This window comes from Anabrus simplex, chromosome 1 (assembly GCF_040414725.1).
Source record: "Anabrus simplex isolate iqAnaSimp1 chromosome 1, ASM4041472v1, whole genome shotgun sequence".
Taxonomy (NCBI): domain Eukaryota; kingdom Metazoa; phylum Arthropoda; class Insecta; order Orthoptera; family Tettigoniidae; genus Anabrus; species Anabrus simplex.
This window is the reverse complement of record NC_090265.1, coordinates 835,238,832-835,310,920: the sequence shown is the minus strand read 5'-3', so window position 1 is coordinate 835,310,920 and position 72,089 is coordinate 835,238,832.

Sequence of the window (72,089 nt, the reverse complement as noted above, 5' to 3'; positions counted from 1 at the left end):
AGGTCAAAATAATAGGATACGCGCTTACGGTACATGAGTTGCGGCATTTATATTTATTCATCATAATGTCGTGGCTCTCAATTATTCTGCACTGAAGCTCGAAGAAATCATGTCCAGTGACACATCTCTTCCCAAAATTGACTCTAATGGGTGCATAAATTATTACTCAAAATATAATGCCCATCTGCAAGTCATATTCAAATTCATAGCGCAGAAATATACCTATAACTCGTCGATACTCCGTCAGGAGAATTTGCCATGTCCCAGGCTTACTTTACATAAAGTGAGCACACGATAATACTCTCCAAAAATAACTAGCATTAAACTCATGACCTTATTAAATCATTTTAGCCCGTAATTAGCTTTAATTATTTTTACTCATTATTATTATTATTATTATTATCCCTGACCGTGCGTAATCTCATTCGTAAAGTTGTCGTGTGAAGTTATTCGGATGACTCTAAATAAATTCGAACCCATAAACATGTTGTACAATCGTAGAATGAAATTCTACACGAAGAAAAAACACTAGAACACTGTCCTAATTTGTTTCAAATAATTTTCAAATTATTTCAAAACTAATCAAAATTAACGCGGGGTTCATTTAATTTTTATCTCTCCTGTCTTCTAAATTCTTAGGACAGTTAAGGTCTCTCTCGATGATTCACACACATTTCTAACTAATAGAGCAAACACACACTCATTCCAAGGTTCTAACTACCTCTCACCAATGAAAGAAGAATGAAAAATCAAACTACTGCAAAACTAATAGAAATCCAAAGGAATAAGTAAGGCTGCGTTTACAATTATTTACAAAGATAGAAAGCAATTGAATTCTTAAAGAATACTCATGTGACTGGTGTGAACTGGATTGTGGCTGATGACCTAGCACGTGGTCACATCACCTTCCGTCGAACGAAGTTTCGCCCATGTCCGATGCCTTACATGTTTAGTGACTCATGGAGGCGTTGACGATGTACAGGAACTTGCAGTATTCTTCGTAGAACTGGATATCCATCTTGCAGTAAACTCGAACTCAGGACCTTTCTTCTTTCAAGTTCTTGTAGAAAACTGAAACTAACAAAAAGTCTTAGAAATAGCCCAGGACTCACTCTCGATGCTTTATAGTTTGGCTGAAGACACTTATCTTAGAATAACCCTAAATTAATCGTAGTGAATTTGTCGAGTGTCTGAATTGCTGTTTATACAGTCCTCGATGCCTTCTCCAATGTAAAGTCTTCCGATGAAGCAAACGACGTCCAATCTCTTCGGTTGCCGCAGTCAGAGTAATGCTAAAATTTAGCGTTCAGAAGTATAAAACCCTCTACCAAATTTTCCTCTGGAATTACCACTAATTTCCTGTCGTAAGACATAGGTGTGTCTCTTAATTACTTCTAATTGGTGGATTTGTTGAATTGCAGTGAAGGTTGTCACTTTTATTGGCTGCTCCAGTTTTACGTCACTTGACTTTCCATTTATTGATCGATTGAGATCTGCTTGCTCGCCGGGTCACGTGGTACGCACACATGTGTCTGAAGGCCACATAACAGGAATTCCAGGCTGCTCCCTCGTGTTCTCTGTAGGTCGGGAAAACCTGTTCGCGAAGTGACTGGCTCGCCCTGGCACGAAATACAGAATCTCACCCTCTTGTAGATTAAAATAATGTCCCAACACGCTGATGAAATAAATCATTTCCTTTCTAATAAAATATTACCACTTTTGAAGGGGACAATATACAGGTTGGTCGGAATCAACGTGAACCGGGTATATTAGCATTAGAGGGTTGGTAATACTGATAAATGATTTGAAAAAAGTAATTCGATAACTCACGGCGTTGTTATTTAATCAGCTGCTAATATTAGCCAATCAGATCACTACGCGTGTGAATTCAAATAGGCTTTAAGAGCTGGTGTTGCTAAATATGCACGTGGATTAAGTGTCTCTTTGTCCAACTGTGCGCGATGCCCAACGAAATCTACAGCACACAGAGATTTTATATTTTTAACATAGGTAGATAGAAGGGTTTACGAATATACCTCGAAGAAGGATTTTTAATTTTCGCTATCGTGGGTGAGTTATGAACGATAAACCAGACGGAATTATATCTTGCGATATAACAGTCCATTGTGCTGTCACCAGGATTAAATACATAGATTAACTGTCGTTAGGCAACGTAAATAAGATAAGTATTACATGTCAAGGAGCCATTTTATGTCCATGGCGTAGGGAGCCGTTTTCGGTCCTCGACACGACGAGCCGCATACCGTTCGTAATATCCTCATCTTTATTTTCCTCCAGATCTACAGTATTGCTACGTTATCGATCCATTAATGTAAAAATGTAATAATGCCCAGCCTAGACAGTCTTTTATACTGACATGCACATAGAATAGATTCTCATAAAATAAACAACATAACATTAATCGGTACCTGCTGCCAATTGGCCCACGGACATATCCCTCTCGGAGAACCGATAGCCATGTTAGTGCAGCAATTAAATAAACACAAGGCAAAAAGGCAAAATTAACAAAGGCAAAATTAAAATGGCAAAATAAAATGTACTAAGGCAGAACGGCACATCGACCTCCTGTACAAGGCCGCTCATATGGAGGACAATGTCCTCCCTCACCTCGTCTGACTGACACAGCAAGACATTATATTCCACACCTACCTCTCCTCGCTCAATCTATTATCGCTTACTTCCCAGTCATCATGTTGCCTTACTGCTGAGTTGTGATTTTCATTACTGTCCTGTTTCCACTTGGTGCTTATTCTACTTTCGTATCACCCCTCATTACTTACTAAACACACATACTCTAACTTCCTGCTGTTCGTAATATCCAGAACTGTTTGTCTGCACGTCTGTGTGCGATGCCTGGCCAAATATACTGCACGTAGGTGTACTCTTAGGTGAATCTTTATACACGCACAGACCCGTTTTCATTATTCCTTCTAATCGTCTTAATTATTTAATTCATATTTACCTGATATCAATTTTATTCACTTAAAATTTTAGGGAATATGAGGATTTAGCCATACCAGGGATAAAACACGAACCATATTTTCTTTCAACTATCTCAATTTTTTATTTTATTTAGAGGAAACACCAAGGCACAGGAGGACATTTTGTTCAGTGCGTTATATCCGGAAATCACTCTGAGAATGTGTGCGAAGCCCAGCCCAATCTATGGCAAGCAGAAATCTGAAATTTTTGTCATAAGTGGGCACAGCATTGTACTGTCAATGATTAATTCTTGTTCCAAGAAATGAAGCTGTCAACGTCATCAACAAGAAGCACAAGTCTATCGACTCAACATGTAATACAGAAAAGGCTGTCATATACACGACAGAACTATTGAACAACTTGGAGTGATGATTATAGCACCGGTCACCCTTATCACGAATATTAACCTCCTTCCCTTTGCAACAGACCACGACTCTGTGCCAAAAACGGATTCTTAATATTAAGTAATTGAAACCACCATCATGACTGGACTGCATTTCAGTCGTGTGGTGCAGTTCCAGGCTTATAATTGCTACACTGAGGTGGTTGGCGTGATTTACTGTAACGGCCATTGTATTAAATAAAGGAATATTAGTAAATTCGTTCCCCTTCATTTTATTTGTCATGTTTATTATTTTCAGATGGGAGAACGCAAGCAGTGGTATAAGGAGGCTATTTAGAAGGCTATTAAGGCAGTGAGGGACAAGATAATGGGTTCCAACCGAGCAAATAAAGCGTTTAACATCCCACAAGCAGCGCTGAAAGACTATGTTAAAAAGAATACAAAGAAAATATTTTTCATAAATTGCCTTCAAGTAATTCATTATAGGGAAGGTGTATGGTAATGTTAGAAACGAATAATATATAAACAATTTAACTGTACGTTTTTATGTATTTGGTTTGGGAAGAAATTACGAACAAATTTTTGGTAGTTTAGTTTTTTTAATTTTTATGTTTATGTCAAATACTGAGTGCCATGCGTTATAATAGTTTCATTATAACTTGCCCGCAAGCGGAGAATATATTCAGTAATATATATCCCGATTTCTAGCGTTGTCCGTAATATGACATTTGACCTAAATATTTTTAAAAATGAAAGCGTATTGACCTAAACACAAGTTATAGGTGAGCATCCCCCAATAGGTACACCGAAGCTCGTTGAAAAGGGTTGGATGCAGGGTCTGGCCTTTCATTGTGAGTTGAAAAGACTGGCTCAAGATATACATCTATGGGTGTGGTGACAAGGCTTAGCCATTATAATATGATAATGATGATGATGATGATGATGACGAGGCCCCAGTTATTACCCTTAATGCATAGTAAACTGAATAATCTGCTTGAAGTGCGAGAAATGTTCCCTGGCTACGGGAAATGACATCGCTAATTGGTATATAAGTTGAGGAAAGGGACGGCTATTTTGCTTAACGTCGCACCGACACAGATAGCTCTTATGGCGACGATGGGACAGGAAATGCCTAGGAATGGGGAAAGAAGCGGCCGTGGCCTTAATTAAGGTACAGCCCCAGCATTTGCTTGGTGTGAAAATGGGAAACCACGGAAAACCATATTCAGGGCTGCCGACAGTGGGGTTCGAACCCACTATCTCCCGCATGCGAGCCCACAGCTGCGCACTCCTAACCGCACGGCTAACTGGTCCGGTGGAAAGGGATGGAAAGAGAAAGGTAATTTCATCTGAGTTATAGTACGATATATTAATTGGAGCGTTCACTCATTTTACCAACGGTATTCAAATCGTGTATGTTATTCTTAATTCAATACAGGTGCAGCCCCTGGTATTGATAGTAATTAATGAACACGTTTATCTACTGTTTCCAAGGAGTCCGATGCTTGTGTTCTCCCAGGATGGTAATATAGTAAGTGAGATTGAATCAAGGTGTCGTAAAGCTAATGCAGTGAGCTCGCAGTTGCGATCAGCAGTATTCTGTAAGAAGGAAGTCAGCTCCCAGACGAAACTATCTTTACATCGGTCTGTTTTCAGACTAACTTTTCTTTACGGGAGCGAAAGCTGGGTGGACTCAGGTTACCTTATTCATAAGTTAGAAGTAACAGACATGAAAGTAACAAGAATGATTGCTGGGACAAACAGGTGGGAACAATGGCAGGAGGGTACTCGGAATGAGGAGATAAAGGCTAATTTAGGAATGAATTCGATGGATGAAGCTGTACGCATAAACCTGCTTCGGTGGTGGGGTCATGTGAGGCGAATGGAGGAGGATAGGTTACCTAGGAGAATAATGGACTCTGCTATGGAGGGTGAAAGAAGTAGAGGTAGACCAAGACGACGATGGTTAGACTCGGTTTCTAACGATTTAAAGATAAGAGTTATAGACCTAAATGAGGCCACAACACTAGTTGCAAATCGAGGATTGTGGCGACGTTTAGTAAATTCACAGAGGCTTGCAGACTGAACGCTGAAAGGCATAACAGTCTATAAAGATAATGTATGTATGTATGTATGTATGTATGTATGTATGTTTATCTACTGATCGAGACAGTTTTGAACTGAGACTCAGAATGTTACTGTACTTCAATAGCTAATTCTTAAATTATGTACCACAACGTAAATAGAATTATGGAGAGTTACTTGATATAAACTGTGATTAGGAAAGTTAATTTTCACGCTGATTTTGAGAGCTGTAGGAACTTCCACCAACGCCTAATGAGTACAGAAGACTTCACTAATTAAACTGGGGAATTTGTGGGCAGAGATGGAAAAAAAATATAAAGTGAATATGTGTATCTTCGTTAGCAAACCAAACATCCATTAAACCAGTCGGAACTGCGAGCGAGAGTAGTAATTTATGGAGTGATTCAGCACGGGACGCGAGAGGTGACCACTTGTAATTTATGCACAGGTCCCAAACGATTCATTGGTTGTTTGCTGAAAAAGTAATATATATTTCGGGAAGTTTCACAAGGACGATCGTTACTCATGCGTAAATTAAGTGCTAAGGTATATGATTGTAATTCTCAACTACGCAAGCAAAGATAGAATTGCCATTCTTGTTAGGGCCTCATTTCTCTTAAAGTTAAAAAGTTTCTCAGGTGATACCGCACCGAATATTTCATTCTGTAATTCCTGGGGAAGTAGTGTGAGCAATATTTGAGTAAAAATACTGTGTAAATGTTGAATAAAATTGTTGAACAATTTTACGAGTTAGAATGTGTGGAACAGTGCAGTGACAGCACAGTGCTAATAATAGCGTCTTCAATACGGCCAAATGATGTGCTCTTTAAGATGAACAATAAAGAAACCCATGGCACTACAGCCCTGAGTGCTATTGGCCGACCAAGAGACTGCTTCTCAGTCCAGAGGCCTACAGGTTACGTGATACCGAGCGAGTTGGCGGCGTGGTTCGTGCTGTGTATCTGATAGCTTGCTCTCGAGAGTTGGAGGATTCTAATCACACTGTTGGTAGCCTGCTTTCTCATTTTCACACCAGGCAAATGCTGGGTTTGTACCTTAATTATGGCCACGTCCGCTTCCACCCCACTCCTACTTTGAACCTATCCCATCGTCACCATAAGATATATCAGACTCGACGAGACGTAAAACAATAGCAAAAAGATTAAAAACTGATATGTGGACACAACTGTTCTCGTATTAGCTTAGTGGATCTCAAAATGAGCCTGGCCCGGTCAGGAACCAAAAGCGGGGCCTCAGTATAAGAGGTGGACAGTCTACCCCTAGATTGCCAGCCAGCACTTTCCTCACTGGTTAGTTTAACAGGACTGCCTGGAACAACCTAAAACTTCTTCTCTAATTGACTAACTAGAATAACATTTGCATGGTACGTTTGTTGTATATGGCTTAAGGCAAATACAAAATTTTAAAGTAATTGTCGCCCACATTTTGAGGAGAAGAGTATTTTATAAAAATTCGTAATTTCATATAAAAGTTTACTATAATATTTTTATTTTTTTGTTTGTATTATGATTCTCTATTTAGAAGGCTGGCCACCCGGTGTACGGGTAGCGTGCATGCCTCTTACACGGAGGCCTCGGATTCAATTCCCGACCAGGTCACGGATTTTTACCTTAATCTGAGGACTGGTTTGAGGTTTACTCAACCTACGTAATTACAATTGAGGAGCTATCTGACGGTGACATAGCGTCCCCAGTCTAGGAAGCCAAGAATAATGGCTGAGAAGATTCGTCGTGCTGACCACATGACATTTCATAATCTCCAGGCCTTCGATCTGAGCAGTGGCCGCTTGTTAGATCGTGGCCCTTCGGGGCGGATCTTCTATGAGGTTTGGTTTCTTTTTTATTAGAAGAATAGTTTTTTGCATTCAAGTTTAAATTATATTCTAATTTACAAAATGTACTTTCAAAATATGACATTGAATGTTTCAGGTTAATTGTAATGTTTAATTGTCTACACTTATGATTAAAAATCGGATAAGCAAGTTTTCCAGTAATGTCGTTTAGAAACCACTGTAAACATTTCCATCCAATTTGATGATTATTTACTATGGCACAGTAGATTTATTTAAGTGTACGAAATACCAGAAAATTGCTCTCAAAATTTCCTTAAAGGTTTTCATCCTATTCTATTATTAAAATTAACCAGCGCTGTCAGTTTGGAGGTTATGTCAAGATACATAAAACGTGCACAGTCAAGTGTCATGAACATACAGCCCAATAAAGAACACCACTAAAACTGGAGTTACTGCTTTCATCCACTGTAATAAAACATTACCTTTGGAAGACAAAGGATTTTCTAGGAAATGTAAGTAGCCTACATTGGACTATTACATAAAAATAGGAATAGCAGGAAAGAAAGGTAGGAATCGGAATGATATGTATAACTAACCAGCTAATCCCATGGCACTAAAAACCTGAAGGGCCTTGGCTTACCAAGCGACAGCTGCTCAGCGCGAAGGCTCGCAGATTACGAGGTGTCTTGTGGTCAGCACGACGGTTCCTCTCGGCCGTTATTCTTGACTTTCTAGACCTGGAAAGTAAACTCGTGTTTGCATCTCGAGGTGGTCTCGAGTTGGTGCAGATTTTTCCAGGCATACCCCCAGTGGAAGTGAGTTACATGTACCATTTCAACCACATACCATCCCTCCTGCCATTCTTAAGTTTCTGGCAGTATCGAGAATCGAACCCGGGCTCCCGAGGACGGCATCTAATAACACTAAACGTTACGCTACGGAGGCGGACAATGATATGACTGTATAATATGTAAAAATACATTTGTTCAGTCTGCCATTCTTATATTCAACTCTGAACTATATAGTCCATCGGAATACAGCTAATACATGCCAATAACTATGAGCTGTTATGCTATGGAAGTGTCTCGAAGATTAAACGCAGGTGTCACAACGGAAGAGCATTCATATACTAAACATTCAACAAGAAATATAAAAGCTGAAATACTATACTGTCGCAAATATAAGAAGTTGAGCCCACTGTTTACTATTACAGGCTTAGGTATATTATTTTTTAGAATGATTCTAATTAAAATGTAACAAACTCCTTGTCCAGAATGATAATACGCATGTTGTAGATTGATTTTCAGCAATAAAAAGTAATTCTCCAAAATGACTCAAAGTAATATCAACACCAGACTCTGCGCTTAAATCGCAACTGAATTTAGAAACCACCATTTACTGCTAGTTGTTATATTCGCAGTACTTTGAAAATAATACTCTCAATCCACAGTCAGATTGAGTACTTTATACTGTAGAACTCAAGTTTTCCGGCCAAGGTTGCCAAGTTTTATCCCGGTTCAGTTAGGTGGTATTAGAAGGTGATCAAATAGCCACTTTTCCGTAGATTGTTGATACATAGATACTTACGGGGAGTAATTCTGGCACCTAAGCATCTCCAATCATTTAGTAGTTCTCTGCCACACGGACATGATTACATTAGTCTGTTATTTTACTTTTGTTTCTTTCTTGGTATTTAATATCAAAAGAACTCCTCAGGATTAAGTCCCACCGTTGAAAATCCGCAGCGTGTTTACAGTTTTTTTTACCGTGTCAGGAATGGACTGTATGAAACCCCTATCTACTGGTGAGGAGAGGAATTGTGCCGGCTGCCGAAGCCTGTCGCACTTCTCTGGAGCCATAATAAAGGACTTACAGGTGGCATGGAGAGTTTTTTAAAAATTAAAGACGACAGGGAAAACCAGCGTTGGCCTACCTGGAGAAATCCTGTCCCCCTTGTCAGCACGAATTTCACAAGGATTGGCCGCGACTTGAACTACGGAACCAAGCGGTAACACACTTCCATTTGAGCCACGGAGGCTCTGAGACCCCTCCTTGTTACCTTTTATTGCTTACTTTTCTTATTGTTGATATTTTATATTGTTACACAATCAGCGTATAATGGAGTACTTCGTACCTCTTTGCTATGAAATAAAATCTGAATGGTGATAATCTTTGACCTTAGATTCAGAGAGCCCCAGTTTCGATTCCTGTTTGATCCATGGATTTTAACAGCGTATGGTTAATCCCTCTAGGTCGGAAGATGGTTTTTTTAATCAACTAAATACACATTTTCGTTGACATACAACCAGTCACACTACAAACCACCACAGAAACACGCAATATTGAATATATATCCCTCAACACACGGTTGGTGTCAGGAAGAGCATCTAACAGTAAAAATGGGCTTAAACCATAAGTTACTAATGTCATCTCCAAATAATTGGAATAATAATAATTGGAAGGCCAGAAAAATCAACTTTCTTCTTATTATTATTATTAAGATTATTACTTGTCGTTGGGGCCTACTTAAAACCATGGGACTCGTATCTTCTCGTCACCTCGGCTTTATGTTTTATCCTCTTCCAGTATTCCTTCATATTCTGACTGTGAGCAAGCTTTCTTTCCTCCGTCCACATAGGACTGCTGGTTGCTGTGTTCTTCTTACCCGTAAGTGACGTTGGAAAACTTCCCCGATGATGTCTTACCAAAATTGTGGGCGGTCATATATGGACTCATGCGGGATCCCCTGTTGTTCCAGGTCCAACTTGACCAAAGAGATTCACTTTGTTCCTGGATGTCTTCCCTCCAACTGTAATACTGAAAATCATGTTGGTAAGTCTGCATGGGTTCATGCGAGTTAGGTGCCCATAGAAGAAGAAGCGCCTTTTTCTTATACAAGTAACAATGTCTTTCTGATGCTTGTATAGCTCATCGTTGTGCTGAATTCTGTAGGTGCCTCCCTCTCCTCTTACGGGTCCCAGAATTCTCCTTAAGATCCTTCTTTCTTTGAGTTCTAGTTTTCTGAGAGGGCCTTTCCTGGCCATTATTACTGTGCCACTTAGTAGTCTGGTGCAGTTCTTGTAAGACCAACCCTCCAAAAAGGGCGGACAGCGTCTGCTGAGAAAACAGATATGATAAATGTCGGTGTGATGGATGGTAGTGATATGCGTAGCGGGTGAGTTGTAACGATGTTCGGTTCCCAAACGAGCGGAATACATCATTCACGATTGCCATCCAACGACCTGGCTGAGAATCGAACCTGGAACTTATTATTTGTCAGTCATACAGTTCGACACTCATTCATCCATAATGATTGACGCCATTTGCGATTTAACTGTACAACTTAAGGCTTTGTTGAGGTTAAAGCAGTTTAATCAACGTTTTCAAGCCCAGAATTCGGTAAGTATAATTGCATGGTCTTTCAAAAAGCTAGTATTAGTAAAGTATTAACAAAATACTTAAACATGTTCATCAAACGTTCTATTTAAGGTATGGAAAATTACTTCGAGCATCTGACCTTCCCTAATGCGCTGGTATGCAAGAACTCTGTCGGTGAAATTCTCTATGACTGCCTGACATGAGTCCACTTTCATTTCGCCAACAACTCGTCAGATTTCCTCCTTTAACTCACGGATGTTTCGGAGTTTATAGACATTCACCAATGATTTAAGATTACCCCAAGGAAAACATACCGCAAGGAGGTAAGTCACATGACATTGTGGCTATTGTTGGTCACCATTACCTGATATGAGGCGATCAGGAAACCGCTCAAGCAACAGAACTTAATGTTCACTGTTCAGTCTGTTTCAGTGAACTTTACCGTAAGTCTACGAACTGTTGATTCATTCGGTGCTTCGTTAGGCCCCAGAATCGCGCGAGAAAGTCTGACAGTTGTTGCATTACTTTCTTCTTTTTCACAACTAGCACACGTTTGACAGACACACAATGAAGAAATGCGATAAATAAGTCTGAAGTGACAATCGGAATGTTTATGGATACCGAAACGATACACAACAATATCGACAACCGAGAAACTAAAATATACCGTGCGAACGAAAACCAGCGCAATTTCTGAACGACCCTATATATTACCATTGAAATATTCATCTTATGCAATGTTTAATGCTGGTATTTTTGACGAATTAATGTGTTGTTGACTAAAACTTATGCGCTGTTCTAAGAAATTCGTTGTAATGTATTGGTATACGTAACCAAGCATATTTATACTGTATATTCGAGTGCACTATTTTTACGTGATACTAAATCATATTAATTGATTATACACAGTGTCCCATTTATCATTGCTTTAATATCATCTGCCAGTATCACTTTATTGCATGCAATCTATTATTTTGGCCATTCTATGTAGCGTGGGACTCATATTAATTTACTGCGGTCTCTCGCGAGATCTATTATTTAAACAGAACAATATAAATAATCATTAGGAGTTCATCAGACTAAACTAATACTCTCAGGTGAAATATTTTCAGCAAACAGATGACGTATTAGATGAATGCGTTATACACTAGAGTCCCGTTAATCCGAACCCCGTTAATCCGAAAGTCCGGTTAATCCGAACTGTAATATTCATTTTTTTAAGTTATACTTATTGAAATGAAAGAATATATTATAGAATGAAGATTTACTTGCATTTTAATAGTCATAATTTATTAGAATATCTTAATGTAAACATAATTACACATCATAAACCATCAATCACTGGTGGTTTATCTTTAAAAAGTCTGTTAGTTTCTTTTGCCGCAGTGATTGGAACCTACTCGAAGATGCAGTGTTAAACCAGCGTCTCATAAACATCACATCAATGGACGTAGCAGCGGAGTGTTGCTCGACATAGCGTACGGAAAGTTCTAAGGCGGCGGCGGAATCTGAATGTGACACTAGCTGTTCATTGTGGTCTTCTTCGTCGTCACTCTGTTCCTCATCAACTCCAGATTCTTTCTCCACCATAGCTATAATTTCTTGGTCTGTTTTTAATTTATGACAGTCAACTTCCATCTACTCGCTAATGTCATTTTCATAGCCGTTTTTCTCCTCTACGGGTTCTTAACTACCCTCCTGTAATTTTATACAGTATTTTATTAATGTACTGCTAAAGAATGGACATTTCAAATTACAGTGTGTACTGTACTGTATTGTAGAAACTAGTTTCCTCAAACGGTTGAGGCGCTGGCCTTTTGACCCCAACTTGGCGAGTTCGATCCTGGCTCATTCCGGTGTTATTTGAAGGTGCTCAAATACGTCAGCCTCGTGTAAGTAGATTTACCGGCACGTAAAAGAAGAACTGGGGGAGAAAATACCGGCACCTCGGCGTATCCGGAAACCGTACAAGTAGTTAGCGGGACGTAAAAAGAATAACATTATTATTAGATAATATTTTCCGGTTTATCCGAAAATTTCGTAATCCGAACAGACTCCGGTCCCAATTAGTTCGGATTAACGAGACTCTACTGTATTTAATACAGTGAGTACCACTTAAGTTTCATTAACATAGACATGCGCGCACGACAATTTTGTTACGAGATGTGCTTAGAAGTGTGGGGGTACGACTCGTTGTAGCCCCTCTATTTATGCAACTTTTTCGACTGAACTGTACAGCGGGAAGGACCGTATTTGTTAACCGTTTGCTTTCTAACGATTCCTTATCCATGTTAACAAGAAATTGTTTTGAATGTTAATTAAATATATTGTCTTAAATATCACTGTACATATTCTAAAGCTACATATTTTCCGTGAAAACATCTTGCCTAGAACTTACTTTTTACCTAGTTTTAATTCATCTTAAAATTTACAAAAATGAAAAACCACCACTATTGCAAAGAAATTACATATTTTCTGAGTCCAAGCTGGCAGGTTCGATCCTGGCTCAAACCAATTGTATTTGAAAGTGTTCACGTACGTCAGTTCCGTGATGGTAGATTTGCCGGCACGTTAAAGGATTCCTCTGGGACATAATTCCGGCACCTTTCGTCCCCGAAAATCGTAAACTGTAATGTACATTACGATTTGAAGATGATATAGCACTGAGAACAGAAAATGAAAAGATTATGGAAAAGGAACTAAATCGCATGAACGAATTGCTAAAAGAGAGGTACGGCATGAGAATAAACAAAAAGAAGACCAAGATGATGACTTGTACAAGGGATAACTACCAAATTACCAATGTGCAGATGGATAGAGGAAAACTAGGTCAAGTAAAGGAATACAAATCTCTGGAAGGTATGATCACATCTGACAGAAAATGTATGACAGAAGTAAATGCACAGATTGCACAGGGGAAGGGAGTTTTCTCAAAAAATGTCTCTACGAACATCCAAGACCATTGGCATCGAGGTGCGAAATCACTTTCTGAAACGTTTGGTGTGGAGTGTTGTAAACTATGGGTCAGAAGCGTTGACCCTACGAAAATGGAAAGTACTGAAATTCAAGGCCTTTGAGATGTGGCGCTGGCGTCGGCTATTAAGAATACCTTGAAGTGATTGTCACAAACTAGAACGTTCTCAAAGGAGACATGCACCTTGGTTGAAACCTTGAACAAAAGAAGAAGCAGCTTCGTTTGCCACTTGCTTCATCATTCTGACTAGTGTACCACCCTGTTTCAAGGTAAAGTGGAAGGAGAAAGTATCAAAGGAAGACCTGGAGTGCAATTTATATTCAACATTAAAGTGCACCTATTGCCATTTGTAGCTGCTGGTCAAAGAACGGAAACGCTTGGAAGACATGCATGTTACCTACCAACTTCAGGATTGAGGAGAATAAGATGAAACAAATAATATTATTATTCTGAAAATGAAATGAACACGTAAACAATTATTTTGTTTACACACCGAGTAGGGTAGGCTTCGGCTTAACAAAGCTAGTATTAGCCATCCTTTCAGCTCTATATTCGAAAGTGCCCAGCGTCAGCTGTTCTTAGAATGGTTTCTCTTGTGGTTTCGCATGGGTACGGAATAAAAATTTACTAATATATTTATTTTCGAATTGAGCCTCTATAACTGCGTATTAACAACCAATCTCATTTTCAGTGTCTGTGTCTTGTTCGTCTGCCGGCTTTCACATCCTGCTAGTATCTCTTGAGCCCATTGATCAGCGCTTTCTTCCGCTCCTCTGGTAAAGGTCCTCTCCGTTTCCTGGGTTCTGCCTCCACCATAAAACTCTGATGGATTTTCACTATCATTCTGAAACTAGCACTGTCATTGACTTTATCCTTCGTAATGCCCACCTCTCTTAGATCTTTCTCACACTCCTGCTAGTAATTATTATTTTACCGGTATTTTATTATATCTTATATATTCGATTCACTTCTTTCCAGAACAACTTTTATTTATCCAAAGTATCAGCTAGCAAAGAATTAATCCCTGGAAATATTCTTCTTCTCCTTCTTATCATTATTATTATCTGATTCATAAAGTAGACTAGTCCTTCGTAGAGTTTAGTGGAAATAACAGAGGTATGCTACTCTGGCGTGTCTTCTGCTCCCAATAGACAGTAATGAAAGCTCCACTGACATACTGGATATACGTCTGGTTCCCACTTGTTCATTTTAAGCTGGGGAGAGACATCCGTGTGTGGCTTATTCACTGGTTTTCACCAAGGCGACCATGGTTTAAATCCCGACAGGTACATGTGGGATTAAAAAAACATGAGGAAGCCAATTCCAGCAGTTCATATTTCGCATGGAATTGGATAGCTTTGATCATGAAAACCAATGCCATATAAAACTATTGACCTACTTTTTGGTTCCAGGCTACCTTTATGTTAGCTTTGCAAATTCTAGCGAGACATCGTTGGTCATCAGCGTTAAACTAGTTGGTCGGCCATGCGTATATTCAAGGCCAGTGATAATAGCTTTATGTATTTTATCGACCCTTGCAACATTGAACAGGAAGTGAGCTCTACCTGTAAGCACACTCAAATCAGAGGAAATCACCTTACTCCACATCATGCTACCAAGTGCTTTAGTGTCAGAAATTACAAGCTGTTACTCATTATTAAGGCTTAATAGGCAAGAGTACGTATGTGAGGGTGGAAATAGCAGTGAATAATTCTGAACTAAATAATTCTGCAGTGATAGGAATCAAGGGCTTTGGAATAGGGGCAGCAATTCACAAAGGACTGAGCCAAGGTTGTAGTTTGCTCCAACTCCTTTTCAATGTTTATATAGAACAGGCAGAAAAGAAAAACAAAGATGAATTTGGAAAGGGAATCACAATCCAAGGAGAGTAAATCAAAACCATGAGATTTGCCGATGATATTGGAGAAATTGCTGAATGGTATGAATGAAGTCTTGGGTAAGGACTACAGGATGAAAATAAATGAGTCGAAAACAAGGGTAATGGAGTGCAGTGTAACAAAGTCATGTGATGCAGATAATATTAGATTAGGAAACGAAATTTTAAAGGAAGTAGATGTATATGGTAACAAGGGTAGTAAAATAACTAACGATAGCAGAAGTAAGGAATTCATAAAATGCAGAATAGGACAAGCAAAGAAGGCCTTTGTTAAGAAAAATAAATTTTCTCACTTCAAACATTGATATAGGAATTACAAATATTTTTTTCGAAGACTTTCATCAGGAGCGTATGGAGGTATGGAGGTGAAACACGGACGATAACTATTTCACAAAGAAAGAGAATAGAAGCTTTTGAAATGTGGTGTTACAGATGAATTATGAGGATCAGAGGAATAGATCGAATCACGAATAAAGAGGTACTGAATCGAACTGGCGAGAGGAGATCGATTTGGCTAAATTTGACGAGAAGACGAGATTGAATGATAGTACACATCTTAAGACACCTATGACATTTTCAGTTTGTTTTTGAGGGAAACGTAGGGGGTAAGAACGGTAGGGGTAGGCTAAGGTACGAATATGACAAGCATGTTAGAGCAGATGTAGGATGCAGTAGTTACGTAGAAATGTAAATGTTAGCACAGGTTGGGGCGGCAAGGAGATCTGCATCAAACCAGTCCATGGATGGGTGATTCAAACAACAAGAATTCTGAATTATTTGCAAACATTTGAAAGTAATTGAATCGGTTACTTTAGGAACCACACATGTCTATTTTCGGACAAAAGTATACATGCATATACCGGTATGTTAAAATGATATCTATTGCCATTTTAATTGGTGCAACAACCAGACACAAGTTCCAAACATTAGGAGTTGTAGCCTGTTTCCTCGGAACTAGTAGTTGTGCACATGTGCGCTTTCTCAAATAACCGATCCGGTTCTTAAATAAAATATCTAAACAGCATTCTTACGTACCAATTATTTCTTTATCAAATGAGTACTATGTAAGTATGTATTCTCTTCTGCTCTTCTTCTTGGCCTTCTCACTAATTTATTGTGATCGTTAATCACTGTGGATTTATCCCACTTTTATGACCGGATGCCCTTCCTTACACCTGATGTAGAGGGATGGACTGTATTCAACTTTGTGTCTTCCCGTCGTGGTTGGTAGTGTGGTATATTGCAAGTGGACGAAAATATTTGAATTAAGATGGATGAAAACACCCAAGTCCTGAACCAGGGGAGTTAACCAGGCGCAGTGAAGAAATCCCTGACCGGTTCGGGATTTGAACCCGAAGTCCTCTGAATGCAGACCATTCAACAAAGAGCAAGTTGTAGTAAAAGAACGTACCGTATACAAAAATAATTTTGGTTAAATTGAATATATGTAGGTTAATCCGGCTCCATGGCTGAATGGTCAGCATTGTAGCCTTCGGTTCAGAAGTCTGTGGGTTCGGTTCCAGACAAGGTCATGTATTTAAAATTTGTTTAATTCCTCTAGATCAGGGCATGAGTGTTTGTGTACGTCGAGATTCACACCTTCATTTAAAAACACTACAAAGCGCTACAGAGACACGCAATAGGGATTACATCCCTCAACACTGGGTTGACGACAGGAAAGACATTCGGCCCTAAAATGGGATAAACCTATACGCTGACCTCAGGTAGTTGGAACAATATGATTAATAATATGAAAATACATTCATTTTACGAAAATATCAAAGATATTTGGCGACCGAAGATTATAAATATAGCCCTGCCTTGGACTTAATTACGATCCAGCCCTAGCATTTGCCTGGTGTAAAAATTGGAAACGACTGAAAAGTACCTACAAGGCTGTCGACAGTGGGATTCGAACTCACCATCCCCCGAATGCAAGCTCACAAATAAGCGACTCTGACCACATGGCCAACTTGCTCGGTAAAAGAATATCTTTAGGTTTAAGTGTTTCCAGAAAACGTCAATGTAAAGAAGGATGGATTGACGGTTCGTCTTAGTGCCTAGAATCCGGAATACTTAATTTACAATTTTTTCCGATGTAAATCAAAGAGTTAATGTCAGTGATAAAAGTAACACTATTAATATCACATTGGTACAATCAGACTTGCCTTTCCCCATATGATATAAGGTTATGTTGATATTTATGACGATGATCAGGATTATTATTATTATTATTATTATTATTATTATTATTATTATTATTAGTAGTAGTAGTAGTAGTAGTAGTAGTAGTAGTATTGTTATTATTATTATTATTACGGTATCATTATCATTACTGCTTTAAGTGACCTAACATCTACATATTCAGATCTTACTCTGCATTCTGGCTTCCAAGATAATGCCTCACCAATAATTACTTATTTAAGAGTAATATGACGTTTGAAGAACTAATAAAATTTTAGAGCTTGAATGTCGGAATGTGAAATACATCCGGACCATTTCGGAGGCCCCCTTGAGAAAGTGTAGCATTATTTCACTGTTGACGTACTTCAATTTTCTACAAGTAATTTGTATCTGAATCTTCTGCAAACTGAAAATATTTAAGTCAGCATTATGAATTCGAAGTATAGATAGTTGTATAACTCGTACTACGGGCCGATGACCTAGATATTAGTCCCTTTAAAGCAACAAACATCACCATCATCATTATCATCATCGTCATCATCATATAACTCGTACTTGTATTTGTCAAAGACAAAGACAAAGCAAAATCATCTCCTTACAGGCCATGAAGGCGCTGGGAGTGGTGGAAGGCTTCCACTATTTATAACCTCGGCACATGATGGGATAGAGTGGTTACCTCTACGCCCGGCCGCCTTTGCTCCCAGGAATGAACCTGGTACTCATTTATGGTGTAGGCTGAGTGAACCTCAGGGACATATGCACCTCCGGAAGTGGACATCTCATTTCTTAAATTTTACGACTTCCTGATGGGGATTCGAACCCACGTCCTTCCGGGGAACCGAGTACGCCTTTACTGCCCCGGCCAGGCAGCCCCTACTTTTATTTGTACTTGTGGAACATATTTTTTTCCTCATATACATTTTAAAAATAATATTTATAAATTAAGTAGAATACTATACATATGGAAATGCAGAATATGTAGGTAAGCCCATGCTTTTGGTGTGTATACAGTTTGGTTTACATCGCACCGACACATAAAGGTATTTTGGTGATGATGGAACAGGAAATGGGAAGGAAGTGACCTTAACATTCACTAAGATACAGCCCCGACGTTTGCATGATGTGAACATTGGGATTCACTGTTAACTACCATCTTCAGGGCTGCCGATAATGGGATTCGAACACACTATCTCCCGAATGCAATCTGACAGCTACATGACTTAAACCGCACGGCCAATGTGTACGTATGCTTCTCTTATTTACCTTTACTCCCTGTAAAGCACGCCTCAAGCCAAACATCTCGACGAAGGTCTAGTCTCGAAGAAGAAATTTATTTATCTTCGTATTCCTTTATTCCGTTTGTTCTTTCACTTAGTAAAGTGAGTTGCAACCTTCTGAGTTGGTTCAGCGGACCTTCGCTTTGTGAGAATAAATCTGCGCGAATAAACATGAATGAATTTTTAGTACAAATTTCTAACCCTTAAATGTTGCCATCAACATGTGTTTGGTATTATTAGAATGAACGTATGTTGAATTCCCAACATACATAAACAACAGGGAATTTTGATGTTGGAACTTACGAGGGAAAAGGGGTAATTTTTTACCTCAAATAAATGTATTGACATAACTAGAAAATGCACCACCACGACTAACATAATATCACCGAAAATATTAAGTGCTAGTCCAAATTTGAACAGGTAGGAAAATATACGTTACCGTTATACTAATCGGTTTTAAGTTATTAAGTGGAAAACCTTTGAGAGTTATGTATATATTCCGGAAATGCTCGTATGCAAATTCCTGTCTCATCTGTTGGTAATAGAACACCGGCAGAGCTGTTATGTTGGTGACGCGTAACATCACCTTCACCCAGTATTACGGAGTTGACTGATCCTTTATATCTCTAGTTCTCCATTCACCTTCATACTTGTTCGATAAAATCAAATGCAGTACCATATTTACTCAGCTGTATAATGATTACATGAATATTTATGAGATTATCTGCGTAGTGAGAAAGCAATCGATGAAGTGAGAAAGGAATAGAGAGAGAATACCCTTGATAGTGAACAAGTATTCCATCCCTCCTTTCACTTTCCCTTACTTTATCTATAGAGATGAGTTAGAAGTCTCTGCCTCATGATTTAGGAGGTATACATTAAAGATGAAGGAATCGTTTTTGAACGTCGCTTATTTTACTCTTTCTCCTAACGTAATTCTTCAGGCAAATAGTGCGTTTTTCATATTGCACAACGCCATTTTGATCTACCAATCACATCATCTGAGTGCATGCTGACACATCTTAGAACTTCCCATATTTTCATAAAATTGTATTGGCACAATTCGTCAACGGACTGCAGATACGGTGATTTATTATAGTTTCCTTTGTATTAGTGTTTTCAGTAATAATAAAGCACTCATATAAATTAGATACAAGTTTCTGTATGAATATAAAAACTAAACATCCATCATTCTTCTAATGAATACGTTCAATGAAAGTATAATAATTAAAAACAAAATCAAAAGCAAAACCAACATTGCACAAAATTATTCGGACACTTGCCGTTTTACTTATGGTGGGATTTCCTTTCATTATAATTACTTCCCTGAGTCAACTTGGCATGCTCTCCACTTATTTCCGGATGTAATCGGGAGATATCTTCTGCCACTCTTCTTGAAGTCCATTTTTCAGTTATTCTCTAGATGTGATTGTTGTTTTCCTTATTTCTCTATCCAGTTTGTCCCAACGATTCTCAATCCTATTCAAGTCTGGTGATTGAGCAGGAGAATGAAGCACCTTTGCGCAATTAAACAATAACCACATCCTTACATTCCAGGTCATATGCTTTGGGTCGTTATCTTGATAAAACTTGAAGTTCACCAATCCCCATCTTTTTGGCACTCTTCTTCATATTGTCCCTCGGTATTTTAAGGTATTGAAAGTGGTCCACTTTACCCTCAATAAAAACCAATTCACCAACTTCATTCGCCATTACATGTCCACCACCATGCTCCACAGTTGCTTTCAGATTTTTGTCTTGAAGTTCAATATTAGGACGCCGCCAAACTGTTAACCTGCCATCAGATTGAAATAAGTTAAATTTACTCTCATCAGCAAATATAACGTCATTCCACCACTCACTGTATTCTTTAACATGCTCTTTGGCAAACAGCATTCTCTTTCTTCGATTTATTTTATTTATGAAGGGCTTCCTTCTTGCAATATGGCCGTGAAAGTTACCTCTTCTGAACACTATTCGTATTGGTTCGGGATGTACTTTCTTTCCTCTGTATGCGGCAATCTGCGTAGCGAGTTTTGGAGCACTTAACTTGGGTGCCTTTTTCATTTTTCTGATGATATCACACTCCTCCCTCACAGAAAAATGTTCTTGGACGTTCCGTATGCGGTAGATGTCAATCCTATCTTCCTCCAGGAATCTTGTGATAATATCAGAGACTGGACTTTTCTTCATTTGTAACATTTCAGCAATTTTACGACAACTTTTACCTTTAGCATGGTGAAAAATTACTAGGTGCCGCTGTTCGATTATGCTCTCTCTTCCACTGCGGCCCATTTTCACCTAAGTTTTAGACAGCACTCTAACACACTAAATGTTTACGTTCATACTGTCCGTAGCTCTTTTACATACGACCTCTGCACGGCAACTGACTTTTGTCCGAATAATTTTGTTGAACCACGTTAACTGCGTTCTGAGGTTCCGTGGTCACTGGTTCCCTCCTGCTTTCTAAAAGTACACATTTGAACGTCATGTTGAATCTGTCAAACTGGATTCTGTCAGAAAATAGTTTGCATGTACGATATTTTCTCTGAAATATAGGGCCAGTGTGTAGCAAAGACTATAATTACTAACGTGTCCGAATAATTATGCTAGTCACTGTATGTCGCGCCCTGCGCGACATGCAAATACCCGCGGATGTAAACTTGGCGGATGTAAACTGTGTGGCAATGCGGATAATTCCGTAGCTAATTTTTAAATTATGAAGTTTATTTTCACTCACGTATACCCTAGAAAGTATACCCTAGAAATAAAGACAAGTCAGTCTTTCAAATATTTCATACAGTTACTTTATGCTTGCGGTGAGGCGACCCTTAACATTGGATTGGAAGGATGATGGTCTTCGCCCTTTTAGCATTATATATACAGGCTCAAAAGAGATAAATGTATGAAATTCTTGTGCACTGACCGTTTAAACGTAAATGGTGTAATGCCTTCTGGACAAGTGTTCAATGGAAGTTTGAATTCAAAGCGTTCTTGACCTCCTATGTAGCATGTGAAGACAATGTGGTCAGCACTGTCTCAATACCAGTATTTCTTCGGAGAGACGTCATCGCTGTAGTAAATGCATCCATTATTCATTCGAACCAGGTGACAATCGTTAAAAACTACAAAAATATATATATATTTTAATATCCGGAGATTTTCTTTGTAAGCGTCCATGTCAATAAAATATACCTCAGAATGCTGTTCTTAAGTTCTGCAATAAAGTTTCATGTTATCTTGTAATACGGTGGGGTTTTTAGGTTTCAAAATATTTTTTCCGTTTCTAGCCTATTGTATTGTGCCGACAGATCTGTCCGTTTCAATACCTTGGGTGTAATACCAGGTGTATACATATGTATTTTCCGGTTTCACTGAGAGATGGCGCCAGCGAATACTACGCAGCGTACGAATTTGACATATAACTTACGTCCGATTGTTCGCCTGACATGGACCTACCAACACACACAAGTTGAGTCCGCCAAACACTAGCGTTTGTGTTGTATTGTTCAGTGATTATGTTGACGTTTGTGCCTGAAAAAGAACATCTGTGGCACGCATTGCTTTTCTTATTTAATCAAAAGAAAAATCCTGTGGAATGTCACCGTTTGCTAGTAGAAACATATAGTGTACACGCTCCGTCGATTAGAACATTTGATACATGGTTTACACAATTCAAACGTGATTATTTCAGTGTGAACGTCAGTGCGCACTCCGGTAGCCAGAAAAATGCGGAAACGAGCAATTGCAGGCGAAGCCTGGCGAATACGTTAATGCACAACGCTATCGCAAACAAATGATTTAAATCACGCATTCATCGAAAGGCGACCGGAGTGGGCCAGAAGACATAGCAAAGTGATTTTGTTACAGTACAATGCGCTGTCCCACACAGCGAAACCAGTAAAAGACACCTTGAAATCGATTGGATGGGACATCCTTCTGCACCCGCCGTACCGCCCCGACCTGGCGCCATGTATCACCTCTTCGAATCAATGGGGCATGCGCTCGTAGAGCAGCGCTTCAGCAATTTCGAGTAAGTTGGAAAATGGATCGATGAATTGTTTTCTGCAAAAGATAAGTGCGTGTTTTTCCTCTCATAACTTACCTGAAAGGTGGGCGAAGTGTGTAAGAGCCGATGGTCAATATTTTGAATAAACAAAGAATGAATTTGCCTTAAAAATGACTTGTTTTCTTTACCACAAAATCCGTCAAAAACTTATGCATATACATGGTATAGTTAAATAGTTGCAATATCATCCAATAAGAACCTGCGTGGCTCAGACGGCAGCGCGTTGGCCTCTCACCGCTGGATACCGTGGTTCAAATCCCGGTCACTCCATCTGATATTTGTGCTGGACAAAGCGGAGGTGGGACATGTTTTTCTCAGGGTACTCCGGTTTTCCCTGTCATCTTTCATTCCAGCAACACTCTCCATTCTTTCATAGCATCTATCAGTCATTAATAAATCACTTTGGGAGTGGCGACCCCATTGTACTAATAGCCTATATCTGCTCCATTCATTACATCTCTGACCCGGTCAATGACTGGAAAACAGGTTGTAGGTTTTCATTTTTCATCCTCCAATAACCATTTTCGGATGCGGACGCAGATGATGGTTGGGATGAAGAAGTGAGGATATGGATAATATTTTGTGTATCCGCGCAGGGCTCTATAGATATGGTATATCCGTGCAATCACATAGTCCGTCGAAGTATCCACATATAGGGCCTACTCGACGTGGAGTTGGTCCTATACACTCTTCGTTTCTAGCAAATATTTTGATCCCTACAACGTAACCGAGAGAACTCCATTGCGATACAACCTGGATTTAATATGGAAATGAATGTGGCAGCAACATGGTACACCAGTATAGTCTGTCTACTGTATCCAATCCCCGTATGGGTATGGGTGATAGAATAACACCCACAGTATCTCTGGCTGTCACAAGAGGCAACTAAAAGAGAACCCAAGAGCGTGGTTTGGCAACCACAGCGCCTTTAGCAGAGTCTGGTATTGCTTACATTTACTGGTGCCAGGCTCGTCACTTTCATCTATCCTATCGGACTTCCCTTGGTCAACTCTTATCCTTTTCCAGCTGTATTAGAGTATTTGAAACCCAGGGAGTATTTATTTACGCCCCTTTATGGTCCTTAACTTTTATTGGCCGATACACTCATTTTTCGAAGTGTCAGGTCCTTCTGATTACTTTTAACAGAGGAAGTTCGACTCCTTGGCTAAATGGTTAGAGTTGAGGCCTTTGTTTCAAAGGGTGCCTGGATCGATTCCCGGCCGATCAGCGATTCTTGTCGCGTCTGAATAATTATTCTGGTGTGAGGAATAGGCGTTTGCTTTTGTACGAACACTCTCATCTTCACATTCCCACAATACACCACCCTACCAAACAACACAGAAACAAAAAATAGCGATTACCTCCTTCCACTAAATGTTGGCGTCAGGAAGGGCATCCCGCCATAAGAGCAGGGTCAGTTCTATATGTGCGAAGCAGTTCGGACCCACGACCCCACAGGTGTGAAAAAGCGTTGGTAGAAGAAGAAGAACTGTTAATAGCCGATGCTTTCCCACTTGTGCTTCCTCTTAAAAGTAATAATCACTACCACCACCACTACCACACTGAATGCAGGTCGCGTTTGTCCTCACTCGCACCTGATCATTCGGACCACCGTCATCCTTCCAACGGGATTCCAGGTATCTGAATATATTCTTCAATAACTTGCAGTGTACCATATTTTAGCTGTACCAAAACTGGAGTTAATGATGCTGATCCTACCTGCTTGTACTTTCTGCTAGAATGTCATGAATGGAAGGGAGGGCAGTAACGTTACCTATTATTTCCTTTACGAAATTTGGATCGTAGAGGATCACTCCAATTCCAATTGTTTAGGGGAGTTACTTTAAATGTTACTTTAAATCCAAATCTATTTAACATTCAATAATAATAATTTCGTGTGGCTATTTCTAGCCGGGCGCAGCCCTTGTAAGGCAGACCCTCCGATGAGGGTGGGCGGCATCCGCCATTTGTAGGTAACTGCGTGTTATTGTGGTGGAGGATAGTGTTATGTGTGGTGTGTGAGTTGCAGGAATGTTGAGGACAGCACAAACACCCAGCCTCCGAGCCATTGGAATTAAACAATGAAGATTAAATCCCCGACACGACCGGGAATCGAACCCGGGACCCTCTGGACCGAAGGCCAGTACGCTGACCATTCAGCCAACGAGTCGGACAACATTCAGTATATACGTCATATATTTTCTGGCCCCTGTAAAACTAATCCTACTATAATTTTTTGGAACTACAAATTGGTGCTTCAGCCTGCACTACAGAATAAGGCCTATTTTGAATCTATTCCACAGCACGTCCATGTTATTTCGGAAGTCAACGTGACTTCCATTGTTCCAGCATGAAGACGTTAGTCAATTCGATACATCGCAGTGCCGTACTTTATGATAATTCTGTGTCATGTATTGTATCGATACCAATTTTCTGTTTCACAACATAGCTCCGTAGAGGTGTAAGGAAACCACGATAAAAGATGATATTTCATAAATTTAGAGAATGATGATGGTTCTGACTTTGATGACGATAGAGTAAATAAGTTTGCAGTGAAATTATATGTGAAATTACACTACGAATTTTTTACATTGTTGTACAAAAGGGAACTACTGTATTATTAATGATTTGTTTTCATGATTGTTCAATAGCTCCGTACGTTGGCCATTCAGGAATTAACTTTCCCTTTATCTATTATTGTAAAGTGAACTATTTATCCGGGAAATATGAGCATGCACGACACATCTATGAAGTAAGTAATCATATACCGGCCGGACAAGTCCATTCTGGTGTCAGTAGCGCAGCAGCAGTGGGCCGTCCTCTTTCTCCCGCCGCCTGAGAGATTCTGTCCGTGATAAAGTTTCTGCGGAAATTGCGATGGGCTATTCAAAATAGAGGCGTGGAATGGTCAGTGCAGGTGTTGTGCTGGTCCACGGCAATGCTCGTCCACATGTGGCTCGGCGCTCAGCAACTGTTCTGCAGGAGTTTGGCTGGGAGGTGTTTGATCATCCACCTTATAGTCCTGATCTTGCTCCCATCATTTTTATCTTTTATTGTACCTCAAGAAATTCTTATCCTCCTGTCAGCACTTTTCACACGGAAGAAGAGCAAAAGACGGATGTCACGCGCTGGTTCCATTCCCAGGTGACAGACTTCTACATCACCAACGTACAGAAACTGATCCCACGATATGCCCAGTGTCTAATTTAAGGTGGCGATTATGTCGAAGAATATCTCCACTATTGCTATATCGGCTGCCAACAAAAACGTTTTGTGGAACTAAGTTGTCTTTTTCTTTAAACAGGGAAACTTAATTTCTGTCTGGCCCTCATATTTGCAAATATAAACTGGTCATTGGCCTACTTCAGCCATTGTCAAAAGCATCCAGGAAGAAACCTACATGGGACATGTAAAGACAGTGAGTTCATATTGAGAGCTGAAAGGGTAATATTTCTTCAAAAGTGACGAGGAAAACCATACCTGAATCTTGCGACTACCTAACGAAAATATAATTTTCTAGTATATGGTATATTTGTAGTACTGATAAATGTTGCTGAACGGTATCTGCCCGTTAAGCAACAAGAAGATACAAGCATGTAAGATGTGAAGACCAACGGTCCTGCCAAGATCGTAAAAGGGGAGCCCCTTCTCCCAAGGGACAGAAACTTCCGGCGAAGGTTGAACAGCATATCAATTGCCTTCGACACATCTGTAAGACGTGACCAGAAAATGTTACAAGAAGGTGATGGAACTCCTCCTAAATCAAATTCTAGATATGTTAGAGTCACGAAGGTGAAATATAAGGAGGTATTCGAAAAGAATAACGAAGTTAATTTTAAGGTTCGTCAGAATTTATGCAAAATGAAGAGAAATCTTTTTATTAGAATTTGCTTTACGTCGCACCAACACAGATATGTCTTATGGCGGCGATGAAATGTGGAAGGCCTGGGAGTGGGAAGGGAGCGGCCGTTGCCTTAATTAAGTTACAGCCTGGTTTGCGAAGGGAAATCATGCTATTCTGAATAACAAAATTTAATACAAAATTCTTAATAAAATGTACTATTTTACTGCGTACTGAAGTTAACAATTTAAAAATTTATAGTGGACTGAAAGAATTGTGCTGTACTGTTCATAGAGCTTATTTTAAAATACGAACTATAATGGGAACTAAAGTGTCGTATTCAAGACTCGCTGTAACCTTAAGACCCCAGAGTTGTAACATATTATATTTACATAAAAATGTACGCTTAGTATAGTTGTAGAGTGGAAAAACATAAGTGGGCTAGTAAACATTTTCTCAAAGCGTATTTTACTGCTTTAAAAGGGGCAACCATTTGCCAATATATTTACTGGTAAAGTACGTCAGAAAGAACTTCGGTTAAGTGTAAAATTCCAGTCCAATGGCAACTCCTAAACATTGCAAAGGAGCGCAAAATTCACTAAATTAATAACAATGAAATGATTTGTATTCTCCTACTTCTCGAGGGGGATGAAATTTAGATCAGGTGTTTCCGTTAAATCTATAGAAGTTTTACAATTGATATACTGAAGATCATACAGTTGATGCTCGGTAAGAAATCTTAATCGAGGGACTTACTTTAATATTTGGCATTGTATGCTGAGTTCTCAACCTGAAAGCTGGTTTTATCCCCAAAACAGTCACTATCTAATGCCACAGATAAACTTGGCATCAATGAAGTTCCTGAAAATACAGGGTGGGCAATATAAAACTGGCCCGGAATATATTTGTAAGACTGATGCGGAACTGACAGGGGGAACTGGCCATCACAGAAAATGCCGGAGATCGTGATTTCGATTCACCAATGTACGCGCATTCGTATCACCCGCATGGTCTGTTCCGAGTATGTCGCTCTGTTATTACGTGTGAGTGAGTGAGAGGAGCAGACGTGTTTAGTGGCCAGTTGAATGCAACACAAGATGGTGGTGTCGATAAAAACCACGTGTTCATAGTCGAGTGTTATGCGAAGCATGATTCGTGGAAAACCAGTGCGGAACTGTTTGCGCAAGAGTTTAAGACTGGAAGAGTTTTGCCAAAACCTCCAGCAAATTCTGCAATGAAAAACGTAGTGACAAAACGCCGTGAAACAGGCTCTGTAGTGAATAAAAACAGTAACTATCCGAAAAGTGTTCGAACACCAGAAAACCTAGCTCGAGTCTTGGAAAGCCTGGATCGAATTCCAACGAAATCTCAACGCAGTTATTTTGTGCAGGAAGGAACTAATATATCGTCGTGTCAAAACATTATCAAAAAGGACCTTCATCTATATCCTTACAAATTTACAGTCGTGCATGCGTTAAAGTGTCCTGACGAACCTTCGCATGTTGAATTATGCGTGTGGTTTCTGGGTGAAGTGGAGTCAGGACTTCTGGATACTCAGTTTATGATTTCTTCGGATGAGAATATTTCCAGTATCATCTGTGTTGTTCATTAACAATGACCAATCCCGCGTCAGTCCTAATTGTAAATTTTCTCCGGGCCAGTTTTATTTTGACCATCCAGTACTTGCCATTGCTGTTCCTATAGTCTTTTGATATAGGAAGAAACTGTCGTCTTACTAGGTCGTTTTAAGGCAGAAATTTGTGTTATTGGATTGGAGATTAACATGTAAAACTCGAAACTGATGGTCACGACAGTGGAAGGGAGCTTCACTTCAGTAGTAGGCTGGAGTGGAAGACCTTCAAAGTGTGAATCACCGAGCTCGATAGCTGCAGTCGCTTAAGTGCAGACAATATCCAGTATTCGGGAGATAGTGGATTCGAACCCCACTGTCGGCAGCCCTGAAGATGGTTTCCCGTGGTTTCCCATTTTCACACCAGGCAAATGCTGGGGCTGTACCTTAATTAAGGCCACGGCCGCTTCCTTCCCACTCCTAGCCCTCTCCTGTCCCATCGTCGCCATAAGATCTATCTGTGTCGCTGCGACGTAAAGCAACTAGCAAAAAAAGTGTGAATCAGTTCATTTAATTAGGCTCACTCCTAAATGGTAGTAGAAGCTATGAAAAAGAAATGAGAAGAAGAATACCTCTCGGTCATACAGGAATGGATAAAATAAAGATTTTTGGCATAATTTTGTCTACGTTCTCTGTATTAATGTTGATAACATTTCATAGCAGGCAAATTAGATGTCACCATTCTGCGAAAAAGGTTAATTAAGCAATTTACTCAATTATGCCGAAAATTAAAGGTTTAAAATTGTGTCTTGGAGACCTCTATCGAACTAAAAATACAAATTTCAAAATATCACTTCCGGCCTAAATGCAGTTCCGGATAATCTCTCTAAGAATTGTTCGTTTCTTTACTCGTTTCCTATTTAATTCAAATCCTAGCCAAATTAACTTATTTACATCATTCTTCCTGTAATGTGTTAAGTTACTTGATTATATATCTTGAGATATTTTTTCAATTTTTGAAAAATGCCTTCACCGAATTTTTATTAATAATCTTGACCACGGTGGCCGGGACTGGATCCGTATTGACTTAATAACAGTAAATATGTTGGAAGATGGTCCGCCTAGTCATTACTAATTATTTATTTACCTTTCACCTTAACATCTAGTACATGTTTCGAGAATATTATGCATTCTCTTCCTCAGCTAGTGGATTAAAATTCAGTATACAATAAGACCTGATAAAATAGGGGGGCCCCCATTAAAAATTCAAAACAATGAGTATTACAATGTAACACTTAAAAACTTTGGATGGTACAAACATATAATTAAAATCCCATCTTGTCAAGTACAAATTAAAAACACAATATAGTAAATACAACGTCTTGTGATGATATGAATTCTCAGTATCCTTTTTTGAACTACGTAAGGCAACATCAAGGATACTGAGAATTCATATCATCACAAGACCTTGTATTTAATTAGACATTACTATATTGTGTTTTTAATTTGTACTTGACAAGATGGAATTTTAATTCTATGTTTGTACCATACAAAATTTTTAAGTGTTACATTGTAATACTCATTGTTTTGAATTTTTAATGGGGGCCCCCCTATTTTATCAGGTCTTACTGTATACTGAATTTTAATCCACTAGCCGAGGAAGAGAATGCATAATATTCTCGAAACATGTACTAGATGTTAAGGTGAAAGGTAAATAAATAAATAGTATTGACTAGGCGGACCATCTTCCAACATATTTACTGTTCACCGAATTTAGTTATAAGGGCTTAAGTGAAACTCTGCATTGACTCACATTAGCGCTCGTAGTGGTGCTTAAGTGAAACAATGCACTAACTCACATTAGCGCTCGTAGTGGTACTTAAGTGAAACAATGCACTCACTCACATTAGAGCTCGTAGTGGTAGAAAAAGGCAAACTGGTAATGTAATCGAGCGGATAACGACGATTAAGGAAAATGTAATTTTTCCAAAAAATAAATAATAGATTCTCAGATATTATATTTTATTTACCTAGAATTTGTAGCTCATATCCCTAGGATACTTTCAACTTGCTTTCCTGAAAGGCTAGAACTGTGGAGTTTTTCTTACAGATGCGAAACTTGCAATGTCAAAAATATGGGCAGGCTGTATATCGATGCCTCTGAGATGTGGTGCTGGGGAAGGGTGCTAAGGATATCCCGATTGCAGAGGAAAGCAAACGTGTCATTCAGGAACGAAGTGTAAATTCAACACCCACTCTCATAATAATGCCAGTTGATAACATGAGAGCGTTATGTCCAAGGAGCTATAGACTAAAACAGACCCAGAGGAAGATTAGTTGGACGATGAATAAATAAAGTTAACGATATCATCAAATTGTCTATAAGGAGAATAATCAGGGCAAAGGGAGACCGTGAACGATGGCGGCAGATTGTCCAGTTTGTCAGGAAATACAGTCTGCTGTAATGGGATCACGACGCTCAGTCATGAGCAAGACGTGTAAAGAGAGATGAGAGAGTGAGAGAGATGATTTTAATTAACTTTGATTAGGAAAGCCGAGGAAGCGGTCGTGGCTGTTTAATACCAATACTGCAAGCGCCAGGAGTAGAAGTGTGTAATCAAGGACACGTGTTTACGGGGGATAGTCTTGTTTGGATTTTAAACGTCATATGGAATTTTAACCCACATATCTGGTAACTCTGCCTGATCTCATTTCTTGACGGAAACGGTACTTTTGCACCTATCTCTTGGCACAGGCCAGTGTAAAGTGTAGCTTCCAGCGAAGTCCCAGTCTCATTCATGGTAGTCACAATATGGAAGTTGCTGGGGTATGGGTTATGTTGAGTAATGACATGCGTCTGAGTGTTATGAAATATGTTGCTCATAGGGACAGCCATGCTACGATATCACTCCCTGTCCCAGTGAGGAAAGCAATAGCAAACTACCTCACTCATCATCTTGCCTAGTACACCTCATTCCGGTGGTGCCATTTTTTTTTGTGGTTTTCCTATAACTGCATAGCCCTTGGTGGTGCTATTTGAGGATCTAATCAGCCATGCTACTAGAGGATTACTTATTTATCATAAGGCTTTTAGTGGCGGGAGTTTCCGAGGACAGGTTCAGCTCTCCTGGTGGGTGCAGGTCCTTTTATTTGAAGCTTATGGGAGACCCATGATGATGATGATGATGAGTATAGGCCGGATTCTTATGCAGCAATACGTTAGAACGCAGAGCCTCCGTGGCTCAGGCGGCTGCGCACCGGCCTCTCATCGCTGGGTACTGTGGTTTAAATCCCAGTCACTCCATGTGAGATTTGTGCTGGACAAAGCGGAGGTGGGACAGGTTTTTCTCCAGGTACTCCGATTTTCCCTGTTACCATTCATTCCAGCAACACTTCTTCTTCTTCTTTCTCTACCACTTTTCCCACACCTGTGGGGTCGCGGATGCGAATTGTGTCACACACGCACATATATGTATGTATGTATGTATGTATGTATGTATGTATGTATGTATGTGATGTGATGTGATGTGATGTGATGTGGATTTGGCCCTGTTTTACGGCCGGATGCTCTTCCTGACGCCAACCCTATATGGAGGGAAGTAATCATTATTGCGTGTATCTGTGGTGGTTGGTAGTGCAGTGTGTTGTGTGAATATGAAGAGGAAAGTGTTGGAACAAACACAAAACACCCAGTTCCCGGGCCAGAAGAATTAATCAGAGGCGAGTAAAATCCCCGACCCGGTCGGGAATCGAACCTGGAAACTTTTGAATCCAAGGCCTCAACGCTGGCCATTCAGCAACGCTCTCCAATATCATTTCATTAACCATTCATTAATAATTGACCCAAAAGAGTGCGACAGGCTTCGGCAGCCGGCATAATTCCCATCCTGGCCGCTAGAAGAGGGCTTCATTCATTCCATTCCTGAACAGGCCAAATGACTGGAAGCAGGCTGCGGATTTACATTTTCAATACGTTATAATGCAAACTTACTGTAGCGAGTAACAAGTATAGTCTATCTGCACAACGGCTGTGCTGTGAGGTTTGCATGAACATTAGGGGTACGGTCCATCAGAACCCCTAGAATGTATGTTAATCTTGCTACATTATGGAAGAGCGGGTGACCGGCACTTCCTACTTACCAAACTAGTTCGCATTGTAACCTATTACTTCATAAAAAATCCGGGTTTTAATGATGTGGTAGGGAGAGGGTGAAACACGGTATCGGCACGTAGCCTACTCGTTCCGAATAGCAGCAATGGGTCTGATCAAGGCTTATCGTCTCCATCCGACGGACGAATCACCATCAACAGCATCATATGCCCTCACTCCATATGAACACTGCGGAAGGGTTTGGAATTGAATCCAGGCTTTTGACACGCAGTCTAGTAATTATAAATTGTATACCCAGCCGGCCAACGTCCTGATGGCGAAAATGTTTTGGACCTACGGGGCTCAAACCTGCTAACCACGGTGTAAGACCATACATACTTGACGCCGTAACGAGTACAGCCACCAGGCGGGCTACAAGAGGATTAATCTACTCGGATTCAGACTGTAAAACTAGTTCAACATGCATGCAAAGCTGTGGATCGAACTCATCAATCACAACAGCGGACTCAGAGAGAAAGAATATGCACCTTTATAGGGTCTCTTTTACCAGCATGTTACAAAATGTAAGTACTTTCGTTCTTAGGAAGCGGATATTCGGTATCGTATGTTGAGTTCCTAGCCTGAAGGCTGGTTTCATCCCCAAAATAATCACGATTAACTACCAGGTAGACTTAACATTCAAGTGAACTGAGGAGCGAAGTAGTTTCCCACTGCTTTTCTCATCGAGCCAGAAGATGCAGTATCGTATCTGTTACATCTAGTGAAATGCATAAATAATCTTAAATAATATTATACTACCAGTGTGGCCTTCATGCCATTCTTAAAGGGATTAGCTACGTGAGTTCACATCTGCCAGATGTCAAAACCAAGGGTGATATTTAGATAGGTAAATAAAAATGTCAAACATAATATATCCCACGCTAGAGTTAATAATGCATTCCGAACAGTATATCTCAACTAGTGTAAAATTTTGGTTGACATTCAGCGAGAGTCATAGCCTCCTTCACTTGTATTATATTCTACTTGGAAAGTCTGTACAGTGTGAAAATGATTACCGAGATTTCACGGGCTTGTGGAATACTACGAAATAGAAAAACTATATACACGGTGAAGGGGCTACTTGGCCGAGGTGATGCAGGCACGCTCGGTTCACCCGGGAAGACGTGGGTTCGCTTCTCCATCAGGAAGTCGTAAAATTTAAGATTTCCACTTCCGGAGGTGCACATGGTCCTGAGGTTCACTCAGCCCACACATAATACGAGTACTAGGTTCATTCCTAGGGGCAAATGCGGACGAGCGTGGAGCTAACATCTCTACCCCACCCTAGTGCCGAGGTTACGGATAGTGGGAGCCTGTACCTTCAACCGCTCCACGGGACTTCAAGGCCTGTATGGAGATGCCGTCGCTTTTTGTAGCCTATGTGAACTGTTGAGGCCCGCGATAAGGAAGTTAGCGCTCAAGATTACAATGTATAAGCGCCCGGAATGATCTGGAGGTGGAAACTGCGATGTTCTTTATTGCGAATCTAGCACTGGCTTATGTGAATAGTAAATCTGTACATAGTAAGTGATACATGAGTCAGTTGCGATACAGTCAGTGAAGAGTGAGTTAATCAGATGGTATTGTGTGAACAAAATTAAGCGCGGTATGAGCGTTGAGTTGTTGAACTAAGCTGTGTTGTGGCGTGAACCGCTCTGAAGACGATTAAGCCTTGAGAGTGGCCCTTTTGCAGAGAAAGGGATAGACTCAGCAGTTCAATTAAGCTAGTGAGTACAAACTGCGTGATGGGGAAAACACGAACTCGAATGCACTTGTTATTAGCTTTCATAAATTTAGTTGACAGTAAAATGTGCTACCTTTTGAGTAGTTTATTTTGTTTCAATGACAGTAATGACCGGTCGAAAATGTCATTCTTCTCTCCAACCTGGTCTTATTTGAGACCTGTACTGCCGTGGTAAGGAAAGGCAGTAACTGCAGAAATAACTCATTCTGGGGATTTTAGGTATCTTTGGAATCGTATCGAATTCTGCACAATAATGCAACCTTAAAAAGCACTGGCACGACTTTTTGTTCAAAATATACGGGAAAATATGTTATAGCCTTTGAAATTTTTTTAGACATCTACAACGACTGTAACTTGAGACTGCTCTCTCAGAAAGCATTACCTGGAGAAATACTGCGACTTAAGGTTGCACATTCATTCCGCGATCAATATTGACAGAAGGCAGAAAGCAGTAAATACTGCCTAAGATTTAAGAGAGCAGTGTCTTCGCATTGCTACCTCGTTCGTTTTATTGTTTGCAATCATTCTAGTAAGAAGCTGTGCTATAAAATATTATCCTGGTCGTTTTATAGTTAATTTATTAATTTGAATGTTATCCATAAATTAATGCAGAAAGTAATGAGAAATTAATTAAACTTCGATCTCAACTTTCTCAACTTTCAAGTTCAGGTAGTTACTTCCCTAACCCTGGCATGGTAGTGTATTACACCAGAATATCGGAATTTGCCCCACTTCTATGACGTCAACCTCACGTAGAGGAGTATTCTTGGTATTGTATGTCACTGTAATGGTAGTGCGATATGTGAATATGCATCAAGACGTTTACAGTCACCTAATTCCTGAGCCGTAGGAACTACCCAGTCACCTGCTATCAAACACGGGGCCCTCTGACCCGATGGTTGTTACGTTAAAAATGATCCACCTTTGCTCCATAAGACAACTAGCTGTGTTCAATGATAGATAGTTTTCCATGAATGGACGGAATATTTCCCGGCGTTATATTGAATGGGAAGGAAGAAAGAACGGCTTATATTTTCTCTTTTATGTGCTTCATATTTCCGAACGAGTGGCATTCACAAATAATAGAATGTTTTCTGGCAGAAGCATCCTGCCTGGTGCACTCTGATCGATCACCAAACCATACATCAGTTTCCTCTTCGAGGTGTGTACTCTGATACAGACAGATTTGTGCAGCCCCTGGGGTTAGAACTCAGTCGTTAAAACTTTATGTCTGCCACACGGCGACAGCAGAGGGATTTTGCTCCGCATACTGTTTCAGGGCAAGTCTGATAGCACACAGTTTACGAGCACTTACAAAACATACCGCTGTTATGTATCCATGATTTACTGTTCCACATTAAGATAGAAATTGTAACTATCATAGGTTTATCTCCGGCGCTATGATATTTACGATGTTTAAAGTGGATAGATTGCGGCAATTTTACGTGGTTATTCACGACAGAATATGTAAATATCGTCCTTGATATCATTGAATACGATATCTTTTTATGTAAATCCGATTTCTATGGTGAATAGTCAGCACTGAGGCCTTCTATTCAGAGGAACTAGGTTCGATTTCCGGGAGGGCTGCGGATTCAAACCGAGTCTGGTAAATTCCTCTTATTGGAGGTATTGGCCGTCTGCACATGTGACAATACACGTCTCTTCTAATACGAGGATGGTAATTAAAATTTGCAATAATTTTGTGTATACGCTTACAGCGGGAAATAAACGTAGTGTCTCTCACCTACACCACACGTTAAATCGTTGCCTATACTCGTAATGTTAGGAGAAGCATTTTTTCAGATAGGGCTCACTGTCCCGTCAAGAGCGCCACTTTGCATTCCCCTTAGCCTACTAGCTGACTGTGTGCTGGAGTGTTTTCTGTTCTGCGAGGGCCGTAGCACGTCCACACGCCTCCGGTACGTGCGAATCACTTAATCTGTTCTGTTTTTTTTTTTTTTTTTTTTTTTTTTACTGTCAGTAAACATTGCAGAATGTCACATCGGAGTTATGTATGTGATATTTGTAAACAGATCTACTGTCGATGTAATTGTGACATAGAGATGTTTTGTTTGGGTGGGTATTTCAGAGCTCCGACTGCTTTTTCACGTGCCATAAAGCGTTATCCTGGTCCTAATTACTCACAATACAGGCCGATATATTTCAATAGGTGAAAATATCATTAAACATCTGTACCGTCGCTGTAACCGTGATATATATATTTCATTTTGACTGCAATATCTTAACCTGAAAGCGACCTTTGTATGGGATTATTGGGCGCGAATTTCAGTTCTGTTCTTTCACGTTCCGTGAAGAGTTACGCTGGCTGTAACTAAGCACGGCACGTCAGGTACAGGCATTTTCCCGCTGACGCGGAGCATACCATGTTGCCTCATGTAGTCCTCTCTTCCGTGCAGTTACAGTTTCGTGTATCGTGTGCCGGCCCAGTGTACCGAAACACTCCACCTCAAGCTCTATTGTTTCGCAACAGCTGACTGCCGCGGTCTGCCCAAATCTATTTCCTGCACTCCTTTCTCCTTATCTTCGCTTCCGCCTCACTTGTTTGCTCGTCCCGAGCACTGTGTTCTGTTGTACGTAACTCAGAACTGAAAGGTTTGGCAACTCCAAGCAACATGAGCCGGCCAGCAGGCTTATCTCCATGGCAACCGCAGTGGGTCCGCCTACGTTTCCATGGCAACCATACCCCTACTCTTTTCTCCCCACCCAGGCAGGCAGTAAACAGACCTCCCTATAAGATCTGTCAGAAATCATCATTCAATATTACGACTATAATCAATCTCACAATGCACAGACTCTCCCACACAGCGCTCCGTCGATGTGCTGCCAAGAAGAGCGTCGCCCGTGAGCTGATGGTCTGGAAGTGAGTAGTCACGATGTTTTCAAAGAGGAACAGTTCACTTGGATGAAGATTGAAAGTGTTGCAAAAGAAGTGCCGACACTTTCTACAGACTCCTCTATTAAATTTTGAAGGACAATGCTCGGGCGCATGTCGTGCCACTGGTGGCTGAGTTGTGTTTTCTATGGAGCTGGAAAGTAGGTACTCAACTCCCCATACTCTTCGTATATAAACCAAAAGGATTTTCATTTGATTCTGTAGGCAAGATTTATTTATTTATTTATTTATTTATTTATTTATTTATTTATTTATTTATTTATTTATTTATATTTTTCCTTTCACTTCCGAAATGTTCCAGACGTTCTTCAGGAGTTAGACCACTCTATTTTCACCATCAAGAGAACGGGAGCTGCTACAGGCATTTTACGGCTTCTGCATCGCTGGAATCTTCACGGAGACATCCGTTTCGTATCATTTGTAACAAACTAATTACCACTCATAAAGTACAGACCCCAATACATATAACTCACATTACCAATCACCACAGAAAAACCGCAAAAGTAAATACATATCTTATCCTGGTTGCAAACATTAAATACTACATTAAACTTTCTATTTAAGCTTGTTACAGTAGTAATTATATCCATTAGCAGTTATCACCACCACCCCACCTCCTTTCTTTCTTCTTTGTCTTATACACTTAGGAAAATGGAAATTGCAACACCATGAAGGCATTGACCGTTTGTGTTGATTTTCAAGATACGGAACGATGACATGTAGGTATGCAAACGATCAAAGTTTCAGACCGATTGGATTGTTGCTACAGGTCTACCCACGTGATTGGTCGCGGAGGAATCAACTTCAGTATACGGACTCTGGTGTAGCGTAGTTGACTTGCAGTCTATGCAGTGAAATGTTCCCCGTCAAACATGCCTCGATGACAGAGAAGAGCACGCTATCAACAACTGTCGCCGTTTGAGAGGGCTCGGATAATATTGGGCTGTGTGAGGCTGGATTATTGCTAAGGACTGTCGCTGCACGTGTTGGCCGAGAGGCATCTACGGTACAACGTGTATGACAGCAGTGGTCAAATGAAGGTACCTACACTCGTAGACCTGGCACAGGCCCAGCGACAGACAACTGTGAGAGAGGATCGCCGCATCATTCGGATGGCCCGGATGGAACTCCATGCAACAGCAGTGCAAATTCGAGCAGCTGTGGCACCCCACGTTACACAACAAACAGTTGGTAAGCGCCTGCATGCAGCTGGCTTACGAGCCCGTGTCCCTGCAGAAGGTGTTCCATTGACCCCACAACAGCGACGTGTAAGGCTGGCCTGGTGTCGAGAAAGATAGACGTGGGTCGACGAATAGCATAGGGTCGTCTTTAGTGATGAATCGCGCTTCTGTCTTGCCAGCAGTGGTCGCCAGAATCGTGTGCGCCGAAGTACCGGGGAGAGGGGCCCCCCAGATCTTATTGTCGAGAGTCACACAGGGCCAACACCAAGCATTATGGTCTAGGGAGCTATTGGCTTTAATGCGAAATCACAATTAGTGCTTGTTGAGGGCACTATGACTGCTCGACAGTACGTTGATAGGGTACTCATCCATGGTTGTCCCTATGATGGCGAACATTGCTAATGGGATGTTTCAGCAGGCGAATGCCCGGGTTCACACTGCACGCATCTCCAGAGAAGCTCTCCACGACATCACAACCTTAGAATGGTCCGCCAGATCCCCGGACCTCAGTCCTATTGAGCATGTGTGGGACATGATGGGTCGACAACTGGCCAACCGTCCTCAGCCACCGACAATTCTGGAACAACTGACCCATGCAGTGCAGCAAGCATGGGCCACAATTCCTCAGGAAGCGATCCAGGGCCTTATTGACTCCATGCGTGGACGAATTCATCAATGTATTGCAGCTCGTGGTGGGCACATCCTGTATTGATTGTTGTCCAAACTTTCGGTCGGAGGGACCAGAAAGTGTAATCATCGAATCACAACCGAAAACTCGTCCTGCATATTCAATTACAGTAATGTAGCACCACTCTTTCTGGGTGTTGCAATTTCCATTTTCTTCGGTGTATGAAATACAGTGTTACATATTTTAGGACAAACACGTACCTTATCCTTCATTATTTCCGTAAGTGCTTGTTTTAATTTTTATTATTTTCCTTTGTCACACCATATTTTAAGGTAAAAACAATGTCTGCTGTTCTTCCAGGCCTTGGAGTGGGAATGGAAGCGGCCATGGCTTTAAGTACGGTAGAGCTCCAGCATTTGCCTTGTGTTAAAATGGGAAACCACGGATGACCATCGTCAGGGCTGCCGACAGTGGGGTTCGAAACAACCATCTCCCGAATGCAAGTTCACAGCTGCACGCACCTAACCGCACGGCCAACTCACCAGGTAGAAAACGGAGTATATGTAAGGTTTGTTTGAATGAACTAATAAAAGCACAATAGTTTTCACTTGTGGTATCTACATGATTCTTACCTCTGCCGGAAAGAGTACCTCGTGAGCAGCAATAAAGCCTGATTAAGTTCCGACATGACAAAAAAGTTGAAGTGACTAAATAAAGGAAACAGAGATATTTTTATCACGGTTAAGTAAAAAGATACAAAAGTCGTGTAACTTCTACTAGAGGAAGGAAAACAAGGTGACAAGACATATTCGCCGGAGCAATTGACTAATGGAGAATAGGGAAGGTAAAAGTTTGAGAACTGAAGTTGAAGAGAAGTTCGTGTGGATTCTAAATCTCGCAAGTAAACAAGGATAGTTAAAGAAATACTAAGCAATATTTAAAGCCATAAAGTCACGATTTTTTAATTTTATAATTGAGAACCATTACAGACTTATACTCTGAAGTATGTGAATGAACATCTTATAAATCATAACATGAACCAAGTTTGGAGAAGCCTCATCCAAGAATGTAGGTCAAAATATGGAATAATGTTTTATTGTAATTTAGAAAAGCCGACGCTTTACTCTATTTAAATCGCCTATTGGCTTGTTTGCATCTCCATTAGTTTCCCTCTTGTGGCGTATTTTATTTGTTTCTTTAACGTAGGCTTGCCATTGAAATACCATAGCTGTACAAGTGCACGTTCTGCCGTATCTCTCATTACCCAACAGGTACATTATTTCCTATTATTTCCTTCTCCGGAAGTATCATATTGTTTATCATAAAATTTTCAGCGCGAGTTATTTCATAGAGGTACATAAAACGGAAATAAAAGTGAATATCGGAATAAGTAATTTCCACTCGAATAATATTCTAAAAATGTAAACGAAAAATGTATTCTTGTTTTATTCATATTCGTTATTGTCTACCTATCCTCAGTCATACGTAGGCAAATCAATAAGTATCTCCAATTTTGCTCTGATTGTCTTTAGGTTGTCTCTGTGGCGTTGTGTGCTCACCAGCCGCTAGATGGAACCGTTGTCTACGTCTGCGGTAGGTTTCAGCGTTATTAGATCAGTACAGCTGGCGCTGTTGCGACGTAAATGTGGCCGGGCCACTTTCTGTATGCACCAATGAAAAACAGCGTTCCGTAATTAATTTTGTGGCCTGTGGATATTTCTGGAGCGGAAATTCTTACAGTACAGTACATCTTCTGGTATGGGCTAGAATAAATTTGTTACTTTCATTGACCTGCCTCAGTCTCATTCTTGGCTTTGACAACATGCAAGTGACCGAGGTTTGAGTGATGCTAGTACTACCATTCCTCGTGCAGCCAGTACTTGCCATGAATGGTTTGGAAACATAACTCATAGGGTCGGTTAGTATATGCATATAAGTGGGGTTGACAGACTGATATGTAATAGCAACTTCTGGCTCGGTGAGGAATGCAATGGGAAACTACCTCACTCCTCATTTCCCTGGTATGCCTCTTCAATGACGCCTGGGCTATCTATGACAGCTGTTGGCGGAGATGTGGAGGATCAAACCAGCCTTCGAATTGTACACTCAACATGCATACAGTGTTATTCAAGAATTGTGTTTAGTAAATTTATTTTCAATTTAACACCTTCATTGGGAGAAAATAACTATTTTCCGTGAGCAGAGTCTTCCTCAGTATTCCTTCCATTCTGCGTCTAAGAGTTGTGTAAATTATCACGGATATATTCCCGAAAAGGGAGTTCCATTTCTCATGTCAGCTGTGTGGGAAAGGGCTGAAGATTCAAATATATTTATCACAGACATCTGCCAGCTCTGCAGAACTGGAACTTCTCTTGGGTCATTTATCAGAGCTTTGTTCATATTCTTCAAGATATGAGAAGAATGTATCTCTGAAGGGTACTGAAAAATGAGTAAAAGCAAGATTCGTAATAGAAATAGCATAAATGGAAAATTTTCTTCTCGCTCAGAAGATAGGCCGTCGGAGAAAATCCCATGAAGTTGGTTCAAATACAAGAATATGTAAGCGTGACATAGAAACCATCTTGCATTTTTATCATTAATGTTTACCCCAAGGTACAGGCATTTCACTTTTATAGAGTGGGGATCTCATTTCAGTACCATCGCAAGGCAGTGTCCCAGACTTTGCCGAACTCTGCATCTACGGGGTTTGTGTTTATCTGCCAGGCGGCTGCACCCACTCGAACAAATAGGAATCTTTTTCAAGGATATGTATTAGGGAAGGATTGTATAGGATCAGGACGAAAGTGGCCGTGAGTTAATATCAGTTCCCTTCCCAGAATTCGCTTGAATATGAAGAGGTAACAAAAACGGAAACCTCTTCTAAACCGAATTCTTCAAACCACCTCGTCAGAACTCCTTTCTCGAGGCTAAGTGCACACAATTATAGCTCTGTTGTATGAGCTAGGAATCGAACTCGAGACCTTTCGGTCAGAAGGCCCAGCATAAAACTCATGATAACGAGGATAGAATGAAAACACATCTGAAGGCAAAAGTTGTACACTTTGGCATGGCATACGGCCGGTAGTATTTGGAGGGACGTTTCGGTATATGATGACGACCATGATTCTTCTTCTTCTTCTTCTTCTTCTTCTTCTTCTCTTCTTATTCTTATTATTATTCAGCTTTTCCCACATCTGTGGAGTCGCGGATGGGAAGTGTGTAGCACAGGTGATTTTTCCTGTTTCACGGCCGCATGCCCTTCCTGGCGTCAATCATCTATGAAGGGATGTAATAACTATTGCATGTTTGGTGGTCGGTGTGTTGTGTTGTCTGAATGTAAAGGGAAAAGTGTTGGTAAAACCAAAATACCCATTTCCCAAGCCAGAAGAATTATCCAGACGCGATTAAATCCCCGGCCCGACCAGCAATCGAACCCTGGACCCTCTAACCGAAGGCCTCAACGCTGACAATTCAACCAAGAAGTCGGACAATACTATTCTCATTAATATTACTGTCATTGGCTTAATAACGCTCTAAATAAATATAATCTTGCCACCAGTGGAATTAAGAGGTTCTACAACTACGAAGGAAATCACTACGGGGTGACGACACTCAGGAATGAGTAAATCGATTAGTGATGATTGTGATGCATACACTTGATGATCACGATTAATGGAGAATATCGGTCAATCAATTTAGACCATAGACTATTAGTAAATTAAAATGATGACAGTATTAAAATATACTGTACGTGCACCGAAATGAAATGGCGTAACTTGTGTGGCTTTTAGTGCCGGGAGTGTCCGAGGACATGTTCGGCTCGCCAGGTGCAGATCTTTTGATTAGACTCCCGTAGGCGACATGCGCGTCGTGATGAAGATGAAATGATGATGAAGACGACCCACACACACACACACACACACACACACACCCAGTCCCCGTGCCAATATAGAATAATTGAACAATGATTGTTAAAATTCCCGACCCTGCCGGGAATCGAACCCGGGAACCCTGTGACCAAAGGCCGGCGAGCTAACCATTTAGCTATGGAGCCTGACCGTGCATCGAAATCTATATAGAACTTAAATTATTACTAATTAGCCCCGGAGTTTGTAAGTACCAGTGTCTTGCCTGAATTCATTAACGTGCCAAGTGTGTCTAATCTATCTCTCTCTCTATAGATATATTTAACCCTTTGGTCCAAAGGTCATGGGTTCATAATACATATATATAGACGTGTGTGTATGTATATTTCACCTTGCAGCCAAAACTAACCACCGCAAACCACTGGTGTTTCTGTATGGTAGTAGCCTCGAGTCTCCCACTGTGCGCTATGGTGGTTGCATGTTGGTAGCTGCGGGGGTGTGGTAGATATGGGGGTTGAATGTGACCAACTACATACACAAATAGACGTGTGTGTTCGTATATTCCACCTTGCAGCCACAACTATCCACCGCACACCACTAGTGTTTATGTGTAGTTGGCCAGCTACATACGCAGATATACGTGTGTGTTCGTATATTCCACCTTGCAGTCACAACTATCCACCGCAGACCACTGGTGTTTATGTGCGGTTGGCCAACTACATACACAAATATACGTGTGTGTTCGTATATTTCAACTTGCAGCCACCACTATCCACCGCAGACCACTGGTGTTTAAGCGTGGTAGTAGCACTGAGTCTCGTATCGTGCACTATAGTTGTTGCGAGTCGATACCTGCAGTGGTGTGGAAGATGTGGGGGTTGAAAGTGGTTGACTACATATAAAACTAAATGCGTGTGCTCGTATATTTCACCGTGGAACAACAAATACCCACCGCAGACCGCTGATGTTTGTGTGTGATAGTATCCAGGAATAACACATCATGCGCTGTAATGGTTCTGTGCCTGTAGTTGTGGTGATGGGGAAAATATAGGGATTTAAATTGCCCGACTATATATATATGATGATGATGATGATGATGATGATGATGATGATGATGATGATGATGATGATGATGATGATGATGCTTGTTGTTTTAAGGGGCCTAACAGTGAAGGTCATCGGCCCCTAAACTACATATATAAAAATACGTGTGTGTGTCCGTATATTCCACCTTGCAGTCACAATATCCTCTTCAGATCACTGGTGTTCGTGTGTGATAGCGGCCTCAAGTTTTCTACCGTGAACTACAGTGGTTGCGTGTAGGTAGCTTTGGTGGTTTGGGAGATGTGGAGGTTGAAAGTGACCGACAATACATAAAAATAGATACATGTGTTCGTATATTACATCTTGCAGCCACAAACGCCCACCGCAGACCACTGGTGATTTTGTGTGATAGTAGCCTCGAGTCTCCCTTCGTACACTATAGATTGTTGTGTATCGGTACCTGTGGTGGTGTAGTAAATGTCGAGTTGAAAGTGGCCGACTCTACATATAAATATATGTTTTTGTGTGCGAGCGTGTGTGTGTGTGTGCCCGTATATTGCATTTCTCCCTGCAGTCGCAAATATTCATTGCAGACCACTGGCGTCTGTGTGTGTTATTGGCCTCGATTCTCCCATCGTACACTCTACTGGTTGTGTGTCTGTAGCTGTCGTGTTGTGGGAGATGTGGGGTTTTAAAGTGGCTGATTTTACAATTGCCAGTGAGCGTACCTTACAGTATGACAAAAGTAAGGCTCAGGGTTTAACCTTTCACAATTGCAGTGTTAATTTGAAGGATTCCTGTTTCACACACGGTCAGCTCTACGTTGCTTTCTTCCGTGTCGGACAAAGAGAAAATCTGTTGGTGCATGCGCCAGACAACCAGGCATCAAATGTAGTGTATAAGAATGTACTTTTATGAAATTACTTAGAATGTAATATATTTATATACCCCAAAAAGGAATGAAAATAACAGAAGAAACAGAAAAAGAGTGGTATTTTAATGCACGTCTTCTGTATTACATAGAGAAAACCGCACGGATATACGATAAAACCCAGCGAAACGGGTTGTCTTCAGCTAGTAATCATAATAAAAATAATAATAGTAATAATAATATTAGCGGGCAAGCTGGCGTGTGGTTAGGAGAGCGCAGCTGTGAGGTTGCTTCGGGGAGATAGTGGGTTTGAGCCCCAACTGTCAGCAGCCCTGAAGATGGCTTCCGGGTTTTCCCATTTTCACACCAAGGTACACCAAGCTGTACCTTAGTGAAGTCCACGGCCGCTCCCTTCCCACTCCTAATCCTTTCCTATCCCATCGTCGCCATAAGACCTATCTGTGCCGGTGCGACGTAAAACAAGTTGTAAAAAAGGAAAAATAATAATAATAATAATAAATCACATGTATATATATATCACTAGCTGTATCCACCAAAACTGATAGGTTAATTAGAATAAAGGTACAGTTACACTAAGCCGAATATTAGAAATAAATAATATTAGTATTGTATTCCCTACTGTAGAGGCTAAAGACAACATGATCTAAATTCTTTGTACTTCACTGCCTGAAACAATGTAGCATAAGATACTAGTACACACAAAGAATACGTAACTTCGTCTTTGCTGGCATACTGAATTTTGGGCGCTTACATATGAAGCCGGTTATATATTTGAGATACTTGAAGCCCGTAATTTAATCTAACCTTTCATTTTACAACAAATGTGTCATTCTCTTATCGTGAGCAGAAACGAAGAATGATTTACTGCTACTAACATGGGAGTATGCGACGTACAGTTAGCCGTGTGAGAAGCACCTCGAACTGAGATCAAGTCCGGTGACTCTCAGAATATGACCCTGTGACTGGTATGTTTCGAGCTGTCAGTGGAGGTATGGTGTGGAATAACATCAGTATAAACGAATAACTTTGAGTGGTATTTTGCTTGCTGCTTGTTGTTTTAAGGGGCCTAACATCGAAGGTCATCGGCCCGAGTGGTATTTTTAAAAGTAGGAAAGATCACAATATGAAATTAAGTTCTCTTGTAATTACATTCTCAGTTTCCTGCATCCACATATTCGCTATTATTATTATTAATATTATTATTATTATTATTATTATTATTATTATTATTATTATTTTTATTATTATTAATATTACCATCATTTGGAGTTGTTAATATCGTTACTTTCCATTAAAGACCAAGTGTTATGTTTTCCTTAGATCCTGAACCATTTCTTGTAACATATAGTAACACACAGTTGTCCTCAGTCACCCTGTTTTCAGCTATCGAACTCTTCTGACCCGGCAGTGACCGACGTGTGTGAAGAGCTGAAGTGAAAGCACTCTATTTATGGGGGATAAGTTCTCCTCACACCTCAGTTACCACAAATGGGGCGTTCAAGTGTCCTCCTTCGAACGCCACTTTCATTGCTGCAGGCCGAGATTCTGCTTCCGGTGAACCGAGAGGGCTGCGCTACTGCTTGGTAATAAAAGACAACGACCTTCCCACTCATAACAGTGAGGAACTTTGTATTGCTTGGAGACTTCGGCCTTCACTGCATTCATTGAAACCGTACAGAACTCATAAAAATAACCTTTGAGTCAATCGTATTACAGTCTCATTTACCATGCAGGTTTAGGTACAAGTCTTAGAATACGTAATCTTGCCTTGCTATTACACCAGGGGTGAACAAACTAGTGTTCGACGAAAACAAAATACATTCTAGTATGTTATAAACTTACATAAGCTGTGCATTTAATTGTTGATTTGAGTTACAAATGTATACACGTATACATAATGTCCACCTTAACCACGCCCCCATTCCTTTTTTTTAGAATTTGTTTTACGTCGCACCGACATAAATAACTCTTATGGCGACGTCGGGATAGGAAAGGCCTAGGAATGGAAAGGAAGTGGCCGTGGCCTTAATTAAGGGACAGCCGCAGCATTTGCCTGATGTGAAACCACAGAAACCACCTTCAGCGCTGCCGACAGTGGCGTACGAACCCACTTTCTCTCGGATGCAAGCTGACAACTGCGCGCCCCTAACTGCACGGCCAGCTTGCCCGGTAGTAGAAAGTTTAGGGACACAAAGTTACTGGAATATAGGCGACGCTCTCGCTGCATTATTGGGTTAAATAGCAATGTTTTTAGCTGTTACTTCACAGTGGGAAAGGAGTACTTGTTTCGCCCAAACAAAGCGTTTCTACAATGATGGGTACTCTTTCTAGAAAATCTTAGAAACTTTTAAGCAAGCGAAAATTTGTTACTTTTCTGGCAATAAAATGCAAATTTACTGAACAACTAGTTGTGATGCAATTTTTATTTATTGCTGGATTGTTTCTAACACACCATATTTTAAATTAGCAAGTATAAAGCATGCTTTCAAAAATATTTCGCAAACTGCCAAGCATTTTGTGAGTTTTATTTTCTAGAGAAGGGTGGGGGAAGTCGTGCTATAAATTGTCTGATATAACATTTGAATGGAAGCATCTAGCACATCGCGGTTTGCACAGCAGCATCCGCTCTGCATCCGCACTTCCTTCATCCTCACCCGCATCAGCATCCGCGAATGACTATCCGCATCCGCGAATGGTTATCCGCGGATTTTGTAAATATTTAACTACAGTACACACCCAAGGTACTGAAAAGGATAGACCTGATAATACAATAATGTAGGTCTGATACCTGGCACCAGAACGCCTACAGACACAGGATTATGAGGGATCTTCTCTTGGGACAACTACCGACGTATTGACCGTTGTTCCTTCCTTCCACTAATTGCGGGAAGGATCCAATTAGGCTTAGGTCAGATTTACGGCTTTATCCGCGGATATTCGCATCCGTGCAAGGCTCTATCGATAGGATCCGTTCTGTAGGCGGGACGTGTTCTGAGTGTGAGAGAACCTTTTCTCCACTAATGTACATACAACATAAATATAGTAATATATTTTGGTTCAGACTTACAGTAAAATGTAACAAACACTGAACCGGACGAAAGTAGGCTGAGCTTTGTTAGCTCTTCACTCCGGCATAGCGAGTATGGTAGCTTGACACTCTAGATGCGAGCAGGGAGTGGCTCACCGCGTCCGCTGTGAGGGATAGGCCTACTTGTCTCGCTCCGTTCTCCCGTACGCGATGAGAGGACAGTCAGAGTTAAAACGTATTTTATTATATTTTTAATACATATTATGTCAAATTCTTATGATTATCTTTTAATCACTTTTCATTCAGGCAAAGCATCCCTTCCTCCTTTTAGATCCGTGGCTTTGGTCATGGCACTGGCGGAGTTAAAAAAGCTTGTTTTGTTTCTTGTTGTAAATTTTATCTTTAGTTTCTTTTATTTCAGTTTCATTAATAACATATTCTATTTTATTTAAACATTGATTTTATTTTTTTACCTACATAAACTTGCATACATCATTTAACCATTTTTTGAAACTTCTGGCGGACTAAAAATCTGTGTTGTTTATATTGTAAATTTTATCTTCAGTTACCTGTATTTCAGTTTTATTAATTACATATCATAAGTTACATAAACATTAATTTCAGATTACAATTTGCATGTCAAAGTTAGCAATTGGTTTTAGAAGTTCTTCGGCTTGTAATAAATTTTGAAGCAGGGAAAGGCACATAATGTTACATTCCTTACAACACATTTCCGTCTGACTCCCCTTATTCTGCGCTTTACAGACAACACAACTTTTGTACGTACTCCACTCCTCAGGAAGATGAGGTGCTGCTATCAGTCTCGAGGGAAGAAACTTAACATGCTGGCATTGTCTACTAAACGTTTCAGTCCGGTATTACCTGCTTCGGACACACTGTATGTCCCTACGTATTCAGGTTCTTCTCTTTCCAATTTAGTTTTCTGATCAGTATTTCGGGCAGCTGATCTTCATCTCTCGAGTCGTCGAAATAGGCCGACCTTTTAGACTACGATGTGGTAAATGGAGTAGAAAACGTGACTGAAGTAGGTGTGATTGAAGTCGTTCCGTCAGTAGAATCGGATGACAAATCACTATCACAGTCATCTTCTTCAAAATCACAACCCAGTATGAGGGCAACATCCTCCTCTGCAGTATATCTTTCCTCCCTCATCAGGCCTTTCACAATTTAAAGCGATTGAGTTGTGAAGCACGCAATTAGTGAGTAGCATAGCGGACAAATTGCTTTATCTTAGAACTGGTCAATTCTGCCACCTGATGATCATAGCCGTAAGTAGCCTATAGACACCCAAGACAGCAACGGAGACTTCCAAGGCCGAACTTCCCCAGAAGTCTATCGCAGCGAAACGGAGAACAGCCGTAAATTTTGCGACTTCTACAGCAGTCGACCGGCTATAAGGCACAGTTCCCTCCCGACTGCTGTAGCAGTCAACCGGAGTGAAAAGGTCAGGCAGACCCACCCCTCACATTATAAGTGAAGTTAGTGTATTGAAGTTTAATGAACTCTTGAAATAAAAGTCACTATAGTAAAATTCTTGCACTGCTTCATTTAGGAATAATTTATCACACAAGTTGTAGATTTTTCTGAAAATAACTGAATTAATGAATAAGTTATAATCAAATTTTAGTGCCGGGCTGAGTGGGTCAGACGGTTGAGGAGCTGGCCTTCTGACACAAACTTGGCATGTTCGATCCTGGCTTAATCCGTTGGTATTTGAAGGTGCTCAAATATCTCAGCCTCGTGTCGGTAGATTTCTTGGAACGTAAAAGAACTCTTGAGGAATAACATTCCAGCACCTTGGCGTCTCCGAAAACCTTAAAAATTAGTTAATGGGACGTAAAGAACCATAACATTACCTCATTCTAATTAACTGTATAACCAATAGTTAATAATAATATGCGATTAAAGTATTGGGATTTTACAGTTCAGACATTGAGAACCCAATAATGTTCCTTGGTGGTACGGTGAAAACATTATTGTTCTTCTGTGGCACACCAGTCTAATAGTTTGGAAACCGCTGATTTGGTTTCACGGTTAAAATCGTGGCTTCCTACCAAACGGACAATATCAGCAGCTGCAAGCTTGTATTTCAATTTTAGGACGACGCAATTCTTTTTTTAATCTGAACATTGTTTGCTATGCGAAATAAATAAATATTCCATTCCAATACCTGCATACAGTGACAAACTCGTTGCAGCATGACTGTAAAATATTGTGAAGTATAATGACAGAAATTTAATTAAAATTTGTTGGTTCCCTTTGTGATTCGTACGATCGGTCACAATAAAATCTACTCATGATTTCTCTTTAACGTGAACGGTTTTGATCGTTCCAACGAATCCCGTGTATACTCAAAGGACTTGTTCTGCTCGAGCCTCTTTGATCCGCTAGTTAAACAACGGAGAATGTATGTAACAAGTGTTGAAAGCAATTGTAGTACTTGCTCTTAGGATCCAACATTGGCTGTCGCTTTGGTATCGATTATCATGCTGTGGACAATGTGACTGCCAGAGTCAAGCTCACATCGCGGACAAGAAAGAGAGGATTGTGGTTTCTGTAATTCTACCAACTTCGCTGCTTTTGTCCGCAACTTCCAAGACTGAATCTGAGATTAATGTAGCGTATGCTACATCAATATACACGAACATTTCCAACAAATCCAGTTTCACAAAACGTTGCATCCAAAATAGTAACATATTTCGTTGTGAATTCGTCGGTAACATATGAAAAGTTCAGTAATTCTTCGTCCTGCTTTCTATTTTTATCGAGCTTCCTCTGTGGCTCAGAAGTAGACTGCTGTCCTTCGGGTCCCAAACTCATGAGTTCATATCAGTCAGAAATAGTCCGAATTTTTATGTTGGCATTTAAAAGATTTCTTGTGACACATTTAGCGTTTGCCTTATATTTTTTTCTTCAATTTTTCTTACGTCGCACCGACACAGATAGGTCTTACGGCGACGATGGGGAAGGAAAGGCCTAGGAGTGAGAAGGAATCGGCCGTGGACTTAATTAAGGCGAGAAAATGTAAAAAGCACCGAAAACCATATTCAGGGCTGCCGAAAGTGGGGTTCGAACCCACTGTCTTTTAGATTTAAGCTCAAATCTGCGCGCATCTAACAGCACGGCAACTCATCCGGTGAAAAATTAATTGATTCATTTATTAATCAATTAAGAAATCAGCCATAGGTCTTCCATCACTGTCCCTGTTTCTATGCCATTAAGCACTGTTAAACGCAACTTCAAAATTAACACAATCAAAATACCTACACACAGTAGTAGAGGACATCGTTAATGTTAATTACTAATTAATAAATTTATTTATTTATTATTCGATAGTCGGCCAACTAGGGACCACGATACGTTTCATTGTACATTATGGCTTTGAGAATATTTCCGTTTGATCCAGTAGGTTTTCATTAGGTCACGGTGCCGAGCACGGCGTTCACCGACCACTTTGCACCAGCCGTCAATTTCTCACCTCGAAAAAATCCCTATTTACAATGTTCGTTCTGGAAAGGTATCGTTAGTGCACGTCTTCTTGTTTTAGGTCCTGTAACTCCCTCCCACTATTCTTTTTCAGCGCGAATGGGTCACTTAGCACCACACGGAATCAACATTTGTTGTGCTTTCCACTGTGCCCAATAGTTCTTCATTTTCAGAGATTGTCGTCATTTCTGTTTCTCCGACCAAGTACGTCGTGTTGGTTTCTTCTCAATCTTCCTCAACTCCTCCCGTGTGAATCATTTCCGTGATTATAATTCTAACCTGCAGATTTGGTGATCCTATTTCACTGAAGTCTTTCTCTACTTGCTTATGCCATTTTGATGTCGTACGTTTGATTTTATTTAAAGAATGTGTATTTGATAAGTATATTATTTTTCATTCTTTCCAAACGGCTTATAAGTTGAATTCGTCACAGAATCATTGTATCAGTATGTTGAGATATTGTTAAGGTGTTGGGTTTGGGGTAATGTATTCCATTTTTTATTATTGGCCCTAAAAGTTTTTCTCATGGTTTTCCTTTCCTTAACCTCAAAATGTTCCTTTAAAATTTCTTATGAAAATTGAGGGTTTCGGAAGCATAAAGTGCTTTAGGTTTGATCACTGTTATGTAAGGGTGAATGTTACTGTTCCATTTCTTGTTATAAATATTCTTTGTGTGTTGAAAAACAATTTCTGTTTTCTGAAATCTTGAAGCTACTGATTGACTCGCATTGCCATTTTCAGTTATCCATTCACCTCGCTACTTAAATTCTTCACTCGTGCAATTTTATTTATATCAATATAAGTTCAGGTGGAAAAGTTCTGATATTTATCATAAATTTAGTTTTTCCTATGAGATTTTAAGTCCTATTTTTGCTACTTGCTAATCCAGTGCATCGGAGATGTATTTGGCAGCTAGTGCCACATCATCGGCAAACATTAGACAATCTCTGTCAGTACCCTTAATTTTTAGTCCTAGTCGGTAACATGGTGCACCACCACTATAAAGAAGAAAACGTGAATTTCGTTTTCTTTACCTCGTCATTTACGCATCGCATCGCCGCTTCTACCTGCTTTCGCCGAACACCATCAACCAACTGAACACTCCACTTGTCTACTTTGCTCTCCGCCACTTCATTTTGGCATCTGGTTCTCGAAGGAACTCAATTCTTCAACATGTTCAAGTGCTTTCCTTATTATTATTATTATTATTATTATTATTATTATTATTATTATTATTATTATTATTATTATTATTATTATTATTATTATTTTCGCCATTGTTCTTTACTATATTTCATGATACAAATTGCTTTCCATTACCGCCCAGTTTTGGTAGGTCTGCCTTGACGTTAACATACCAGGGAATCGTTGTCTGGCTTTGAGTCAAACTTTTTAAAAATGCATTTTCCTCCAAGAGTCATTTATCCGTCGTATGTGACCGTAGAATAGAGCCCCGCGTTTGCGTGTAGTGTCCGTGATCTTCTATATCTTATAATAGAAGTTCTTGTCTGGAATTTTATATATAGAGCCCGTTTTAATAGTTTGTGTCAAGCCTTTTGTATATAATATTATATCTCTTTGCAATAAGTGCATGATCAGTTTTGGTAGTGACATCTGTGGAAAAATGTCCAAACTTCTTGATACATAGCAAACGAAACAAAGAGAAATTCAATCAGTTTATAAAACTTCAAAAAAACAAAATTCCTCAATATTTTAGTAGTGACATCTTCTGATTAAAGTTCCAACTTTATGTGGTATCAATTTCACCTTTTGACCGATAGAGGAGTTCATTAAGGCGCTTATTTTAATGCGCAGCGTTGAGGTATACCTCCCGGTACAATAATAATAATAATAATAATAATAATAATAATAATAATAATAATAATAATTGTACCGGGAGGTACACCTCAACTCCGCACATTCAAAACAAGCACCTTAATGAACTCTAAGTAGCCAACAAATGTGAAACTGCTTCTACATAAATTTGGAACTTTAATCAGAAGATGTCACTGCCGAAGTATTAAGTAGGCTAATTGTGTTATTGTGAAGTTGCCTAAACTGACCGAATTTATTTGCTTTGTGTTTGTTTACTTCAAGAAGTTTGAACTTTTTTTCATAGATGTCATTACGGAGGTCATGCACCCTGGTTCAAGGTGGAAGAACTTGTAATTTAAAGAATTTTTGTGCTTCTAGGTTTTCATAACTGAATCTATGTTCATTTATTTTTGGGTTGGCTACACTTCTTTTTCATACCGCCAGTTTTGAATCTGGCCAATCGCGAATTTTTGTAATTAATTTTCAACCAATCCCGCATTTCTTGCTTATTTTTGAATTAACCAATAAAAATTGAGAGGGTGTGTTCGGATTAGTCCAGAATCATCTCGAACCTTCCCTGAGGGTATATAAGTTGAGGCTTTTCAAGCTTCCTTGTCTCATTGATCGTCGTATTTCTGAGTGTGTGTGTGTAAAGGCAGGAGGCTGGGCGCCTCATTCTTCGGCAGTCAGAATATCAGCCAGGTAATGACCACCAGACTTTTGTCAACTTTAAATTGCGCCCAGAGAAGCCTGAGATTGTACGATTTTTGATGTAATGTGGCCTTGAGTAGGCTGTAAGAACTATGTTACTGCTTTTTTCGTAGTTCTGTAATTGTGAGGGGTGCCTCTGGAAGGATAGAGATTGTAATTTTTGGAGCAAGTGCTCTTGAATTGGAGGATTTCTGCCCTTGAATAAATTATTCCTCATTTTGAATTGTTAATTTTCTAAACTTGAGCTTGTAGCTCAGAACTTCTAAATCGAGGGCTTGAAGCCCAAAATTGTTAAATTCCCTATTCTGAGGTGTTCCACCATTGTTTGGCGTTGTACCTGAGATGTCATTGTTATTTTCACCAAGTGAAAATTTGTTAAGTTTATTGGTTTTGAAGAAATAGAACCTTCAGTTCAAGTTTTAAATTAATTTTGACTCTGTAGATGGACCCATTCACCCCAGGACCTTCTTTCACCTCTTTCTGATCCACGGGTATCCCAGAAACAACAATAATAATTACTTCTCCTTCCACTGGTTTCCCCACACCTGTGCGGTCGTGGGTGCGAACTGTTTCATATATATATATACAGTCCCCGGCCAAATTAATAGACTCAGTACTACTTTTTCACGTTTTTTAATTAATTACCAAATTTCTTAGAATTACAATTTATTTATTACAGTTATTTACAGAAGGGATGTTTATTGACTATGTACAGACATTCTTTTTCCTTTCTTTCACAAAATTTTAGGTGATAAGTAACACTTTTCTTCAAATGTACACAGTTTCAATATTTTGTAGGTCCATGTTTTGCATCTATTAGTGCTTTAATCCTCCTGGGCATGCTTTCAATACAGCTTTGAACAGTCTCTTTTATTAGTGGATTATGATGCCAAACTTCTTTTAGTTTTTCAATGAGTCTGGTTTTTGCTGTGATCATTTCTTTTGCTATTTCTCTTTTGACCACCTCCCATACATTTTCAATAGGATTCATATCCGGAGAATGCTCTGGCCATGACAATAAGGGTAATTTTTTCTTCAGGAAGTCTTTAACTGATTTAGCTGTGTGGCAGTGTGCTTCGTCCTGCATAAAAGTCACATTTTTTTTTTCCATCAGGGAACCATTCGCGTATCTGTGATAGTAGCTGAGTGCGCAAAACTTTCTTATACTGGTCCTGGCACATTATACCATCGACAAAATAAAGAGGTCCTGCTGCTTCCCCGCTAATTACTGAGCACACCATTATCTTATCAGGGTGTTTCACTGTCAGAGAAAGACAGTCTGGATGGTATTTCTCATCTGACCTGCGACGAACAAATGCTGCCTTCTGGGAAAGAACTTCGAAAGTTGATTCATCACTGAAGCATACCTGAAAATAAATAGAGAAATTTGTAAATACTTCACCTAACTTCAAAATCCTCTTCAGCACCCTTTGTCAAATATTATATGTTATTACCTACCGATTTCCAGTAGTTTATACCATGATCCTTGTATTCCCTGGCCCATTTGAATCTCTTAGCCATCACACAGGGAGTAAGCCATGGTTTCTTACATGACCTATGAGCCATGAAGTCCAATTCCTTCAGTTTCCGCCGTTTTGTTCTTTCTGAAACATGTACCCCAGATGCTTCTAGTTCAGTTTTTACCATTTTCACCGTAGAATGTCGGTTTCTTTTGCAAAAGTTTGGAAGGCATCGTTCACTACGCTCAGTCAAGAGAGGTTTCCTGCCACAATGACCTTTCCGTTTCCCATTCAAGTCCTCACCAAACGCCAGTTTCTTAGCAATGCGTTTCACTGTGGATTGTGAAACACCAACTTTGTTACCAATCTCACGCTGGGAATACGTTCCTTTCTCAGTGAGGATCTTTATCTAAGCCCCCTTTCGAGGGGTTATGTCACCAGACATCGTAACCTAAAAAAATCAAAATGTCATTATATTATCAACGTTTCTCTGGTTTTTAAAGTTTAATATTCCTAAATCATTAACTCTTGTATAGAGAATAAAGTAAACCGAGCAGTACAACTTACCCTCTCAGTTATTGTGATGAAAAACACTGTGGAAACACTTGTAAGGGCTTACATATTTGGCGCCAAATATTGCCAAGCTGTCAACAGTTGCACATCAGCAGCCCAAGAAACAACTGACTAACATAACGCACATGTTAAAGTCATATTACCAACCGTAAATACCTATGGAATCAAAATTACTCCTCTTTGAGCATGTACTAGGCTTCCACGGTTCTTCAAACTGTATACATGAAAGAAAATGTGACTGAGTCTATTAATTTGGCCAGGGACTGTATATATTTATTTATTTATTTATTTATTTATTTATTTATTTATTTATTTATTTATTTATTTATTTATTTATTTATTTGGATTTGGACCTATTCTACGGCCGGCTGCCCTTCCTGACATCAACCTTATGTGGAGGGATGTGATTACTATTGCGTGTTTCTGTGGTGTTTGGTAGTATGACGTATTGTCTGAATTTGACGAGAAGAGCGTTAGGAAAAACACATAGTCCCCGAAACAGAAGAATTAATCAGAAAAAATATTAAAATCCCCGACCCGGCCGAGAATCGAACCCGGACCCTCTGAACCGGAGGCCTCAATGCTGATCATTTTTTGCCATTGGCTTTACGTCGCAGCGACACAGATGGGTCTTACGGCGACGATGGGATAGGAAAGGACTAGGAGTTGGAAGGAAGCGGCCGTGGCCTTAAATAAGGTACAGCATTGGCCTGGTGTGAAAATGGTAAACCACGGAAAACCATCTTCAGGGCTGCCGACAGTGGGATTCGATTCGAACCTTTGATCTCCCAAATGCAAGCTCACAGCCGCGCGCCCCTAAACGCACGGCTAACTCGCTCGGTAATAAATAATAATAATAATAATAATAATAATAATAATAATAATAATAATAATAGCGTATGGCCTCCGGAGTGGCCTTGTGCAGGTCTCTCTAATTGACGCCTATAGACAAACTTCGGGTCTCTGAGGATTGATCCCTACCAATAATGAATTATAATGTTGAATAATGCATAGAGACACAGTCCTCGAGCCCGACGAATTAATCAATGAAGGTTAAAACCACAACCCGGCTGGGAACCGAACCTGAGATCCTTGGACCAAAGGCCAGCACGTTAACCATTTAGCCATGGAGGCGGAAATAATAATAATAATAATAATAATAATAATAATAATAATAATAATAATAATAATAATAATATAATTGAGGTAAAACGAGCATACAACGCTCATATTACAAAAATATGGAACGCTGTCAACTGTACGTTCGGTTTTATAATAAGTGGCTCTAAAATATTTACTCAGTCATCAGTAGTTGTTCAGTTATTAGGAGTAAATTAGAATATATCAGTAATTTGAGACCCGGGTTGTAAGGAACAAAAGATGCTGTCCAAGTGGTTGAAAATAGGTTTTTAGGGTATCTTCCTTATAAAAAATTGGTATATTGCCCTTTTTATAAAACAATGTTATATTTATGAAGTAATTCAAGCCTCACATCTTTTTATTTTATTTATTTTATTTTATTTATTTATTCAGGATCAGCAACAGCATAACGCCGAATTACAACGATCTGAGCTATGTACAATAGATATGAATCTAAAATGAAAGATATATAAATACTTACATCGCTGAGTAACCGAAGAATTAATATTACGTTAAAACATTAAACAAAATTATATGCAATAAATTTAATTCCATAGGGCTATTCAGTTTTATCTCCTTTATATTCCACAAGTTAGATCTCGCAAGAACAGTATTTCAAGTTTAAACATCCAGAATATCTCCACTTGAATTCATCATTTAATAAAATGCTATGTTTCACAGCAAATTTGCTGCAGGAATAGATTTATTTTTCAGAATTGCAAACTGTCATAATAATTATTTAAAGGCTTGTGTTCCTAATTTATAAATTCGGACGTTACAATTTGTTTAACAATCAATGAACCTTGAGACATTTATACTCTGGTCTTTTCATAACATATTACTTTAGTTATATGTTTACTTTATTTTTAATTCCATCGTCACGGTAAGTCCTATGTGTGTGGGTGCGGCGTAAAGCAAATTGAAAAAGGTAAGGGGTATTAATTTCCGTAATTTTATAGTATGGAAAAATCCTTGATGTTCTTTTTATCGATACTTTCTCTGTATGTCTATTTCCTTCCTTTTATTCTTCTTCTTTCTTGTCTTTATGTTGTACTAGCAAATACACCCGTGCTTCCCTACGGTATTCTACCCTATATACAGAGTTCTATGTAAGTTATTGTACACACAGTGAGTAAGATTATATTAAATTGCACATCTCTTAGCATTATCCGAGGAACAAAACGGGGAGAATCCCATAGGTTTTTTGCGATGTAAGGTGCACGTTGGAGAAATGCTGATGGTAATGGCAAGCCACATTTCCAACAGCCATTCCCAATCGAGTTCGGAAATTTCTACAATAAAGGCAGGCTAACTTGCCAAGTGCCATTCACAATAGAAATGGATATTTTTATAATGACGTCAAGTACCATTTCCTGATGCCATTCACAATCGAGTTGCACATATTTGATTATAATCGAGAAATGCAGCGCTATCTAATGTATAAAGAATCGAGATACGACTATAAGATACAGGACCAAAGTTGAAGATCTCTCCAAATTGAGCAGCGACTGCGTAATCGGCTTTGTGAAATGACTTACCGTTTAGAAACGAAGGACGGAATATCATAGAAATTGCTTTCATATACAGATATTTTCCGGGTCCTAAAATAATACATTTGGACAGCCTGTAACTTTCTATTCTACGAAAGTGTGTCCGGTGACCAAGCAAAGTTATGTACATAACCAAAGTTGTTTAATATGAAGCGACGTTTCATATATAGTGAACGGATTTTACAGAAAATCAATAATATAATAGAAACGGGAAGAAACATGTTGTGGCTTCCCTATAAATACCATTCTCTTGGGTGATTTTTAAATCATATACATATCTAAACCTTCCCCTGGATGAGTATACTATATATATGAAGTTTGGCCGAGTTCTATCCAACTGTTTTGCCGTGATGTTGGAACAGACGGACAAAGGGACAGTCGGAAAAACAGGCACATGCATAGACAGACACGAAGCCTAAAAAACCATTCACGCGGTCTTGAGTTGACCTGAATCGGATTGATATTTGAAAAATTGGCAAAATAAACGAAATTACAGACAGCGGATCCGCTACAAATTTATTTATATAGGTGCGCGTGGTCACATTTATAAGTGCAGACCTTCATTTCGTGATTTACTGCTTTTAAACGGTGCGTCATATCACAAGCGGATTCCCCATCAGATGTCTCTTTTAGAATTATACATGGTTGTTCCTATGACATTCTCTCGTTTGGGTTATAGGTCTATTGAGTTAAAAACATTAAATAGGGTGAAATTTGGGTACAGTTCTCACACATTGCTTTTAGGATACTAATGTGGAAGATGGAATCATAAAATTTGATTGACATATGACCACTGGTCGTGTTAATGTGCGTACCAAATTTGATGATCCTTTATTTCCTGTAAGTGTGCAAAACGATAAGATATATATGCAAACAGTAAAATATTAACTTAAAAATCAGAAATTCAACTCCATATAACGTATAAGGGATCGAGATACGACAATATGTCATAGGAATAAAGATGTAGACGTATCAAAATTGGAAGACGATTGTGTTAACTGTTTTGTGATACGACGTACCGTTCAGCCATCCATTACTCCGAAACGAAGGTCTCGGCCATGATCGAAATTGCCTCCATATTTCGATACGTTCAGGGGCCAAAAGGTTATACATTTGTACAACTTGGAAATTTTCGTCAAAGGAAAGTGTCCAGGTTTCTGGATTAGCACTCGCACACATACGGAGTAATTAACAAAGAAAATATTACAGTTAACAAATTTGAAATTAATAGAAAATAGGATTATAACTGAGGACAGCCGGATGGCAATATGACTTATGGTATTATTATTTAAGCCTAAAGAGGCAAGACAGAGACTTGAAATTTAACCGGAAAACAGAAATAGAAGAGAAACGCAGTAAAATATATAGCAAATGCCAGGAAACACCTTACGTATAAAATCATGTGCTACACTCCGCGGTACTCTTCAAGTATTAACAGCCCCTTTAGAGCTAGTCGAAGACGATTGTAATCTCGAAGGTTATTCCGAAAATTTCCCGCAGAATGGCAGCATGATGTCTCTCTCGCCTTCTTCGCAAGGAACAACCACGAGTTAACATTATTTTACTTCCCCGCTGGCAAGAAACCAGCGACGTTGCCATGGTAACCGTAGGTTCGTTGTCTGCTGGCCACTCAGTACAGAGCCTGAAACCCGCAGAAAGTAGTAATTTCTCCGTCATTTGAAGAGTAAGTGAAATTATGGTCAAACAAGAGTTGTTTAAAATGAAGAGACGTTTCACACGTAGTCCACGGATTTTACAGAAAATGAAAGAAAACTCTTGTGGTTTCCCTATAAACCCATATTCTATTCAGTGATTTTTAAATCACATGCACACCTAAACGTTTCCCTCGATGAGTATACACTATATATGAAGTTCGATCGAGATATATCCAGCGTTTCGCCGTGATGGTGGAACAGACAGACAAACAGAGAAACAGACACAAAAACTAGAAACTACTGATACGGTTTTGAGTTGACCTAAATCGTATAAATATCTGAAATATTAGCAAAACAGACGAAATTATAGACAGCGGACCCCCTACAACTTCATTTATACAGATTTATATTTACTTGATATTTTTTGTAAGTATTGGTGTGTTACGAAGGTAATGTTTTGGACCTACTGCCTTTGTACTTTCGAAGAGACATATAAATAAATAAATTTAATTAATTAATCAATAAATAAATAATTTTTTGCAAGTTGCTTTACGTTGCACCGACACAGATAGGTCTTATGGCGACGATGGGACAGGAAAAGGCTAGGAGTGCTTAAGAAGCGGCCGTAGCTTTAGTTGAGGTATATCCCCAGCATTTGCTTGGTGTTAAATTGGAAACCACGGAAAACCATCTTCAGGGCTGCCGACAGAAGGGTTCGAACCCACTATCTCTCGAATACTGGATAATGGCCACACTTAAGCGACTGCAGCTATCGAGCTCGGTAATAAATAAATAAATAAATAAATAAATAAATAAATAAATAAATAAATAAATAAATAAATAAATAAATAAATAAATAAATAAATAACTAAATAAATAAATAAATAAATAAATAAATAAATAATATATAATAGTAATAATAATAAGAAGAAGTTGAAGAATAAGAAATAGAAGTAAGTTTGTAATTTTACTTGATTGTCAATACCGAGATGACAGCCACGGGACCTCCAGTCTTATATGCTGTCAGTAACGGTGTGAATTTTCATAATTAAATGAAGTTGAGGAAGAAACGGCCTTACCAGTCTGTTTCTAGCATGTCATGTATCATTACCCTACATGCGACTGGAACTTTGAAAACATGTATCTTCCCTTAGGGAGGTATAGGTAGGCAACTCTCTTAGCACAGCCGGTTTACATCCTACCTTTGCATCGACAAATTCTTGGCATGGGACATGCTGGCCAACAGCAACAAAACACACTGTGAGACGCACACAGTTATTACAGTGCGAGTATACACGGCTAAAGTGATTCGTTAGCATGCCAGAACTCTATAAATCTAATTTGCACGATTTGTGGATTCATTTTAAAAGAATAAGTATTATATTATTTTAGTAAATATTTTTAAAATCAAAAATTGACTTCATCACCTTCATTAAGAAGGGGCTTAAATTCCGATGACGCACCCCCATCTATCGAAAAGAGTAGTTCGGTGCTAAATCCTAGACTACGAAAGCTAATACCGAATGAATTAACAAGGAACAGTCTTCATGTGGCTTCTCATAAGTATTTGCCACACCGAGCGATTGGCTGCGTGGTTTGGATCACGTGGCTGTAAACTTGCGTTCGGAAGATGGTGGGTTCAAACCCTACTGTCGGCAGATCCTTATATGGTTTTCCGTGGTTTCTAGTTTTCACATCAGGCAAATACAGGGGCTGTCAATTAAGGCGACGCTCACTTCATTCCCGCTCCCAGCCTTATCCCATCCCATCATCGCCAAAAGACCTATAGGCCTATGTGTCGGTGCGAGTTAAAGCAATATATAAAAAAGGAAAATATATTTGCTGCTGCTACATCTTATCTCCTCTCTGAAGATCTAGAGAAACTGACAAAGGCCATTATTGTCTCAGTTTCAATGACGGTGAAATCCTGACATTCACCTCTCCGCGGTAGAGAGGGGGCAACGACTGTTTATGACAATTTTGTTATATGCAGGTGGCTAACGAATGATGGGACCGAGTATCTTCCGGTATAAGAAGATCCGCCGGGTTGAGTGGCTCAGACGGTTGAGGCGCTGGCCTTCTGACCCCAACTTGGCAGGTTCGATCCTGGCTCAGTCCGGTGGTATTTGAAGGTGCTCAAATACGTCAGCTTCGTGTCGGTAGATTTACTGGCACGTAAAAGGACTCCTGCGGGACTAAATTTCGGCACCTAGGCGTCTCCGAAGACCGAAAAAGTAGTTAGTGGGACGTAAAGCAAATAGCATTATTATTATTATTATAAGAAGATCCCCTCTACCAAGTGCCAACAGTCTCCTTGAGGGTGGATGAGCGGGTAGAGGTTAGGGCATTCTATTGTCCTTCGGACAGAAAATGGTCCCAAAAGGCGGAAGAACCTACAACTGGTCAACGGCATTAGGATGCGGAAGGCAGCGAGAAACCACTGCATTATAGATCCTGTAGGATATCCCTTTAAGTTCATATGGCATGGCTCTGTTTAACGTAAAATAATTATCCAGAGTTTCTATTCCCCCATGCGGATCTCCGGGGTGGGGAATTATAATTATGACTAGAAAGCCTCTTCAGAAGATGCTTTCCATGCTGCAACATAACGTACGGAGCCTGGCTATGTGGACCGCCAACCTCCGCTAGGAGAAGGCGCTTTAAGAAGAATATCTTATCTAGTTAAAATGTAAAACGAAAGAGTTCCATCACAGGTATAATGCCCACGCGGAAGGAATATAACTTCAAGAGATGAAAGAGATTATTGGCAAAGATGAAGACTTTACAAAATGGGGAATGACCGAAGCTTGTAATATTCAAATTTTATGATAGGGACATAAGAATGTGGATTTATAGCCAGTGTTATCGAACGGAAGGAGGTAAACCTTAAAACCCTTTTCATAAACGAGATGTATATTCCGTGAGGTGATAAAGAACTACTATTAATCAGGTTGTAATCTGAGATTTACGGCAGATTTTAGAGCGCCTGGAAGGTAAATAAAAAATGGAAATATTTGACGAAGCTTCAAACCTTCCCATCAAACGTTAATGGATATTTCATTCCTGACTTTTCAATATTCATTGGACCACAATCGAAATTAATTTTGTGATTATCCTCCATGGCACTTTGTTTACTGGAAACATTTATTAATATCTTCACTGCACCAAGAAAAAGCGCTATATAATATATTTCAGCTTATAACATTGACCAGAAAGATTTTATCGGTATTGCATGAACTATATCAGCGAATATTCGTTCTAAGTGATACATGCGCTGCGGGTCAGTATTTCTGCCCTCAACATAGTCACATAACGGTATATCGAGGTCTTCAATTCCGTCAGGACGCTAGAGTCAACGTAATGCATTGCACGATCTTCTGAACAGTCATTAACGAACAGAAGCGGAGTATTCAAGTATAATTTTCGGCTTGCTATCCACCTAATCGCCGTCCTATTCATCCCTCTGCATTTTGTCACAAAGGAGAGATTTACGCTTTATAGACATTAAATGAATAGTACGAGCAAAATACCAAGAACGTTCACTACCCCAAAACAACAGCAATGTTAATAAAACTATTCATTCCGCTAGGTTGAACAATAAAAATGGTATTTGTTAAGTAAAAAACCCCAACTAAAAATACTCTGTCGTTGTGACTGATCAGGAGGAGTACTTGCACGTCCCAGAGCAGCTTTACAGTGGACTTACCTGCACGCTACCGAGCGAGGTGCTGCAGGCACGTTCTCTGCTACTAATTACGACGACCTCGACATTTCGTAGTGAATCCTATGCAAGCTTGTGATTTAGAATTCAGCGTTGTTCCAGATGTTGGTTAGAAAACAGTAACATACAGGATCAGAGTGGCTGAAAGTGTACGATTTCCGTCAAACAATAACGAAAATATTTGTCATACGATGTAGGTCACGTAGATTGATTGATTGATTGATTGATTGATTGATTGATTGATTGATTGATTGATTGATTGATTGATTGATTGATTGATTGATTGATTGATTGATTGATTGATTGATTGATTGATTGATTGATTGATTGATTGATTGATTGATTGATTGATTGAGAAGAATGATCACCATACGCGGGCCAAATTTCATGATTCTAGCTTGCACATAAGTATGAGGAAATTATTGTACCCAAATTTCACCCGATTCAAAATTTCTAACTCATCCTAACCCGTACGTATAGGAGATACGAGAGAATATTTTAGAACTAAACATGTAGAACGATAAAAGGGACATCTGATGCCAAAACCGTTTGTCGATATGATGAACCGTTTAGGAGCAATAAATCTCGAAATGAAAGTCTGTACTTATAAACGTGCCCATACATTTCCATCTCTATATAAATAAAACCGTAACGTCAGTGTGTCTGCGCATTGAATATTTTGGCGAAATTTCCATACAGTTATGTTCAAAATACTCTACGGATTGTGTTTGGCTGTAGGCAAGGGTGCCTGTCATTATAAAAAAAATGTACCCATCTCAAATGTGACTGGCATTAGGCATAGTGGTCTGCTATTTTAATGAAAACTCACCAACTCACCGGCAGTAAGCTGATTGGCAGTAGAAGAAAGAGCCTATCATTATAATGATAATAGCACAACTAAATTTAGACTGGCAATAGAAAAGTTGCTTGCCGTTAATTTAAAATCCCCTGAACTGTAATCTGTCTGGAATTAGGGAAGGGGACCTGCCATAGTAATGAATACTCCCCAGATTGTAACGGCGCAGTAAGCAATGGGGCCTGCCATTATTATGCAAGCTTCCCGACTCGATTGTGAATGGCAGTAGGCAAGTGGGCCTGCCGTTATCATCACAACTCTGCAACTCAAACTTTACATTGGAAAGAACGTATGGGTACCTGCCCATGCATTTTCTCGGATAAGGCTAAGAGATATGCAATTTAAAATTTCTTATTCACTGCATGTACAGTAATTTAATTCGATATCCGTATACAATGTAAAATACCGTAGCAAAAAACGGGTACATTTGCTCGTTATTATTATTATTATTATTATTATTATTATTATTATTATTATTATTATTATTATTATTATTATTATTATTTGCGAATGAGCCCATTAGGACTACGCAAAGTACTTAGAGACAGGCATTTGCCTTTCTTTGTGCCCACGCTTCCTTCATTCGTTTGCTGTGTGCTTCTTTTCTCTCTTGAGACCATGTTGTTCCGGTCTTCTTCCTTGGTTCCTCCTCTTGGTCAACTTGCCACTTATGAACTTTGGCTCTGAAGATAACCCGGCTTTGGATGTCTTCAGGTGTAATTCCTGCCAGTTTGTGATCTGTTTTAATTTCGCCAATCCATTTTATTGTGTCCATTTTGGCTTTACTTCGGTTTTCATAAAATTCAACTATTTACTTGGTAAGTCTATCTGGGTTCATCCTTTTTATATGTCCAAAGAATCTTAATCTGCGCTTTCTGATGTCGCTGTGAATATTAGAAAATTGTTTGATTTCCTTTTTCCCTCTAAAGAGGTACTGTTCATCTACGAGTTTTGGGCCTAAATTTTTTTCTAATGATCTTGCGTTCCTTTTTCTGAATATTTTCTAGATCAGTTTTCCTGTTCAAAATTAGTGTCTCTGATACATAGAGGCATTCTGGATTTATTACTGTATTATAGTGTCTTAGTTTTGCATTCACTTTTTGTTATAGATATTTTGGGTGAGTCTATATGCAGTTTCCATTTTTTTGGCATCTAACTTCGTTGGCTTTTGTTTCTATTCCATTCTCCTGAATTATTTCACCGAGATATTTGAATTGCTGGACCCGATTTATTTTGCCATATTTTGTCTCCATGAATTTAGGGGCTTCTTTGCTGCAGGTCATGTATTCAGTTTTTTCAAACGATATTTGGAGGCCGACTTTTTCCGCTGTTTCTTTCAGGAGTTCGATCTGGTTTATGGCTGTTGAAACGTCACGAGTTAAGATCGCCAGATCGTCGCAAATGCCAGGCAGTCTACTGCTAATTTGCCCCTACCAAGAGTGACTGGGTGGTCAATCTTGAGGACAGACTTCTGTTTGCGCCATTCCTGTATTACCTTTTCAAGGACGCAGTTGAAGAGTAGTGGAGAGAGCCCATCTCCCTGTCTTACTCCTGTTTTGATCGGAAAAGGGTCTGAGATTTCCCCTATGAATTTAACCTTAGATTTTGTGTCTGTCAATGTCTCTTTTACAATTGCGAGTGTTTTCCGGTCTAGACCCTGTTCTTTTAATATCTGAAACAGTGATTGATGATCAACTGGATCATAGGCCTTTTTGAAATCCATAAAAGTACAAACTACATTTTTGCTACAAATTCTCTGATGCCTTAGGATTAACTTTAGGTTCAAAATTATTATTATTATTATTATTATTATTATTATTATTATTATTATTATTATTATTATTATTATTATTATTATTATTATTATTATTATTATTATTACTATTACATTTTCCAACAATACTTCGAACTATGACAAACGTGCTAAAATCTATTTCGGAGATTGTGAGATAGTATTGACTAATACTGCAAACTTTGTAACTTTAGTATGGAAAAATGCAAATCCTGCTATTATTAACACAATTGCTACCTGATGGCGGGGAATTATTGGAGCTTATTTGAAATTAACCTACACGGTGATAATGTTAATAAATTCTTAAGAAATGTTATTGGATTTACGTACCTCTAACTATTTTTGATTGTTTTCGTAAACACTGAGGTGCCAGAATGTTGTCCATCAGAAGTTATATTACGTACCAGTAAATCTACCGACACGAGACTGACGTATTAGGGCACCTTCAAATACCACCAGTCTGAGCCAGGATGCCAAGTAGGGGCCAGAAATGCAGCGCCTCAATCATCTGATTTTGAGCCACTCAACCCTGCCCTCATAGAGCTATACTTGATAGAATGGTAATATAGTCTATGACAGCCATTTTCATTTTTAATCTTCATTGTCTTTGTCACACTACCTTTGTTAATATGGGGTCGGTGTTTCCTTCTTTAATCGTTTACAACCATATATTTCTATTCTGGCATTTCTCCTTTGTTCATTGTTTCTCTCAGCTACTTTGTGTCCCTCCTCCTCAACTTGGGGTTCACTCTCCTCCTCTTTCTAGCGATAGTTATCACCATCACTCTATTTCCCCTATATATTTCTTTTTCAACGTTCTTCATGTCGCACCGACTCGGAGAGGTCTTGTGGTGACAATGGGATTCCACAAGATAAGGACTGCAAATGAGCAACCGTAAACTTAATTAAGTTGAAACCATCTTGAAGGCAGTGGAAGTCAAGTCCTATGTCTTCGGAATGCATGGTGACAATTACACGCTTCCAACTTGGTCCACGAACTGTTCATCGCTTCTCTGCATGTGAGCAAACCATCCCTGCCTTATTTCTGAATCCTCTTCCTCATGAGGGCCACCTTCATCGTGTTCCCCATTTTTCTTTACGTGTCACAATACTCACCTATTTTAGCGATCTAATTTTCTTTTCTGGCTGCCTTCAAATTGCCCATGTTTCGGATGCTTGTAATATCTCAGGTCTTACTGCACTCTTGTGTATTCCACTTTCATTTATCAGCTTGCTGTCTTATCATACACCGGCTCCGTGGTGTAGAGGTAGCCTGCCTCTTACCAGAAGGTTCCGGGTTCGAATTCTGGCCATGTCAGAGAATTTTGCGTGGATCTGAGAACTGGTTCGACGTTCATTCAGCCTAAAGTGATTTCAATTGAGGAGCTATCTGACGGTAAGGTAGGGGCTCCGTTCCATAAGAACAAGAACAACAGCCAAGACGATTCGTCGTGCCGACCACACGACACCTCGTAATCTGCAAGTCTCAGGACTATGTTGTGGTCGCTTGGTAGCTCATGGCCCTTAGGTGCTGTTGCACTGTGTGTTCGTTTTTGTTTTGCTTGGTTTTTATCATACTAAGCTTTCTCCATTTCAGCCAGCCACACTAGTTTATGTGTTGTAACTATTTGTTTTATCCTCCAACCCTCGGAATAGTGTATCCCGAGCAATTGAATTTGGTTACAGTCGGTAACACTAATTATGGAATTATGCAGAACTGTATCCTCCATACATGATCATATACAGTGTTAGGTTTTTACTCTGCTAATTATAATGCCTAAGATCTTCCGACGCTTCCTCTTCAACCTTTTCTTTGGTTGTTTCACACCATACAATGTTGTCTGCAGACAGTATGTCCATAATTCTCAGCCCCTAATGTCCGTCACATTCACAGCTTCTGTACAACCAAATCGCACAGGCAAGGGCTGTGAACTAATTCCTATTGTAGTCCAACTTCTTCTATTATACCTACATTGCTTCTGACCTGGGTCTCTGCTCTCTGGAACGTTTCTTTCACATGTCTTACCTACATATCAGGGACTTCATTCTCCCTAATGCACTTCCAAAAATTTCTCTGGGCACCTTCTCGTATGCCTTTTTCTGGTTTTTGAATACCAAATGCAGTGGGCTTGCATCTCCCCTGTCCTGCTGTCGCGGAGTGAAAAACACATTAGTCATCCCCTGCCAGGCTAAACTGTTCATCTCCTGTGAAAGTCTTCTTCCCTGCACTTAATTCAAAGATTCTTTCCCAGAACACCAGTGTGTGTCATATTAACTATAATCTTTGGTAGGGTTCCACATTCCAGCTTATCACCCTTACCCTTGTAAAATGGGGTAGTTACTTTTTTCTACTCGTCCGGTACCTTCTTCTGCTGCTTACATTCCAGTTCCAATACCATCTGATCGTTTATTGTTAATATCAATGAATTTTGGAATAATAATAATAATAACATTAATGGGAAGTAATCCACCAGAAATTGTCTCATATATACCAACTCACATAGTGTTCAACATCTTACTGGTGAAGTCCGCACAACAGTCAGTCCTTAAAAATGTTTACTGTAGACTCTTTTGGGCAGTAGCCACGATTAGGGGGTGGGTTGGGCGCGAGTGGGGGGGGGGGTTGCCCCACTTTGTGGAAAATACATTACATGTGTATTCCATTTTAGCCGGTTGAAACTAGGAATTATTATAAAATCAAAGGATTTTATAAAAGCCCTGTTGTCTTATCATCTGATTATTTCCTTCATTTTATTTAATTATTAACAAAATTATTAGCGGAAATGTGCAAAAAATATCGTTCGTCGTGGCTAGCCGATTTGAATAGCGCCACGGCAAGTAGTGCAAATCTTGCATGTGCTGTGAGAAAGGGTAGCAAGGGTATATTTTTGCCAAGGTTATTGACACCGAGATATGATTCACCCGCTTGCCGCGCGCATTCGTCAGTCTGGCAGTATCTTTAGTGTGTCAGTTTCTTAGTGTGTAGTTAAATACTATAAGTTATGATTTTGAATTGTGTAATCACGCTGAACTTCTATTTAATTGTAATATTGTTCCTTTGGTTATGTTATTGTATAGTATTGAATCAACGTCTCAAAGAACTATTATTACCACACTTAAGTTGATATACTGTCAATCTTTAAATCTGTGTCGAAATTCGATCAGAGAACATCGGAAAACGTACTACTGTGAAGCTTTTCATTTTACATTTTTATATATCTACCTTCCCACCCCAGCTATATCTTACAAATGCCAATAGTAATAGCGTACAATGGTCTTAATATAATTACACTGTACTACAGTCTTAAAACCCTTATTCTGCACTAATTAAGCTACACAGAACTACAAAAAGCAGTTATCTTTGCTTTCTGCCCTATCGTCCGGAAGTTCTTGGAGATGGAATATCCACAGAAGGACTTGAACATTTGAGATATAACTTTGTAAATAAATAAAGGTCTAATCCTAGAATCCGGTATTGAAGAAGTACTCAACACCATATCTAACATGTGCAAAATGAAAATAATTATTATTGGCATCATTAGTGCAGCTGAGCTGCCCAGATCCATTTCGAGCGAGGCGTAGTGAATAGAGTGCACTATATCTTTTAGTGCGAGTAAAATCAAAAGCGTATTCATACATCATTCTCGCCTTTGACAACATCAAAGCAACGAAGGTATAAACAATACCATAGTTGTAATGTTGAAAGATGAATTATTATAGTTAATAGCGTGGAGAAGGAAGTGAAGGGTATGGTTAGCATGGAAACGTGGGGCGGACCCACTGCGGTTACCCTGGAGATAAGCGTGCTGGCCGGGTCCTGTTGCTTGGAGTTGCCATACCTCTCACTTCTCACTTATGTAAAAAAAAAACAAAAAAAAACCACAGCAGCCTGAGTGAACGAACAAGTGAGCCGGAAGCGAAGGAAAGGGGAAAGGTATCAAGAATGTGGCAACACCGTGCAATAGCTAGTGCAATGCTCCTCCCTCCAGCCCTATCTGTCAAAACGCTTCTTTTATTATTATGGGTATAGCAAGAACATTTCATACATAGTCAATCTCTGCAATGGTGTGAAAACAGTGCAGGTCTGGTATGCGAGTTTCAGTGGACTTGGCAGATTTCTGGCTCAATGAGGAAAGCAACAGGGAACTACTTCACTATTACCCTAGTCCTTCTCTTCGGTGACGTACCCCTGTGGGTGGGGGCGGTAGAATAACACCCACGGTATCCCCTGCCTGTCGTAAGAGGCGACTAAAAGGGGCCTCACGGGTTCTGAACTTTGGAGCGTGGATTGGCGACCACGGGGCCCTCAGCTGAGTCCTGGTATTTCTTTCACTTACTTGTGCCATGCTCCTCACTTTCATCTATCCTATCCGACCTCCCTTGGTCAACTCTTGTTCTTTTCCTACCCCGACGCTATTAGGTTTGCAAGGGCTAGGGAGTCTTTCATTTTCACGCCCTTCGTGGCCCTTGTCTTCCTTTGGCCGATATCTTCATTTTTCGAAGTGTCGGATCCCTTACACTTTTTCTCTTTGATTAGTGTTATACAGAGGATGGTTGCCTAGTTGTACTTCCTATTAAAACAATAATCACCACCACCACCTTTTCGGTGACGCCTAGGCTATATATGGCAGCGAATGGCGTACTTATTGAGAATCCAACCTTAAGGCTGAGTAGTAAAAATATAGTGCAGCTAGTCTGTGAGTAATAATTTTATGTTTGTAACTTTGCTTTGTACATTTTGTCAATAAAGTAACCCCTATATCTGAAATTACTCTGTATGCTATGGAACAGTATACAGAGAAAGGATTAGTGCAACTTTAACAGTTATTGGGCACATACATCATTAACTGTTCTACCAGCGGATTTCCTATATTGAACAATCATAACGGCTCGTGGGGACCGATAATTCTATAAAACCTAAAATAAAATGTGTGTTGTATAATAAACTAAACAATGTGGATAAATTAATTTCATTTTATTAAATTCGGAGAACAGTGCTCGGATAAACGAAATCCCACTTTCTATTTACGATCAGAACAGTGAAACAAAATACAGAAGCATAAATAACAAATGAGATAAAAGTGATACCACAACGAACTAACAATTAAAAACCTAACCACCAGTACGTTTATGCTGTTCATTCTATTTTTCAGTCTGGTTTCATGGGAACTATAAACTCGGAGCACCAAAGTAATATTTCACATGGATACATTCAACATGTTCAATGTTTGCACGATCTCTTACCCAACGGTATAACTGCCTCGCTCCATCGGTAGTAGTGCGCCTAACTCACGAACCAGATTGCGCGGATTCAATCCTGAATGAGGTAGTATGTACAGTATTCTGTGCCGGGCTGAGTGGCTCGGAGGATTGATTCGGTGGCCTTCCGACACCAACTTGGCAGGTTTAATCGTGGTTCAGTCAA